Source organism: Pristis pectinata, chromosome 9 (genome assembly GCF_009764475.1).
Source record: "Pristis pectinata isolate sPriPec2 chromosome 9, sPriPec2.1.pri, whole genome shotgun sequence".
Classification (NCBI taxonomy): Eukaryota; Metazoa; Chordata; class Chondrichthyes; order Rhinopristiformes; family Pristidae; genus Pristis; species Pristis pectinata.
The window spans coordinates 93,543,510-93,615,598 of record NC_067413.1 but is presented as its reverse complement, the minus strand read 5'-3'; the positions used below and the strand labels follow the sequence as shown (position 1 = coordinate 93,615,598).

At 40.8% G+C, this 72,089-nt stretch overlaps 1 protein-coding gene across 2 annotated transcripts; it reads right to left on the bottom strand.

The window, feature by feature from the left end:
• Positions 1-37,843: 37,843 nt before the first annotated feature.
• Positions 37,844-68,000, bottom strand: bend5 (BEN domain containing 5). Of its 2 annotated transcripts, none has more exons than XM_052023105.1 (6): positions 67,656-68,000; positions 64,532-64,671; positions 51,126-51,387; positions 47,224-47,516; positions 46,931-47,141; positions 37,844-39,470 (listed from the first exon to the last, which is right to left on the bottom strand). In XM_052023105.1, exons 1-6 carry the CDS (start codon positions 67,864-67,866, stop codon positions 39,238-39,240), a joined length of 1,350 nt encoding a protein of 449 aa, XP_051879065.1. In that variant the 5' UTR covers positions 67,867-68,000; the 3' UTR covers positions 37,844-39,237. The 2 variants fall into 2 exon arrangements, with proteins under 2 accessions (XP_051879065.1, XP_051879064.1); XM_052023104.1 differs by lacking the exon at positions 37,844-39,470 and adding an exon at positions 46,158-46,341 and having other exon boundaries at positions 67,656-67,926.
• Between the last annotated feature and the right edge of the window lie 4,089 nt (positions 68,001-72,089).

The window sequence follows — 72,089 nt, the reverse complement described above, 5'->3', positions numbered from 1 at the left end:
GTCATCCATCACCATCCGGAACATGCCCTCTTCTCATTACTACCATTGTGGAGGAGGTACAGGAGCCTGAAGACCCAAGCTCAAGAGCTTCTCTCCCTCTGCCATCAGATTTCTGAACGGTCCATAAACCCATGAATACTACCTCATTATTCCTTTTTTTACACTATTTATTTACTTTTGTAATTTATAAATTTTTAAGTCTTTGCACTGTACTGCTGCAGCAGAACAAGTTTCATGTCATATGTCAGTGATAATAAATTTGATTCTGATTCTTGACGTAGACAGGAGCGGAGATTAGTATTGAACCTGGATTGCCGGACCTTTGAGACTAGTTGCGCCACTGTACCATCCTCCAACTTCCTCCCTTTGCAGAAACTCCCCTTCTATCTCCAGTCCAGGGAAGTTTTGGCCAGTCTCAATACAGTGCTTTTGCACAACATATACCTGTTGCGGCTGATGGCCTCTCGGCCACCAAGACTGTTGATTATGGAAATGTGAATGAAGAAGCTGTTGCATTGAAATAAAACAACAGTAAGCAGCGAGAAGGAAAGTACTAATTAGTGTCTGCTGTGCAGTTTGGTAAATCAAAAATAGCAGGAAAACCTCAAGTATTTAATGTATGGCAACTTTTCTTTCAATAGTGGAATCCTGTAACAACAGAGACCACCCAGCACTCATTTTATACAAGGATTCAGCAAATGAAGGTCAATGTGGAATTTGCTGTCTGACCCACTGCAGTTTATTTAAATGATTGTGGTTGCTTTGATTAGGCCAAAATACACACAGTACAGACCCAAACATTTATTAAACATGCTGTATAGAACTAGGAATTAAGTGCAGACTGTTACTAAGACTTCAAACCTGATTTTGCAGGCTTCAGTGCTGCCAAAAAATGTGATGTTGTGGGATCACTGAGTAAAAGTGAGTTATCAAACTACACCTGCTTTATCTCATTGTACTATGGAGTTTACAATTAGTCAACGGTGCTTTGATGGATTGAATAACAAGAGGATATTCTTTTATTTTTCTACAGCAGAGAATCTGACAGGAAGTACATCTACAGAATAATGATTCCTTGTTTTCCTACTCAGCATTAATGGCCACCATTAATAGTTACCTCAACAATCATTAACGGCTAAACAATGCAATTGCTGACATTGGGATGGGTGAGAAAACAGCCTGTCACAATTCTCCACAAAAAAACTAGATGACAAGTATTAGTCTCATTAAGAACTTACTTAAAATACAAGAAAAGAGCTCACAGTGACAAATCCCCTTTCAAAGTCAAGAATCATACTTGTTAACATGATAGTTTTTGTAAGATTCGGTGACTGTTGAAAAAGGGAATCACCTGTTATTGTTTCTTTCTGAAAAAGTATTCAGTTGAGTGAGTGGGCAACATGGCCGATGGAGTACAATGTAGAAAAATGTGAGGTTATCCAATTTGGCAGAGAAAAAGAAATTCTGAGTATTTTTAAACAGTGAGAGAGGGGGAAATATTGACGGTTAAAGGGGTCTCGCTGTCTTGTACCCAAGCCACTGAAGACAGATGCATAGATGCAGAAGGCAATAAAGCAAAATGCTAGACAATTTGAGTTCAAGACTAAAGCTGTCTCTCTACAATTATAAAGGCCTTCATAAGGCAACACCTGGGGTATTGTGTACAATTATGGTTTCCTTATCACATGTGGAGGATCAGTCACTGATTGCATTCAAGACAGACTGATAGATCTCAGATGTTGAAAGGAATCAATGGATACAGGGAAGTGGTGAGAAAATGATGTTTGAGGAAGAAAATCAACCATGATCTTGTCAAATGGTGGATCAAGCTTTGAGGAGCTGAATGGGCTACTCCTGTTCCTGCTTTAATGTTCCTATGTTATGTTCTTTTGTTCATATGTGACTTTCTGATCTAATCTTAGTGGTTCCTCCCAAAGAAATCTGAAGGAAATGGCAACTAATTTCCTGGAATGATTTCATTGAGAGACAGGAGACTGCAAATGCTGGAGATCTGGAGCAAAATGCTGGAGGAACTCTGGATCAGGCAGCATCTATGGAGGAAAATGTAAATGTTGACATGTCAACTGTCCATATAGATCAGTGTGATATAGATCAGTTGCAGATGTGGGCAGAGAAATAGCAGATGGAGTTTAACCCAGATAAATGTGAGGTGTTGCACCTTGATAGGACTAATGTCAAGAGGCAGTATACTCAAGGGCAAGACCCTTGACGGTGTTGAAGAGCAGAGAGACCTTGGGGTGCAAGTCCATGGCTCATTGAAAGTGACTACACAGGTAGATAGGGTGGTTAAGAAGGCTTATGGAATGCTTGCTTTCATTAATCAAGATATTGAGTACAGGAGTCAAGAAGTTATGATGCATCTCTATAGAACTCTGGTTAGGCTGCATTTAGAGTATTGCGTGCAATTCTGGTCACCTCACTATCAGAAGGATGTCGAGGCTTTAGAGAGGGTGCAGAGGAGGTTTACTACGACACTGCCTGGATTAGAGGTCATGTGCTATCAGGAGAGGCTGGACAAACTTGGCTCTTTTCTCTGGAGAGGTCGAGGCTGAGGGGTGATCTGTTGGAAGTGTATAAAATTATGAGGAGCATAGATAGGATGGACAAGCAATAACTTTTTCCCATTATTGAGCAATCCAATACCAGAGGGCATGCATTTAAGGTGAGAGAGGGTAGGTTCAGAACAGACATGAGGGGTATGTTTTTTACTTAGTGGTGGATGCCTGGAATGCATTGCCTGATAGGGTGGTGGAGGCAAATTCATTGAGGGCTTTTAAGAGGGGCTTGGACGGGCACCTGAATGAGAGGAAAATGGAGGGATATGAGCATTCTGTAGGTAGGAGGGATTAGCTATGTCGGCGCAACATCGTGGGCCAAAGGTCCTGTTCTGTGTTGTACTTTTCTGTTCTATGTTGGTCCATTTCCCTACATAGATGCTGCCTGGCCTGCTGAGTTCCTCCAGCATTTTGTGAAGGACTTTTTAACTTTCATGGGATCATCTAAGTAATGCCTACTCTGCTTATACATGGTAGCAACTATATCTTGCTCACATTTAAAGATTGCTTCCATCAACATGTAATCCTGTGTTTCTTGAATTGCAGAAATCTTTAGATATGGCTACTGAGATGTATAACAAAAACAAAGCTCAGATTAAATTAGCTTATAAACACAAAGGTGCAGTGAGATACCTTGTTCGCAACAGTAAACAGTGTATATATGGTAGTGATATTTATAACAATAAATACGATGACAAGAAGATGGACCAAATGGAAGGAGGTGATGAGCCTGTGACAGACTGGGCTGTGTTTACCACTCTGCTGGTTCCGTCGGGTCCAAGCAGAGCAGTTGCCATACCAGGCTGAGATGCAACCCATCTTACAATAGCGCATCTGTAGAAGTTCGAGGGAATCCTCATGGATTTTCCAAATCTTCTCTGACACCTCAAAGTGAATACCCTGATGTGCTTTCTTGATCAGCACATCGATGTGAAGGGACCAGGTAAGGTTGGTGGTGATATGGATGCCAAGCAACTTGAAGCTGTCAACCACCTCTACAGCAGCTCCGTTGATGAGGACGGGATTGTGTTCATCCTACACTTCCTTGGGTCAACAACCAACTCTCATCTCGCTGACGTTAAAGGCTAGGTTGTTGTTCAGACACCATGACACGATCTCTTTCCTGTACTCCATCTCATCATTGTTGTTGTTCCGGCCGACAACAGTGGTATCATCGGCGAACTTAAAGACTGAGTTGACACTGTACCTGGCCACACAGTTATGGGTATACAGGGAGCAGAGCTGGGAACTGAGCTCACCCGAGGAGCACCGGTGTTGAGGGTCAGGGTGAATGAAATGTTCTGACCAATTCTAACCAACTGAGATCTGCCAGTCAGAAAGTTTAGAAGCCAGTTGCAGATGGGGCCCCAAGGCCAAGGTTCAAGAGTCTAGAGATGAGCTCATTTGGTATAATGGTGTTGAAGACTGAGCTGTAGTCAATGAATAGCATCCTGACATATGTATTGTTATTGTCAAGGTGATCTGGAGCTGAATGTGGTGCAAGGCAGAAGACTATTTTTCCTGCGTTCAGTGGCGAGGGGGTCTAGATTGTCTGGGAGACTGGCGATGTTGTGGGCAATTACCAATCTCTCAAAGCACTTCAGTATGGTTGATGTTACAGCTACTGGTCAGTAGTCATTGACACTGGACACTTTACTTTTCTTGGGGACTGGAATGATGGAGGCTTCCTTGGAGCAGATGGGGACAGTAGACTGTTGAAGTGAGAGGTTGAAGACATCAGCGCAGACAGTGGCCAGTTGATTAGTGCACGATTTCAGATCCCACCCGGAGACTCCATCTGGGCTGGTCGCTTTCCCAGGGATTACCTTCATGAAAGCAAATCTGACTTCTATCACTGATGGTGATACAGCTAAACAAAAAGAAAGTTGATCCCAAGTTACACAATACCTCTGTCTGAATACTTGGATTTTACTGCCTAAAATGATATATATGAATGAATCTATAATGTATTACAATAATATGATTGTACACTTCCAGGCTGTATCAATTTGGGGTTTACACAGCCAACATTTTTATTTAACTCTCATGTTAGAAAATATAAGCAAGAAAAATATCATGTCCAATCTGTTTGAAATTAAAAGTCCTCAATTGTGGGTGGTGAAAGCATCAACTCTCACAACTAAGAAATATGTAGATGAGCACATGAATTGCTAAGATATAGAAGGCTTCAGACCAAGTGCTGGTAAATGAGATTAGTGTAGATGGGTAATAGGTGGTCAATATAGACATGATGGGCCATAGGGCCTGTTTCTGTGCTGTATGAACCTTTGACTTTATAACACAACACCCCATCCCTCCATTCAACTGAAGATCTGGTACGGTCTATTCTCCTTAATAGTTCTGAGACCCTCTACCGAGGGTACATTAAAGTACTCGAGCAGTTTCATTTGTATTCCCTCCAGCATTGGCTGGCAGTGCAGAAAGACTGGTAAGGTCAGTGAGAGAACAAACTAGACCAGCCTTGGGAAGTACTCGGCTGGACCAGGCATGATATAAAAGTGAAAGAGTACTACCTCCCAAAACAGATCGTGAATGGAGAGTTGTGGTGGGGCAGATGAAAGGTCATCTGCACTATTGTTTCAAACTTAAACATACTGATGGATGAATTAGGAGCAGGAGGTGGCCACTTAGCCCCTCAAGTCTGCTCATTCATCAGTAACATCATGCTGATTTGAATCTAACCTTAACTTAGGTTACTGCCAGTAGGCAGGAATACAATCACTCTCTTGCTTATCAAGAAACAATCTAGTTGAGTGTTAAAAATATTCAAAGGCTCTGTTTTCTGTTCCCTTTAAGGAAGAGAGTTCCAAAACCCCAAGGCCTTTGAAAGAAGAAAAAAAATGTCTTAAGTGAGCAAACAATCTTATTTTTAACTGGTAACTCCTAGATGTAGCTTCTCCCACAAGAGGAAACATTCTCCCCACATCCAGCCACCCCTCAGGGTCTTATATATTCACTCTTATGTTTCTAAACTCGTGGATACAACTCCTGTCTTTCCAACCTTTCAAGAACACTTGAACAGTGGTCTCTTGATGGGCCGGCCTTGGTCCCAAAGATTTTGTGTAAATGGCTCAGGACAAGACTCACTCGCAGCCCCTGACAAGTTCAGCACAGCAGCTGTTTTGGGGATGATCGACAAAACCTGCTCCTGGCCTCGTGTGAAAGGGACCATGGATCTGCGTTGTCAGATATCAGGTTGCAGATATCCCTCATGACCCATTCTGTGCATCAGGCTTCTGACCTCTGTGTCATAAGTGAAGCCGCAGACAAGAATTGCGGCAACGTTGTCGTTGATGGATTACCAAGGCAGATTTACAAGACTGTAAGAAACCTGGTGGTGTGCAAAGTATTTCCTACATACATGGAAATTTCATAGGAAAAATTAAACTAAAAACATGAGACAAAAACTTACTGAAAAATCTTCCTGAATACCTTCCACTTTTCCACCCATCAACCTGCTAACCAGAACCAGACTTGAGACCCTAAACTGTGGGCCATTCTGATTGTTGCTTCCTCTCCCTGATCTTGCAGATCTGCAATATTTACTTCCCAGCTGTTTGCACCCTTAAGCCCGCCCTCACCAATCACTGATGCCCTTCACACCAGTCACAGCACTATTCGCTCCACTGCACTCATCCTGAACTGCTCAAGCATTCCTCATGGTCAACCTGTCTATCAGCAGAGATCTCAACTTGATGATTGATTTTTGCGCTATTGTGCCAGGTTCTGGAATTTCTTTCCTCTAATTCTCCTCCTCTCCTCTTTCATCCTTTACCAAGCTTCTTAAAGCTCGCCTCTTGCACCAAGTTTTTGATTCAGAAACAGCTTCTTCCCCTCCATCATCAGATTTCTGAATGGTCATAAACACCAGCTTGTTATCCCTTTCCTTTGCACTATTTAGTTATTATAAGATAAGATAAGATTTCTTTATTAGTCACATGTACATCAAAACACACAGTGAAATGCATCTTTTGCATAGAGTGTACTGGGGGCAGCCCACAAGCGTCGCCACACTTCCGGCGCCAGCATAGCACGCCCACAACTTCCTAACCCATACGTCTTTGGAATGTGGAAGGAAACCGGAGCACCCGGAGGAAACCCACGCAGACACGGGGAGAACGTACAAACTCCTTACAGACAGCGGCCGGAATTGAACCTGGGTCGCTTGCGCTGTAATAGCGTTACGCTAACTGCTACACAACTGTGCCTGCCCATATTTTGTAATTTATAGTAATTTTATGTCTTTGCACTGTACTGCTGCCATAAAACAACAAATTTCATGTCATAAGACAATGATAATGAACCTGATTCTGATTATTTTGCTCAGCATCTTTTGTTTGCTTAAAACACTCCTGTGAAGCTCTTTGGGAATTCTTTCTGGTTATAAGTTCTATAAGTGTGGAAAGTTGTTTAAAAAGTGATTTCTGGTTAGGACCTAGGCTGATAGACTTGGGAACACTTGAATGGAGGAGGAGAAAAGTCTACTGGCCAGCTGGGGGTTAACGGAGGGCTGAAGGATGGAGATAAGAGGTTAGTGAGGCCAGATATGTAAACTTATCCTCCACGGATCTCCCAATGAACACTGCCAGCCTCCATTCTGAGGCCATTCCCTCAGATCTCTTTCCACATTAGGTCTTGTTCATATCTCCAGTGTTGTGCCCTCCCTCTTTGAAAAACAACTCAACTTAGACACCTGGCATTTTCAGCTCTACTTGTACCTATTGGAAACTGTGCTCCACCACCAAAACACTTGAGCTTAGCAGTGCGTGGGCATCCCAACACCCCAAACCTGAACAAAACCCAGGCTATCACGCCCTCTCTCCCAATTTTCAGTCTCACTTACTCTTTCACTTGTATTCCCATTTCGAGATTTACTATCCACATATATTTTAATGCCTCCACAAAATTCCTCTAGATTTTATGACTACAACCAGGGCTGCCATGCACAGAGAGAAGAGCCCTGCTGCAATCAGACCATGACACTGCTCTGTGTCTAAGACAACCCGAGTGCTGTTAAACCTAAAATCTGCTGAACCAGCAACTCCAGGACCTTGCTAACTACCTCTTCCCGTGTAGAGAGACCCTTTGCATTGTTAACACTGCCCAGTGCTAATCAATGCTGCAGATTTAACAAAAATGCATCAGAGATCTCTGTTACAGTGTAAGTGGCACTTTCGTTACACTTTTGGCAAACATACAGTAGTGGGTCAGGGACTAGATTGGTGGAAATTTCCAGCCAATGAATTCTCCTTCTCAGGTTAACAAATGAAAGTATTGGTATTGGTTTATTATTGTCATTTGTACGGTGAAAAATCTGTCTTGCATACCGTTCGTACAGATCAATTCATTGCACTGATAGCCAGGCATGAGCTTACTATAGTTCACTTTAGCCTGCAGATTGTGGTTTGGGTCAGTTTGAACCGGTTCCAGACTTTCTCTGCCTGGTACCAACCCTGCAGAGTCCTCCTTTATCTCTCTGCTACATGATCATCCCCTGTTCTCCACTATAGTGCTACAGAGCCATTTCACTAGTCCCTACTACAAACTACACATGACCAAGATCAAAAACCTTTGCCACTGTCAATCAAGGGACACAGTTGAGCACTATCCTCGAATGCGGATGTGCATTCTATTTGTCTCCATCTTGCGTTTGCCTCGTGATGTCATACAAGCTCTGATCTTAACCAATGGGTCCACAGCAGACCCTAATCTTAGCACAGATTGGTGTTATGCAAGGCTGCCTTATCACCCTAAGATGTTTCTCAATTGTTCTCACTGTAGTGTTGCACCTCACAACTGGTGTGGCATACAGTTCCAGCATAATTTCGCTGCTCTTATATTTTAAACCTTGGTTTTAATCACCTTATTGACCCTGTTCCACTACCTTTAAGGATCTGTGGACACCTGAGGCAAGAGTGGACATCAAACAGCTGGAAAATGACGCTGGAGGGGTAGTAATAGGGAATAATGAAATGGCAGATGAACTGAATAAGTATTTTGCATCAGACTTCACTGTGGAAGACCAGCAACATGCCAGAAATTTGAGAGAGTCGGGGGCAGAAGTGAGTGTAGTCACTATTATTCAGGAGAAGGTGCCTGAGAAGCTGAAAGGTCTGAAGGTAGATAAGTCACCTGGACTGGATGAACTACACCCCAGGGTTCTGAAGGAGGTAGCTGAAGAGATTGTGGAGGCATTAGTAGTGATCTTTCAAGAATCACCAGAGTCAGGAATGGTTCCGGAGAACTGGAAAATCGCAAATGTCATTCCACTCTTTAAGAAGGGAGGGAAGCAAAGGACAGGAAATTATAGGCCAGTTAGCCTGACTTCAGTGATTGGTAAGATGTTCGAGTCCATTATTAAGGATGAGGTTTCGCGGTACTTGGAAGATCATGATAAAATAGGCCAAAGTCAGCATTGTTTCCTTAATGGGAAATTTTGCCTGACAAATCTGTTGGAATTCTTTGAGGAAGTAACAGGCAGGATAGACAAAGGAGAGTCAGTGGATGTTGTTTACTTGGATTTTCAGAAGGCCTTTGACAAGGTGCCGCATATGAGGCTGCTGAACAAGGTAGGAGCCCATGGTATTACAGGAAAGGTACTAGCATGGACAGAAGATTGGCTGACTGGCAGAAGGCAAAGAGTGGGAATAAAGGGGGCCTTTTCTGGTTGGCTGCCAGTGACTAGTGGTGTTCCGTAGAGGTCGGTGTTGGGTCCGCTACTTTTCACGTTATATGTTCATGATCTGGATGATGGAATTGATGGCTTTGTGGCCAAGTTTGCAGATGATACAATGATAGGTGGAGGGGCAGGTAGTGTTGAGGAAGAAGGGAATCTGCAGAAGGACTTGGAAAGGTTGGGAGAATAGGCAAAGAAGTGGCAGATGGAATACAGCACAGGGAGGTGTATGGTCATGCACTTTGGTAGAAGGAATAAAAGTGTAGACTATTTTATAAATGAGGAATGAATTCAGAATTAGGAGGTGCAAAGGGACTTGGGAATCCTTGTGCAGAATTTGCTAAAGGTTAACGTACAGGTTGAGTCAGCAGTAAGGAAGGCAAATGCAATGTTAGCATTCATTTCGAGAGGACTAGAATATAAAAGAAAGGATGTAATGCTGAGGCTTTATATAAATTGTCAGACTACATTTGGAGTATTGTGAGCAGTTTTGGGCCCCGTATCTAAGGAAGGATGTGCTGCGGTTGGAGAGGGTCCAGAGGAGGTTTACAAGAATGATTCTGGGAGCGAAAGGGTTAAAGAATGAGGAGCATTCAATGGCTCTGGGCCTGTACTCTCTGGAGTTTAGAAGGATGAGGGGGAGATCTCATTGAAACCTGCAGAATATTGAAAGACCTGGATAGAGTGAACGTAGAGATGATGTTTCCAGTAGTGGGAGAGTCTAGGACCAGAGGGCACAGCCTCAGAGTAGAAGGACAACCCTTAAGAACAGAGATGAGGAGGAATTTCTTTAGCCAGAGAGTGGTGAATCTGTGGAATTCATTGCGGCAGACGGCTGTGAAGGCCAAGTCATTGGGTATATTTAAAGCGGAGGTTGATAGGTTCTTGATTAGTAAGGACGTCAAAGGTTATGGGGAGAAGGCAGGAGAATGGGGTTGAGAGGGAAAAATAAATCAGCCATGATCGAATAGTGGAGCAGACTTGATGGGCCAAATTGACTAATTCTGCTCCTATGTCTTATGGTTTTATGGACATACACTCCAAGGTTCCTCTGTTTCTCCACACCACTCGGTATCCTCCCATTTATTATGTATTCCCTTGCACTGTTGCACTTTTCCACACGTATTGCTCTTCTCTGGAATGAAGTTCATTTGTCATAGCTCACTCACCCAGCAACATTCCTCAGATGAGAAGATAAGCAGGCATCTTCTGTTTATTTCACCTTTGGGCAAGGTATTGATAGATACTCAAATGCAACATAATCTACTCTCAGATTTCCCTCCCACCCTATGGGGGAGAAATTGGACTCTAATATCAATGAGAAGAACATGGGGATGACCAAAAGCAGGCACGGTAGTGTAGCGGTTAGTGTAACGCTTACAGCGCTAGAGACCCGGGTTCAATTCCGGCCATTGTCTGTAAGGAGTTTGTACGTTCTCCCCGTGTCTGCTCCGGTTTCCTCCCATATTCCAAAGACGTACGGGTTAGGAAGTTGTGGGCATGCTATGTTGGCGCCGGAAACGTAGCAACACTTGTGGGCTGCCCTAGAACACTCTACGCAAAAGATGCATTTCCCTGTGTGTTTCGATGTACATGTGACTAATAGAGATCTTACCTTAACTAATAAACCCAGGCCACAGAGGTATAATGATTACTCGACTGGCAATCGGAGTTATGGATCATTGATATGAGTTCATAACTTGAAATCCAAGGCAAGTTAGCAAATTGGACTGGCCTTCCATGTGGGACCTAGTCAAAGGCCTTAATGAAGTCCATTGAAACCAGAGCAACCATCATCAATACGTCTTCAAAAATCTCAATTAAGTTAGTCAACAGGATCTCTCACCAACATATCTGTGCCATTGTATCTGATCAATCTTTGCTTTCCTGAGTGTCAACTAACCCTCTCCCTCAGAATTTTTTCTAATTCTCTCCCTATCACTGACATTAGACTAACTGGTCTATAATTATTTGGTTTAGCACCACTCCCCTTCTTGAATAAAGGTGCCACATTCGCCATCTTCCTCACTGGTACCTCACTTGTGGCCAGAATATATTTAAATGTAGTTTGGGACAGGTGTGTATCATTTTGAGGTGTGGCTTTTCTTACCAACTGTACCTATCATCACCTCCCAGCCCTTCCCTCACCCAACAAATCAGACGTTCCCTTGCCTGCCTTGCTTGCATGGGGCAGGGTGGTAGCTGTTGTTAATATCCTGGCTTGGCCTCTGCCCTTAGCCCCCAATAGAAAAGTGATCAGGATTTTATGATGTAACAAAGTTGCATTCTATCATCAGAGTACAAGAATTTACCTAATGATTAACTATGAAAGGCTGAGCTCCCTCGGTTGGGTTGTTTACTGATGCATGATAGTATGACAGACTTTACATGGGCAACCAGAAAGATAGAGCAAAACCATGACTCTAATCCTTGTAACTGCTTGTAAATAAACACTAACCATTCGTAGAACAAAAACCTGGAGACAAAGAGTTACAGCTCTCAACATGAACAATCACAGGCTTTATTACTGAGCACTGAAGGAACTTCACACCATCAGTTGAGTATACAGGGTTGCCTTTTGATAAACAAGGCACCTGGTTGCTGTGGGTCATTTCCTTTGTTTTATATGTTCTTCATGAGATTTGCATGTTACATTTGTTTCTGGCTTTCTTACAAAGTTGTTCTTTTATTCATGTAGCTCCCTAAATTTTGTTCAAGCAGCTTCTAAGACCACATGTAAATCAGGTGAAATCACTCTGGTGATTCTCAGTCAGTATTTCCACTGTCTTTTATATGATAGAATTTGTAGTAGCCTGCTTTGTAATAACATTTACATACATCAGAATCAGATTTATTTCATTGACTTGGATGATGTGAAATGTGTTGTTTTGTGCCAGCAGTACAGTGCAAAGACCTAAAATTACTATAAATTACAAAATAAATAAATAGTGCAAAAAATAAAGGAATAATGGGGTAGTGTTCATGGGTTCATGGACCGTTCAGAAATCTGATGACGGAGGGGAAGAAGTTGTTTCTGAATCGTTGAGTGTGGGTCTTCAGGCTCCTGTACCTCCTCCCTGATGGTAGTAACAAGAAGAGGGCATGTCCCAGGTGGTGAGGGTCCTTAGTGATGGATGCTGCCTTCTTGAGGCACCGCCTTTTGAAGGCGTCCTCGACAGTGAGGAGGGTTGTACTCGTGATGGAGCTGGCTCAGTTTACAACTCTCTGCAGCCTCTTGCAATCATGTGCATTGGAGCCTCCATGTGCTGCAACCAGTCAGAATGCTCTCCACCATGCATCTATAGAAATGTATAAGAGTCTTCAGGGACATACTGAATCTCCTCAAACCCCTAATGAAGTAGAGCCACTGGCATGCCTTCTTCGTGATTGCATCAATATGTAGGACACAGCATATGTTGATGCCCAGGAACTTGAAGATGCTCACCCTTTCCTCTGCTGACCCCTCAGTGAGGACTGGTGTGTATTCTCCTGACTTCCCCTTCCTGAAGTCCACAATCAATTCCTTGGTCTTGCTAACATTGAGAGCCAGGTTGTTGTTGAGATACCACTCAACCAGCTGATCCATCTCACTCCTGTACGCCTCCTCGTCACCATCTTGTTCCCAAGTTGTCCTTAAAATGTGTTTTCCAATAAAATAAAACTTTAGTCTTAAAAATAATTCAAGTGACTATCATATCTGATACATGAATGACAAATGTCATTGGTTTTCAACAGAATCATTCGTTAGGGTTCATACACCAGAGAAATATTTCACTAGTGAGAAAGAGGAAATATACAATTTCTTTTATTCATTGACAGACTGAGGACATCACTGAACAGACCAGCACCTATTTCCCATCAGCAAATGGCTTCAAGAAGGGCAGTGAGTCACCATTTTGAACTCCTGCAATCTGTCAGAGTGTTTGAGGAAGTTGTCCAGCGGCAATTCAAGAACCTGATATTTTTGCAACACTTGGGTAGTTTACGCCTTGGAGGGGAATTTGTAGGAAGTTTTCTCCAATTCTCCTGCTTTCTTTGTCCTTCAAGGTAGCGGAGACGGTGGGTTTGGAAGGTGTCATGGAAGAAGCCATGAGGAATTCTCCAGTGATTATTGTAAGTCATGCCCAAGTGGAGCTTAGCTGGGCGAAGTGAATGTTTTTAAGATGGTGGATTGGGTGCCAGTCATTGGTCTGTGATGTTCTGGATAATATTGATTTACCTGAGTGCTGAGAGTGCAATAATCATAGCGGCAAGTGGAAAGTTTTCCAGCATATTCTTGACATGACTCAATGGCGGTGGAAAGACTTTGGAGATTCAGGAGGTGAGCCTCTCACTGCAGGATAGCTAGTTCCCAGATCTCCTCTTGAAGCCACAGTGGCTGATCCTGCTAACTTTCTGGTCAATGGCGAACTTAACTCCTACCCACTGACCCCTTCCCCACCCCCACACACCCAGAATTGGGTAGGGGATTTGGTAACAGCAATGCTATCATATTTCAAGGAGAAGTGACTGAACTCTCTCATAGGAGATAGTTATTCCCTGGAATTTGTGTGGCAGGAGTGTTACTTGTCAGATTATCCCCTGCCAGCACGTTGTTCAGGTTTTACTGAATGTAGGCATGGGCTGCCTCGTCATTTTGTAAATGGTACTTGTGAATGGAACTGAAAGTTGTGCAATCATCAGTGAACATTGTCACTTTTGAACTTATCATGGAGGGTGTGCCGTGGAAGGAGTAAGAGAAAATAGTTGGGCTTAGGATATTACCCTGAAGAATTCCTTTTGGGGAGTCCTGGGGCTTAAGCGTTTGGTCTCCAATAGCTACCAGAAAGTCCAATTGTGCCAGGTGTTAAAGATCTGTTGTTACTTCAAGTTAACTGTAGCTCTGTGATGTCACATTCGGTGAAATATAAGATAAGATATAAGATACCTTTATTAGTCACGTGTACATTGAAACATACAGTGAAATGCATCTTTTGCGTAGAACATTCTGGGGGCAGCCCGCAAGTGTCGCCACACTTCCAGTGCCAACATAGCATGCCCACAACTTCCTAACCCGTATGTCTTTGGTATGTGGGAGGAAACCAGAGCACCCAGAGCAGACATGGGGAGAACGTACAAACTCTTTACAGACAGCGGCCGGAATTAAACCCAGGTCGCTGACGCTGTAATAGCGTCACGCTAACCACTACACTACTAAGGGGGGGAGGAGGGGAATGCCACCTCGATGGCAAATTCCGTCATATTTGCCTTATCTTTGGAACTCAGCTCTTTCACAATGCTTGAGCCCAGGTCAAGGTCATCAGCTGAGAGATTTTAGCAAGGCCATCAGAATGAAGGTTATTGGTAAATGTCACTGAATATCAAAAATAATAGGAGGTATCATCAACAATGCTGCTGATTGAAAATAGAGCTAATGGGGTGATAATTGCCCTGATTGGGTGCATCCTGTTTTTTTTATGAGCAGGGCATATTGGTGAATTTTTCTGTATGTTAGGTAGATGCTAGTGTTGTAGCCATTCTCAGGCTGATTGACAAGAGTAAAAGCTAATTTTGGAGCATATATATTCACCACCACAGACTGATATAATCAGGGCATTTTGGTGTGACCAGTGCCTTGGGAGCAGGTGAAGTGACGGGACATCAGAGGAAGGCCATGATAGATGGGCTTCTGGCTCAACCACAGCATGAGTATTAGGCTTCAAGAATAACTTGACAGATCATTCTACTGAGGCATTAGTTACTGCTAGCTGGAGCAACAATCAAGTACTATAAGTGTCCTCAGTGTCCGGGCAAGAAAATACCATAGCTTCTCTATATTTTAATGCAATAATCAAAATATGCAAAAATCCATGACTAAGTAAGATCTCAGTGAATTCATTGAGGAGCTCCCTTCAAAAGAACATTGAAAAGGTGAAAATATTTGTTACACAAACACAGCCGATTGTTACAATCCAGAATGCACCATCTTATATGGGTGATGGATGGAAGATACAATGGTAACTTTCAAAAGTAAATTAAATATATATCTCAAAAGGCAAAAAATTGTAGTGTTATGGAGAAAGAGAAGGCAGAGGGTCTGATTGGATAGCACTTTCAAATAGATGGGCATGGGAACAGCGGCCTTTTCTGCTGTAAGGTTCAAGGTTGATCTAAAGGGATTGTCATGCTTGAGTGTTTCTATAGGGCATTTGTCAATAACATAAACTTTAAAACAAATGGTTATAATTGCTCCAATTTCCTAGCAGATGCCACTGACACTGCTTTTGGTGCGGTGCTAAATTAGTAGTTCACACACGGTCATTTATTGTTAATATAGTTTTCTGTTTGTCATCAAATACCATAGGAGTTTTTAGTTCAGTGATTGAAATGCTTTCAATTCAAAGGGCGTTTGGTTTGAACCCTGCTCCAGACAGTCCTGCTGTGTGGAGGTCACTGCTCTAATTCTGAACACTGGGTGGTATCCACTGGGATACATACATCACATGCTTTGTGTGTGTGTGGTGTGTGTGTGTGTGTGTGTGTGTGTGTGTGTGTGTGTGTGTGTGTGTGTGTGTGTGTGTGTGTGTGTGTGTGTGTGTGTGTGTGTGTGTGTGTGTGTGTGTGTGTGTGTGTGTGTGTGTGTGTGTGTGTGTGGAGAAGGGGGTACCTCATAATAATAGTTCTGGCAAATCATAAAACCATTTTGACTGTTAAGAGTGTTTTACATTGTGCTCTGTCAGACTGCTAATCTCTCAGTCGACCAACCTTTTTCACCTTATTCTTCAAGTGAAAATTTGGAAACAATAGGGAATCTAACTATGGCATTCAAGTTGTAAATATGTTTTTACTTAATTTATAGGATATAATTTTCCACAGGTGGGACCAGATTGCAACTCAAAAGTTTACAAATGACTTGGATTTTCAGATTATATTGAAAACTTGATAGCAAAAATTTAACACAATTTTTGTTCTTCAGTAAATACATATTGAAGTTTTAGGCACAGCACTACAACATGCTGTACCGTTTTACGTTACCATGATTATAACGTTCAGAATCAAAGTACTGTAAAAATCCAGTCAAATAATGCTCCATGTGCTGAAATATATTTAAAACAACTAGAACGTTAGAAACAGAAACAGGAGTTGACCACTTTCTTCCTGTATCGGCACTGTCGTTCATGGGGGATCTTTTATCTCAACCTGACTTTCCTTCATTACCTCCTTATCACTTGATTCCCTTAAAGTCTTAAAACCTATTGATCACTGTCTTGAATATGCTCAGCTACTGAGTCTTCACATCCCTCTTTGGTGGATAAGTCCAAAGATGCACTACCACAGGTAAAGATATTTAGGAGATAGTGATCACAACATCATAAGATTTAGGTTGGCTATGGAAATGGAGGAGTAGTAATCCAAAGATAATTAATCAAAGGAATGGATCTCAATGGGATGAGATTGAATCTGTCCTACATAAATTGGAACCAAAGGGTGACGGGCAAAACTGTAACGGTTCCCTTCCTTTTAAGGAAGAAACGGTTCGGGGAAGGTTAAGGCACATTCCCTTGAGGGGGAAAGGGGAGAACAAACAAATCCAGAAACTCAATGGCCTAAAAAAAGAGGTAAAGAGGATGATAAAGGAAACAAGTCCATGTATGACAAGTGTAAGTGCCAACGGGAACCAGGCTGATCACAAAATAAATCAGAGGTTGGGTGAAAATTAAAATAAGAGAGGCAAAAATTAAAATAAGGCAGGCACAGTAGCGTAGCGGTTAGCGTAACACTATTGCAGCGCCAGCGACCCGGATTCAATTCCGGCCACTGTCTGTAAGGAGTTTGTACGTTCTCCCCGTGTCTGCGTGAGTTTCCTCCGGGTGCTCCGGTTCCCTCCCACATTCCAAAGACGTACGGGTTAGGAAGTTGTGGACGTGCTATGTTGGCGCTGGAAGTGTGGCGACACTTGCGGGCTGCCCCCAGAACACTCTACGCAAAAGATGCATTTCACTGTGTGTTTCGCTGTACCTGTGACTAATAAACCTTATTTTATCAAAGAGAGAATATGATGAAAGATTGGTTGCCAACATAAATAGAAATCTAAAAGTGCTCTATAGGCATGTAAATAGTAAAAGGGTAGTACATGGAGCAATGGGTCCATTAAGGACAAAATGGGGAACTTGTATATGATGCTGAGGACACTATTAAGGCATTAAATGAGTACTTCTTCACCATGGAAGAGGGACTTCCAAAGTAATAGTGAAGGAAGAGACAGTCAAGACACTGGGTATGTGAAGGGAGGAGAGTTACTTGGATAGGAGAGGAGTAGTGGGACTTGGATAGGAAAGCACTGGAGGGATATGGGCTGAAAATCAGCATATGGGATGAACGTAGACAGACATCACAGTCGGAATGGACGTTGGGCCAAAAGGCCCATTTCTGTGCTGTACAACTCTATGACTCTATGGGTCTAAAGACTGACAGCACAGAGGAACTAAAAAAGTTGAATGAACTTAAGATAGGTAAATCACCAGCCCAGATGGGATGCATCCTAGGATTTTGAGGAAATAACAGGAGGAACTCACGGGTGCAGCCGTGATCTTGTACTATGATCTACGGGGACAGTGCTGGAAGATTGATGAGCAGCAAATGTTATTACATTATTCAAAAAAGAGAGGAGGGAAAAGCCTTAAAACTACAGAATTAAGAACTAGAGGTCTAGGTTTGAGGTGAGAGAGGAGAGATTTAATAGGAATGTGAAGGGCAACTTTTTCACCTGGAGGGTGGTCAGTATATGGAATGAGCTACCAGAGGAAGGGCTGAGGCAGGTACATTAACAACATTTAAAAGGTACTTGGACAGGTACATGGATAGGAAAGGTTTAGAGGGAAATGCAGGCAAATGGGACTAGCTTAGATGGGAATCTTGGTCAGCATGGACCAGTTGGGCCGAAGGGCCCATTTCCGTGCTATATGACTTCATGACTCAGTCAGTTTAACCTCTGTGGTGGGAAAGCATTTAGAAACATTGATCTGGGACAGGATTAATAATCATATGAAGGAAAAATTAATTAAGACAAGCATGGAATTGTTAAGAGCAAATTATGTTCATCATTTTCCCAATTTTTGATAGGATTTTTTGACATGGTAACAGATGGTATTGATGAAGGTATACATCAACCTATCAATACAATGATATACGTGAACTTCTGGAAGGGTTTTGCTAAAATGTGACACCTTACAGGCTTATCAACAAACTTGAAACATATGGCATAAAAGAGACATTGGTAGCAATGATATGAAGTTGCCTAAGTTTCTTAGAACAAAGGGTTGTAATGAATGGATGCTTTTCAGACCAGAGGAAGATGAGTAGTAGTGTCAGGGCCAATTTTTTTTGATGTATATTAATGGCTTGGACTTGGCAATGCAAACCAAGAATTCTAAATTTGCAGTTGACACAAAACTTGGTTGTATTGTGAACTGCAAAGAAGATGGTGATAGCTTGCAATGGGATACAAACAGGCAGGTAGAATGGGCGGACACATAGAGTCATAGAGTACTACAGCGCAAAAACAGGCCCTTTAGCCCATCTAGTCCATGCCAACCTGATCTTCTGCCTAGTCCCATCTACCTGCACCCAGACCATATCCCTCCAAACCCCTCCCATCCATGTACCTATCCAAACTTCTCTTAAATGCTACAACTGAACCAGCATCTATCACTTCTACTGACAGCTCATTCCACACTCACACCACCCTCTGAGTGAAGAAGTTCCCCCTCAGATTTCCCTAATATATTTCACCTTTCACCCTGACCTATGTCCTCTAGTCCCAGTCTCACCCAACCTGAGGGGGAAAAGTCCCAGCAACATCCTTGTAAATTTTCTCTGCACTCTTTCAAGCTTATTGATATCTTTCCTGTAGGTAGGTGACCAGAACTGCACACAATACTCTAAATTCGGCCTCACCAACGTCTTGTACAACTTCAACATAACATCCCAACTCCTGTACGCAATGACCTGATTTATAGAGGCCAAAGTGCCAAAAGCTCTCTTTACGACCATATCTACCTGTGACGCAGGTCCCTTTGTTCTACTGCACACCTCAGAGCCCTACCATTCACTGTGTGAGTCTTACCCTGATTTGTCCTCTCAAAGTGCAATGCCTCACACTTGTCTGCATTAAGGTCCATCAGCCATTGTTCAGCCCATTTACATAGAGTCATAGATTGGCACATCAAGATAACATCACATGGCAGATGAAGTTTAATGCAGAAAAATGTAGGATGATGCATTTTGGCAGGAAGAAGAGGCAATATAGAATAAAGGATACTGTTCTAAAAGGGTACGGGGGCAAAGGGATCTGGAGTTATTGGAGTACGAATCATTGAAAGTGGCAGGGCAGGTTAAGAAAGCATGCACCAAACTTGGTTTTTCAATACAGGCATAAATAAGCAGGGAAGTTATGCTGAACCTTGATAAAACACTGGTGCGGCCTCAGCTAGAGTATTGATGCACTATAGAAAGCATCCTACCTAGGTGCATCAAGGTTTGATACGGCAACTGCTCTGTCCAGGATCGCAAGAAACTACAGAGAGTTGTGGACACAGCCCAGCGCATCATGGAAACCAGCCTCCCTTCCATGGACTCTGTCTTTACCTCTCGCTGCCTTGGTGAAGCAGCCAGCATAAACAAAGACCCCACCCACCCAGGTCATTCTCTCTTCTCTCCTCTTCCATCAGGTAGAAGATACAGGAGCCTGAGGGCACCTACCACCAGGCTCAAGGACAGCTTCTATCCCTCTGTGATAAGACTATTGAACAGTTCCCTTACATGATGAGATGGACTCTGACCTCACGATCTACCTTGTTGTGACCTTGCACCTTATTAAATTTTAAATTAAATTAAATTTTACTTACAGCATGGTAACAGGCCCTTCTGGCCCAACGAGTCCGCGCCGCCCATTTTAAACCCAAATTAACCTACCCGTACGTCTTTGCAATGTGGGAGGAAACTGGATCACTTGGAGGAAACCCACGCAGACACAGGAGAACGTACAAACTCCTTACAGACAGCAACGGGAATCGAAACCCAATCGCTGACGCTGTAATAGCGTCGCGCTAACCGCTACGCTACCGTGCCGCCTGCACTACTTGCACTGCACTTCCTCTGTAGCTGTGACACTTTACTCTGTACTGTTATTGTTTTTACCCTGTACTAACTCAATGTAACTGCACTGTGTAATGAATTGACCTGTACAATAGGTATGCAAGACAAGTTTTTCACTGTACCTCGATACAAGTGACAATAATAAACCAAGTGACAATAATAAACCAATACCAATACCAATTGTGTTCATTTCTGGTCACCACATTATAGCAAGGATGTGAAGGCCTTAAAGAGGATCCAGAAAATATTTACGAGAATGGCTCCTGGCACATGGGACTACAGTTACGATTGGAGACAGCATATCTGTTTCCTCTGGGGAAGTCAAGGCTGAAGGGAGATTTGATAAAAGTGTCTAAAATACTGAGGGGTCAGGACAGAGTGAATAGTGGCGGGCTGTTCCCTTTGGCGGAAGGGTCAAGGACTAGAGATCACAGGTATAATATAGAGGGGAAGAGAAGTAAAGCTTTTCTATGCATTAGGGTTGGAATCCAGTATACACCGCCTGCAGATATGGTGGAGGCAGGTTCCATTGAGGCTTTCAAGAGAGAATTGAATAAGTATATGGTGGAGAAAAATTTGCAAGGAGAAAGAAAGAGTCAGTGAGTAGAAGTAGAGAGTTGTTCTGGTAGAGAGCTAGTGCAGACATGATGGACCGAACAGCCTCCTTCTGTACTGCAGCCTTCCTATGCTTCAATGATTCTGTATGATTTTCATCTATACCCCTTATGTTGAGGTTGTTATCCCTGTTCTAGACACCCTAACCAGAAGAAGTATCAACTCCACATTAACCCTGTTAAACCTAATAAGAAATTTATACATTTCAGTGGGATCTCCTCACATTCTTCTAAACTCAATGGAGTAAAAGCCCAATCTGCATACAGCATGCCTGCCATCCCGGTATTTAGTAATTACATTCTTTTTCACTAATTGTGGTTAGGAATGAGGCCAAACACAAACATAAAATCAGTGTTCGTTTGAATTCCAAAGGAACGTATCGCAGTTGAACTGAGATTTGACAAATCCTTTTCCAAAAAATATGCTTGCAGTTGTTCCAAAGTCACAAAGAGCGATTATTCGACCAAGATTAGCTTTTTTATTCATTCACAGAATCTGGTAAGCCAGTGTTTAATGTCTAGCCCCAATTGCCCTCAAACAGAATGGTTTACCAGGCCTCTTCAGAGGGCAATTAAGTTAAATCCTTTCCTGTCTGAGTCTCGAGTTACCTGTAGGCCAGGCCATCGGGCAGGAGGTACAGAAGCCTGAAATCCCACACCACCAGGGTCAAGAACAGCTACTTCCCTTCAAGCATTCAGTTCTTGAACAACCCTACACTTATCACTACCTCAGCAGAGCAGCACTATGACCACTTTGACCACTTTGCAATATAAAAGACTATGTTTTTTATGTTCCAATTGTGTTCTTTCTTGTATAATTTTGTATGTTCAACTTATGTTCTTTTTATGAATGCTGTGCCTGTGATGCTGCTCTAAGTTTTTCATTGCACCTGTGCACACATGGACTTCTGCATATGACAATAAACTCGACTTTTTGACTTTGAGGAAAGGACAGTAGATTTCCTTCCCAAAAGAAGATCAGTGAACAGGTTTTCATAACAATCCAGTAGTTGCAAGGTGAAATATGCTAGCGTTGTTTAGCTGTTAATTTGAATTTATTAAACTTACAATCCTCCAAAATATTAGCTCTCCACCAAATCTGGCATTATGCAGACCCTTGATGTTTCCCACTCCAACAACTGTGCCCTTCTGCTGTCTGGACCCTAAACGCTGGAATTAATCCCTCCCTAAATCACTTGTCTTGCTACCATTCTCTCTTCTCTTAAGGTGCTTCCTAAAACTGATAAGTGTCGTTGACCCGAAACACTAACTCTGGTCTTCTTTCCATAGATGCTGCCTGACCTGAGTGTTTTCAGCAGTTTCCCTTTTTATTTCTCTTTGATAAAGGTACTTTTAAAGAACTTTGGGACACCTTATTGGCCAGAGTTGCCATATAAATTCTAATTACTGATGTTATTGGTGAATTGCCAACATCTATATTGCAGGGCACTGTCAAAACTGAGATTTTGAGAGCATCACAAAAATGGTTAAATGATGCCAAATTAGTTGTAAGGCTGAAATGCAGGAGAACAAGGCTCTGTTCTTTGGCCAGGAGTCTTCACCCTAGACCGCGGACTCTTCATCCCGCATCACCTGAACTCCTCCCTCTGGCCTCTTATTGCTCATTGCCAATACAACATTAGCCACCTCAGTATTCCAACTCCTCTTACTCACTCAAGCCTTATCCCTTTCAAGCTTCCAGCATCCTGTTCACCGTGGGCCAACCTGATATCATCACCAAACACACTGATTAGGATGGAGCTGTTGTAGTTTGATGAACTGAAATCTATTGCAGATCCAAACATCAGCCCTCAGACACCTCCTCATACCTTCCTCAGTACAACAGCTTCACCAATGAACATCTGGCTTTTGTCTGCCAGTCATGGAATCATTTCCTTGGGAGATCTTCACTCCACTGCCTCCAGCGTTATCGTCTCTCATCCCCACTTCTATCTGCTCCCCAAGATCCACAAGCAAGACTGTCCAGGCACACCCATTGTTTCAGCTTGCTCTGGCCCCACCAACTTATTTCTTCCTACCTTAACCCCATTCTTTCTCCCCTGGTCTGGCCCTTCCCACTTACGTCCATGACACCTCTGAGCACCTCCACCACTTTTGACCATTTGCAGTTTCTTGATCCCAACCAGCTCATCCTTCCCACGAGGTGAGAATCCTCTGCACCCCTCTCTTCCTTGAAGTGGCCTGACCACTTCCCCACCAGCAGCACACTCATTCACCTGGCTGAACTCTTTCTCACGAGGAACAACTTCTTTCTCTCCACTCACTCTCTTCAGATCAGGGGGAAGCTATCCTTGTCTTTGTGTACATGCATGGTACACTCTTTGTTTCCATACGAGCCCCCACCCAAGTACTGAAATAAAGGTGGGAGCCTAGTACTCGGGTACGTTTACACAGGTATCAGTGCTGCCTCCTGCACTCAAACAGAATTAGGAAATCTGGTTACCAATTTTCACCCTGCTCTGACTTTCATTTGATCCATCTATGGCTCTTCCCTTACCTTTCTGGAACTTACAGGAGAAAGGCCATCAACAAACATCTGTTATAAGCCTACACACTCCCACAGCTAATACTTCCTCTCACCCTGCCTCTGTAAGGATTTTATTCCATTCTTCCTGTTCGTCCATCTCCATCACATCTGCACCAGTGGTGAGACTTTCCACATTGGTGTCGCCGAGATGTCTTCCTTCCTCCTTAACCATGGCTTCCCCTCCACCATAACTGATAGAGTACTTACCCATATTTTCCATACCTCCACTCTCATCCCCTCCACCCCTAGACAGAACAAAGAGAGAGTTGTTCCTCATCTCCTGATCTTAATCTTCCACCCTGCCAGTCTCAGCACTCAATGGATCATCCTTTCCAATTTCTGCCATTTTCAATGAGATTCTGCCTCCAGACACATCTTCCTCTTCCCTCCTCTCCCCGAGCAGTCATTCTCTTCAGGTATCCCTGGTCCATTCTTTGGTCACCACCAAACACTCCCTTTCTCTTGGTAATTTTCCATGCAGCCACAGGAAACGCAACACCTGCCTTTTCCCAAGCCACCATTCAGGGACCCCAACAGTTTTTTTCAGGTGAAGCAATGATTCACTTGCGATTCTTCCAATTTTGCGTACTGCTGTCGGTGCTCACAGCGTGGTCTCTTCTGTCCTGGAGAAGTCAAGCACAGGTTGTGTAACCATTTTGTGGACAATCGATTTTCAGTCTGCAGGAACAACCTTGGTCAGTTCTCCATTCCCCTCCCACTCTGACCTACCTTGCACTTTTCTAATGAAGCCCAATGTAAACATAAAGAACAGCTTCTCATCTTCTATGTGACAACACGGCAGCCTTTTGGACCCAATATCAAATTCAACAGTGTCAGGAAGCCCTCTCTTGCTGGAGACCTCACCCACAACTCCTCTAATTCCCACACTTCTGTCCTCACCCCATCCCCCCCTAGGCAGAACAGGGATAGCGTTCCCCTAGTTCTCAACTACCACCCCATCAGTTTACACATTCAACATATTCTTCACAACTTCTGCCACCTACAATGGAACCCCACCACCGGGCACATCTTCCCCTCCACTCCCCTCTCCACGTTCCGCAGGGATCACTCTCTCTCTGACTCTCTCGTCTGCTCATCTCTCCCCACTGATTCCCCCTCCCTCCTCAGGCACTCACTCCTGCAACTGCACCAAGTGCTATGCCTGTCCCTACACCTCCTCCCTCACCACCATTCAGTGCCCTAAACAGTCCTTCCAGGTGAGGCAGCGCTTCACCTGTGAGTCCGAGGGTGTCATTTATTGCATCCGGTGCTCCCGGTGTGACCTCCTCTATATAGGCGAGACCCAACGCAGATCGGGGAATCGCTTTGTTGAGCACTTTCGCTCCGTCTGCCGAACCAGCTGGGATCTCCCGGTGGCCAGCCATTTCAATGCCACTTCCCATCCCCCAGTTCCACTTCTCTTTCTCCTATCTGTCCACTCACTCCCCCCAACCCTGTCTGCAAATTGCAACAAGTTTGTCTGCTCCCTGTCCCAGTCTGAGAAGGACCTTTGACTTTCCAAAATTGCTGCCTGGCCTTCTGAGTGTTTCCAGCATTTTCAATTTTTATTTCAGATTTCCATCACTTGCAGGTTTTTGATCTTCACTTCAAGAAAGGTTGTATGATGGATAGAAGCATGGGAAATGATTAGCGTGAAAGGGGATGTTTGAAGACAGAATTACTAGTAAAATGATAGAGAATCAGATTTTTGACAACCAGGGACAGGCAGGATGAAATGTTTATCATATAATTTTAAAAGGTTAAATAAAATATATATTAAAATAATTGCAGGTAAGTTTAAAAATATTAGAACAAAAGTGGCATTGACACTATTAGTTAACCTCATTTTGCTTTGTATTGCTTTGACCAAGTTATTCAATAGTCCAGTATTTTGTGTCTCTGGCAGTTCCCATTACAACACTGGGTACAGGTGAACATAGAACATAGAACGGTACAGCACAATACAGGCCCTTCGGCCCACAATGTTGTGCCAACCTTTAAACCTCACCTAAGACTATCTAACCCCTTCTTCCCACATATCCCTCCATTTTAAATTCCTCCATATGCTTATCTAGTAATCTCTTGAATTTGACCAATGTACCTGCCTCCACCACCACCCCAGGCAGCGCATTCCATGCCCCAACCGCTCTCTGGGTAAAAAACCTTCCTCTGATATCTCCCTTGAACTTCCCACCCATTACTTTAAAGCCATGCCCTCTTGTATTGAGCATTGGTGCCCTGGGAAAGAGGCGCTGGCTGACAACTCCATCTATTCCTCTTAACATTTTGTACACAACTATTTCTCATCAGTACGATTTAAATAACCTACCTTTCTAATAATCAGAGAATACTTTTTTTTCTTTTGCTGCTCGTCCTATAAATACCCGTAGGACAATTCCTTATTTGTTCTTTTAATTCCTGAATGAATATTCATTTGTAAATGCTTCCTCATGCACAACATACAAGAAGCATTGACTTGACCCTGGCCCAGCTCTGCAGAGCACTCATTCAACGCACCCCTTTATGATTTCAGTTTCATGCCCCTGTCTTGAGTCACCTTTACTTTTGTCCCCACTTTCTATTGTTGACATCCTTTGAAAGGAATCTAATGGTTCGTCTTCGCATTTTAAAAAATCAATAATATGACTACAGAAGCATTATTTTTCATTCCTATCAGTAAACTTTTCCTTCACAAAATGGATGTTTACTGTTGTAAAAAACTAATAAAATCAGAAGCTCAGCTAGGCAGCAGAAGTACATGGTGGATGGTTTGATGGCACGTTGCAAGGGTTTGATGGCTCACATGTGACAAAGCTGGAATTCTGAAATGCATTGCATAGTAGAGTTCTAAATGTGATTTTGGAGTTGGGAATATACAAGGAAAGTTATGAAAATCTTGTCCAGTGACAAGAACCCTATAATTTTCCATTACATGTCTAAAAATGTGAATTATATTCAGCAAATGATCTCATCTTTTGTCAGTCCAAACAGCGATTAAGAATAGAAACTCCTGCTATTTTTCCCTTCAATGATTTGTGAGTTCTGGATTGAACATACAACTGCACATGCTTGTATAAAGCAGCAGCGCAATGAATAAACTCACTTGATCAGTGAAACTTAGCCTTGGACTTTAGAATAGTTTCGTTAACTGTTCACAGGTTTGTTCAGATTGGAAGCTTGATTTTTATCATGTAACTTGTATTGTATCTAGTTGATTCATTCTAATGACATCTTAGTCATGCCCATCAATAATACAAAATTACATTTATTAAGTTGTACTATGTAATTAATTTTTGAAATTGGAGGCATATTCGTGCACTTGAGTTAATATTGTAATAAATTCTTTATGAAAAACAGCATTAAAAATGATTCCAAAGTGCGCTGTGTTGACAACGAATTTAATGCAAATGATCTTAAATTTTCTACATCAGTTTTATTTCTTTAATAAAGTCTGCCTGTGATATTTTTGAAGTTATACTCAACTTCTATTGGTTAAGCTATACTAAAGTTAGCATTTGAAATTCTAACATTTTTAGTTGTGTGTTAACAATTTTGGAAGTGTTAAAAAATGTTAAGTATGCACCTGGGCTTCCATTTTTACAACCAATCCTTTGACTGTAGACTCATTGTTCAATTAAACAACATGCTATGTATAACAAAATATTATCCAAGTATATTAATATGAAATAATCAGATTTAAAAATGAAACTGTTCAGTTTTATTCAATCTCAATGTACCAAGCCTCCAAGAAGTATATTTTCCTATCCACGGCCTCCTCTGCTGCCACGTTGAGGTCAGGTGCAGGTTGGAGGAACAACACCTCATATTCCACCTTGGGAGTCTCCAACCTGATGGCCTCAACATCGATTTCTCCAACTTCCAGTAACCCCTCCCCTTCTTCTTCTTCTCCCCCCCCCCCCCAATCCTTTGTCTTCCCTTATTCCTGTGGCTCCCTTGCTCCTCCTTGATGACCTACCCATCTCCTCTCCTCCCCTCCCCCATCCTTTATTCCATGGCCCACTGCCCTCTCCTACTCCCGGATTCCTTCTTCTTCAGCTTCTTTAAGTTTAGTATAGCTTAACCAATAAAAGTTGAGTATAACTTCAAAAATATCACAGGCAGACTTTATTAAGGAAATAAAACTGATGTAGAAAATTTAAGATCATTTGCATTAAATTCATTGTCAACACAGCGCACTTTGGAATAATTTTTAATGCTGTTTTTCACAAAGAATTTATTACAATATTAACTCAAGCTATCACCTCTCAGTTTATTACATCTTTTCCCCCCTCCCCCACCCACCTACCTTCCCCCCTCACCTGGGCTCACCTATCCCCTGCCTGTGTGTGCCCCTCCCCCTTCCCCCACCTTCTTATTCTGGCTTCTGCCCTCTTCCTTTCCAGTCCCGATGAAGGGTCTCGGCCCGAAATGTTATTTCCCTCCATAGATGCTGCCTGACCTGCTGAGTTCCTCCAGCATTTTTTGTGTATTTTCCTGCAAAACATTTTCACAATTTGAGGCAGGATCCAGAACATGTGGTATTTTACTGCCATCTAATGGTCCCAATTATTCATTGCAGGAGTCCGACGTGCTTCAGGATCAGAGCTGTCAAAATACCAGAAAATCTAGTAAGAAGAGGTCTTTGATATGAAAAATCGAGTAACTTGTGCCTTTCCAAGGTTGCTGTTTGGCCTGTTGTATGCACCCAGATTTTTGAATGTCACCGCAGTCTGCTTAGTAATCAGATTAAAAGTCAGTGAGAAAAACAAATTGTTGTTACTTTTACCAAAAAACATAGTCATGGAGCAACACACACAAAATGCTGGAGGAACTCGGCAGGTCAGGCAGCATCTATGGAGGGAAGTAAACAGTTGACACTTCGGGCTGAGACCCTTCATCAGGACCTCAACCTGAAACGTCGACTGTTTATTTCCCTCCACAGATGCTGCCTGACCTGCTGAGTATCTCCAACATTTTGTGTGTGTATCTCCAGCTTCCAGCATCTGCGGAATCTCTTGTGTCAACATAGTCATAGAGTTATACAGCACGGAAACAGGCCCTTTGGCCCAACTTGTTCCTGCTGACCAAGTTGCCTAACTGAGCTTGTCCCATTTGCCTGTTTTTGGCCCATATCCCTCTAAACCCTTCCTATCCATGTAACCATCCAAATGCCTTTTAAATGTTGTGATCGTACCTGCCTCTACCACTTCCTCTGGCAGTTTGTTCCATATACTCATCACTCTCTATGCGAAAAAGTTGCCCTCAGGTCCCTTTTAAATCTTTCCCCTCTCACCTTAAACCTATGCCCACTAGTTTTGGACTCCCCTACCCTGGGGAGTAAACTTTAGCAATTCACCTTATCGATGCCACTCATGATTTTATAAACCTCTACAACATCACCCCTCAGCCTCCTGTGCTCTGGGGAAAAAAGGTCTTAGCCTAAAGTGTGTATAAAATTACAAGGGGGATAGATAGGGCAAATGCAAACAGTCTTTTTCCCAGGGAAAAGGAATCAAAACTAGAGGGCATAGGTTTAAGGTGAGAAGGGAAAGATTTAAATGGGACCTGAGGGGCAACTTCTTCACGCAGAGGGTGGTGCGTAGATGGAACGAGCTGCCAGAGGAGGTGGTTGAGGCAGGTACAATAACAACATATAAAATTCACCTGGTCAGGTACATGGATGGAAAGGTTTAGAGGGATATGGGCCAAACGTGGGCAAACAGGACTAGCCTAGATGGGAATCTTGGTCGGCATGGATGAGTTGGTTCAAAGGGCCCACTTCCATGCTTTTTGCAGTTCCAGCCAGAGGGAGGAGCCAGCAGCTTTTCTTTAAAAGGTTGTTTCTGATTGGCTAAGTGAGTGGCAACTCAGCCAATAAAAGGCAGGTTGGGTAAAGCAGAGGGGCCATTGTGTGAGTGGGTCAGTGTAAGAGTGGGGTCTCTGGCTTGCTCCATGTGCATGATGTGGGAAGTCAGAGAGACCTCCAGTGTCCCTGATGACTACATCTGTGAAAAGTGCATCTGGATTATGGAGGAGGAGGTGCTTGCTGTCTTGAGGTGAATTAGGGTGGATGAATCCCCAGGGCCAGATGAGGGTCCCCTCGGACCTTGTGGGAGGCTAGTGCAGAAATTGCAGGGGCCCTGGCAGAGATATTTAAAACGTCCTTAGCCACGGGTGAGGTGCTGGAGGACTGGAGGATAGCTAATATTGTTCTGTTGTTTAAGAAAGGTTCTAAGAATAAGCTGGGAAATTATAGGCCAGTGAGCCTGACGTCAGTCATGGGTAAATTATTGGAAGGTATTCTGAGGGACAGGATATACAAGTATTTGGATAGACAGGGCCTGATTAGGGATAGTCAACATGGCTTTGTGTGTAGTTAGATGTGACCTGCCAATCTCATAGAGATTTTTGAGGAGGTTTCCAGGAAGGTTGATGAAGGGAAGGTGGTGGACGTTGTCTACATGGACTTTAGCAAGGCCTTTGACAAAATCCCACATGGGAGGCTGCTCCAGCAGATTAAGTCGTTTGGCATTCAGGATGAAGTAGTCAATGTTGGCTTAGCAAGAGAAGCCAGAGTGGTAAGAGATGGTTGTCTCTCTGATTGGAGGCCTGTGACTAGTGGTGTGCCGCAGGGATCGGTGCTGGGTCCGTTGTTGTTTATCATCTATATTAATGATTTAGATGATAATGTGGTAAACTGGATCTGCAAATTTGCAGATGACACCAAGATTGGGAGCATAGTAGACAGCGAGGAAGGCTATCAAAGCTTGCAAAGTGATCTGGACCAGCTGGGAAAATGGGCTGAAAAATGGCAGATGGAATTTAATGCAGACAAGTGTGAGGTGATGCACTTTGGGAGGACAAACCAGGGTAAGACTTGCACAGTGAATGGTAGGGCTCTGAGGTGTGCGGAAGAACAAAGGGACCTGGGAATTCAGATCCATAATTCCTTAAAAGTGGCATCGCAGGTAGATAGGGTCGTAAAGAGAGCTTTTGGCACATTGGCCTTCATAAATCGGGGCATTGAGTACAGGAGTTGGGATGTTATGCTGAAGTTGCATAAGATGCTGGTGGGCCAAGGTTAGAGTATTGTGTGCTGTTCTGGTCACCTACCTAAAGGAAAAGTATCAATAAGCTTGAAAGAGTGCAGAGAAAATTTACACAATTTAGGTCTTTAACACGTGGACCAGTCCTATCCTTTTCCATAACTATTTTAGAAACTAATAGAATTATGGTCACTGGTTCCAAAATGCTCCCCCATTAATACTTCAGTCACTTGCCCTGCCTTTTATACCCAAAAGGAGGTTGGGTTTTACCCCTTCTCTAGAAGTGGCATCTACATATTGATTGAGAATTTTTTCCTTAACACACTTAACATATTCCTCGTCATCCAAGCCCTTAACACTATGGCATTCCCAGTCAGTGTTTGGAAAGTTCAAATCCCCTATTGTGACCTTGCTATTCTTACAGCTATCTGCATTCTCACTACATATTTACTCCTCTACTTCCTGCTGACTATTTGGGGGGTGTCTGTAGAACAATCCCATCAAAGTGATCACCCCAGTCTTATTCCTCATTTCCACCCATATTGCCTCACTGGACGATCCCCCAGGAATATCCTAAATGCTGGCACGATGTTCTCTCTAATCAATGGCACCTGTAACCTAGAACACTGAGCTGCTAGTCTTGTCCCTCCCTTAGCCATGGTTCTATATTGACTACAATGTCCCAGTTCCATGTTCTATCCATGCCCTGAGTTCATCTGCCCCACTTGTCAGGAATAAATGCGGTTTAATCCATCAGTCTTCCTGATCTCCCTGCCGTGCTCCTGCCTATCCTGTCTACTGAACTTGCTCTCTTTAACTTGTGTATTTGACCCGGCCTTACTACAGTTTTGGGTCTCACCAGACTAGGTGAAAAAATAAGTTCACTTGTTCTTAAAGTTGTACAAATTGGGAGTATGTGAAGCTGCAGTCTTCATTGGATTACTGTATTTGCATATCCTGTGGTACATTTTATTAAGTGCTTTGGTAAAATTAAAAACATTATTAGCTTGTTATATAAAATAATTTAATGTTTCATGCTTATTTTTAACACAGGGCATTAGAATTTTTTTATTGTTTTCCATAGTTTTGTAAAAACTAGCTTTATTGGAGAGCAAAACCCTAATCATCACTAGTTTAGCAACGCCATGACAGCTTTGTTTTTTTCTTTTAAGAATTGTGTATAGTTTGTTTTTCTTGTAAATGCTGCTTATCTGATGCTATGTGTTTGTGATGCTGCTGCAAGTAAGCTTTTCATTGCACCTGTGCACACATGTAATTTGGCATATGACAAACTCTACTTTGACTTTGAGCATTAGCACATTAGAGAACTACACTGAGTTTGGGTCCATGTTTATTTATCAAAGTAACAATGTGCATGTATCATTATTTTAAAAATCATACCTTGTTATCTGCTCACAGTCATCAAGCATTAGCTGACAGAAAGTTTGAAAGATACTAGGTATGCTTGAGAAAGTTGTGTTGTTTATTCCAGTCTAAGTATTCCAAAGATGTGATATATTCATTATTGCCTGATTTGACATTTCATTCACTCATTCCAATTCACACTTCATTCTTAGATTTTGTACTGGTAATTTCAAAGTATTTTAATCTGATTGTTTAAGGTAATATACAGTTAATTGCCCTGTTCACTCATGTCTCAGATACATTTTCACTTAAATTGTCACATAAAAAATTCAAAGACCTAAAAGAGCAATCTCAAAAACTTTTATTAATGTCTTTAATGAACAAACCTAACTCATGATAAAAATCCCATTTGCTTTATTAATGTCGGACTTTTCATTAACCAGCTGAATTTAAATTGTAAACATTTACTTAAATATTTATGGGACGTGCATATTACTGCAGGAAAATATATATTTCAAAAGAAAAATAAATAATTATTCACCACAAAAGAACAGCAAACGCCAGTTGTGTAACAGCCTCAGTTCTTCAGTCACTTGCTCCAAAACTCCTACAAACCTTTATCACAAAGGTGCTGTACGTACTTTAAAGGGAGCAATGAAGATTTGCTTCTAGTTGGCATTTAACGTGAGTTGTAATTACCAAGGCAAGCACAATGTGAATGCATACCTGCACAAATATTATTGAAAGAATTACTGCTCAGCTTTTAATCATACTTACTAAATGAATGTGGACAGTAGAAAGCATTTAAGTGGATAAAATTATTTCTAGATGCTACACAATTCAGCTTTGTAGATTACATGAGTTTAACTAGCAAGTAGTTTAGTCATTATAACATGAAAGGAGCAGAAACAAAACTTAGATCTCAGCAGCAGTTCTACAATGACATCAGGACCCATTGCTTAACGACAAACTGCCGAGGATTCCCATTATTTAGTAATCAGCCAATAACCTCTGCTGCGAGTATTTGTTGATAGCTTAGAGTATTTGTTGATAGATTCAATAGCTCAACTATATGCATTTCATACCAGAGTCCACACAGTAACCTCTAGTAAGTTAATCAACTACAGAAGTTTCATAATCACAGGGATGATGGGTAGATCACTGGGCTCAAAATCCAGATGCCTGGACTAATAATCCAGCGGTCTAGGTTCAAATCCCACCATGGTATCTGTGGGATTTATATTCAGATTAATGATCTAGAATCTCATTTGGAGGGCTGCGGTATGGTGATTGAAGACCATGAAAACTACTGGATAGCTCTAAAACTCCCATCTAGTTCATCTGCCATCCTTAGCTGCCTAAATTCGAGTTCAGACTAAACCTTCTCCATTTGGTTGCCTCTTAAATGTATCAGAAGTTGCTGAACAACCCACTAAGTTGTGCAACTGCCTCTCTGTTCAAACATAGACACCACCTTCTCGAGGGCAATTAGGGATAGGCAATAAATGCTGACCTTGCCAGTAGCACTCTGTTCCTAAATGTGAATTTTTAGATTTGCTTCTTGATCTTCATGGAGTTAGCTAATCTTAGCCAAATAAAAAGGTTACTTTTCGAACTCGAGAGAAGGGTACAGTGCAGCTCCCCAGAGGTAGATACAAGGACTTCCCACTTTTCTTAACGGTGATTAACGACTTGGACAAAATCCGGAGGCATGGTAAACTGTGGGGAGGAGACAGATAGACAGCTGGAATAAGTAGATGAAATTTAATGCTGAGAAATACAAAGTGCCACATTTTAGTAGGAAGACTGAGAAGAGGCAAGAATAGCTAGAGAGCACAATTCTGAAATGGGTACAAGAACAGAGGCATTGTGGATATATGTGCATAGTTTGATTAAAGTGACAGAGCAGTTCAAGAAAATGGGATCCTGAGTTTTAGAAGTAGAGAAACAGAGAACAAAAGCAAGACACAGTGAACCTTAAAACAATGACTGGAATATTGTGCTAAGTTATGGGTGCTATACCTCAGCAAAGATAAAAAGCTTTAGAGAAAATGTAGAAGAGATTTACCAAAACGATGCTGGGATGAGGGACTGTAGTTATGTGGGTAGTCTGACAGAACTGGGGTAATTCTCCTTCAAAGAGGAGATTGCAAGGGAATCTGATAAAGGTATTTAAAATCATTAATGGTATAGAGAGAACCTGGAGGCATAGAATGCTGGTGATTGGCAAAAGAACCAAAAATGACAGAAGCTAATATAATATATACCTTATGCAAGTGGTTGGTAGTAAAGGAGGCAGAATCAAATGTATTGCTCAAACGGGGGCTGGGGAAATAACTGAAAGGAAGGCATTTGCAAGGTTATGGCGATAGGGCAGGGGAATGAGGTTATCTGGATTACCCTTATATTGAACTGGTACAAGCTCAAGGGACCAAATAAGCTCCTGAGCTGTAACCATTCTGTGATTACATCTGTCTTCAACCTCTAAGTTAATAGCTCTACTTCGTTAGGAGTTTGCGGAGATTCTGTATGTCACCAAAGACTCTTTCAAATTTCTATTGATAAATGGTGGAGAGCATTCTGACTGGTTGTATCATAACCTGGTATGAAGGCTTCAATACACAGGATCGCAAGAGGCTGCAGAGGGTTGTAGATTCAGCCAGCTCCATCATGGGCACAACCCTCCCCACCATCGAGGACTTCTTCAAGATGCGGTGCCTTAAGGCAGCAGTATTCATCATTAAGGACCCTCATCATTCAAGACATGCCCTCTTCTCGTTACAACCATCAGAGAGGAAGTACAGGAGCCTGAAGACCCACACTCAAGCATTCAGGAACAGTTTCTTTCCCTCCGTCATCAGATTTCTGAACAGTCCATGAACACTACCTCATTATTCCTTTTTGTTTTGCACTATTTATTTTGTAATTTATAGTAATTTCATGTCCTTACACTGTACTGCTGCCACAAAACAAATTTCATGTCATATAAGATAGTAATAATGAACCTGATTCAGATTCTGAGATGATAACTCCCTCAGAATTCTCTACTTAACTTCTGTTTGAGGTACTGTATCTGCTGGAAAGAAGCTTGATCTCAATTCTGTGATACTCTGTTCTCCAGATCAAAGCTTTGTAAATGATTAATATGCAAGTACATTGTGATTGGCTGCTAAAAATTAAACTATAGCCAAAGGTTGCACTTAGTACGGAAGAAAAAGCAGGAGAAAGTACATTAAAACTTTTCAACTGGAATACATACGGTATATTATGAAAGCAAAATCAATCATATAATCATCATCCTAAAAGGTTGGTGCACTTCAAATACACTGCAGAGTTTTCACTGGATGAGTTCAGGCAACATAGGGGTATTGACATGAAGTTAAAGGAAATGTTTTATCTCCTGCTATTTTAACATCTGTTTGGAATCACTGTGGCAATCTGTCCTGTGTGGCCAAATATGGAAACCCTGAGATATACAAAACAACAGAGCCACTAGAGGGATGTGCTAACATTTCAACCACCAGTAGAACAAGATTTTTTTTTAATGACTTCAAAAATAGTAAATTCACAACAATAGAACAGGAATGTATATACACTCAAAGATCAAGAATTTTCCATGCATCATTAATGCTGGTGAGGAAATGTATCTGTGTATGAACATTAAGGATTTCCACAACTTACATGGCTGTCACTTGCAGAATAAAGTTTAATTTACCTCAATATTATGCCTGAGATACAGTTCAAAGTTGACAGCTATGACTGTACAGAGTAATATATTTTCCCCATTGTCCATACCAGCCAAACTCTCATTATTTGTTACTAGTGCTAAATTGGGGAAAGTTTTCCCACTGAACCACTAATAACTGTGACACACATACAGTATCATTCCACAGAGGCTAATAGTGACCTCACACCTATAGATTCTCAACAGTGTAGGTCAGGGGATTAAGGTCCAAGAACTTAAATGATACATTTGCTGAAAAGCTAATTATCAATAGAAACCATAACACTGTGCAGAGGGAAACAGTTAATATTTCAGGTCCAAAAAAATGCTAACTGTATTTGCCTGACCTGCTGAGTACTTCCAGCATTTTCTACTTTTACACCAGATTTACAGCAACTGCAGTTCGTTTTGCCTTTCATCTATCCTTTTAACCCTCTACTCATTAAATTCCTTTCTAAATGTTTGCATGGGTGTCTTCTATTTCTCAAATGGTAGCCTATGTTAATGATTGATCACGAATTTATTCAATTCTAATTCAGTATTTTAAATTTATTCTAGACCCTTTAAATTATGCAGTTTTGCACATAATTTCTGTTTACATTGACATCAACTTCCTTGAGCTGTAATTTGAATTCCTTCATCTAGTTATTCCAGTGTTAATTATGCAGTAACAGACACAAAATGCTGGAGGAACTCAGGAGGTCAGGCAGCATCTATGGAGGGTAAATGGCCGAGACCCTTCATCAGGACTGGAAAGGAAGAGGGTAGAAGCCAGAATAAAAGGATGGGGGGAGGGGGAAGAGCAGGAGTTGGCAGGTGATAGGTGAATCCAGGTGTGAGGGGGAAGGTAGGTAGAGGGGGAGGGGAGGAGGGAAGTAGAAATGATATAAGCTGGGAGGTGATAGGTGGAAGATGCAAAGGGCTGAAGAAGATGGAATCTGATAGGACAGTTGACCATGGAATACGAAACATTGACTGCTCATTTCCCTCCATAGATGTTGCCTGACCCGCTGAGTTCCTCCAGCATTTTGTGTGTTGCACCAGATTTCCAGTCTCTCATATTAATTAAGCAGTTGTACTTGGAAACCTTAGAACATGCATAACTACGATTTTTCCTTGTCAATGGGTTATAACAAATCTATATATTCCCATCTTCCAGATTATACGTGCCTTTATGTAACTGATGTACAAAATATGAATCCTTAATTAAAGAGATGAGACAATCATAACTGTGTTCAGTACCAACAATACAAGTTTGTAGCTGCTACAGTTCAGTGGTAGTGCTCACCCTACTAGAGTACTGAGAGAATATTGCACTGTCCAAATTTCTCATACTTTTTTATGACTGGGCCCCATCGAGGCTATGCTCGCTCTCACAACAATCATCTGATTAATCCTATTCCCTCACTTATAAGCTGTTCACTCTTACATGCCTATCAACTCTTCTCCTCCCCACCTCATTTTCCTACCACCCACATACACCAGGATAATTTACAGTAGCCAAGTTAAAAGCTGCACATTTTTGGGACGTGGGAGGAAACCGTGGTACTGGATGAAATCCACAGGAGTCACGGGGAAGAACATGCTAATTCCACATGGACAGTACAGTGGTCACAATCAAGCCCAGATTTCTGGAGGTATTCAGCAGCAGCACTAACTGCTACACTGCTGTGTAACCCACCAATGAGAGCCATTAAACTTCAAATAAGGTATTAAATCTGCACAATAATCATGCCCGTTATTTATCCCTCAATCAGGTTTAATATTGCTGCTTCTGGTAACTTGCTGTGCAAATTGGCTGCCAAGTGTCTCAGAGTAGGGAGTTAAAAACAAAATAGAACATTGAAAAGGACTAAGGATGCAGCATTTGTTGACCTGAGAGATCAGTAGGAAGTTGAAATCCAAGTACAATAATTAAAAAGTACTCTAAAAGGGTATTTTTGGAGGTTTTATATACGAGCGGTACTCCCTTAGCTTCCATAAAAATTATTGCAAATTTTTAAAAAATTATGTATTGCATCTGAGGGGTTGGAGGGCATGACAATGTAACTCTGAAGAGGACAGCAGAGGAGAATTAGAAATCTGCACTTAAACAGTGATCCTTATTAAATATACGTAACATAAAATGTTAACTTCATGGAGTGCTGTTATATTTATTCCAATGTACTAAAATTTTATGACAAATAGAAGGCAGAACACATGATAAGTTTGGGAAATTTACAATAAATGATAAAACTTTAGTAGGGTGTCAGACAACTAAGAGATTCAGATCAGTATAGTCAAACAAAAATGTTCAGCTGAAGCACAAATGGGTGCCCTCCGAGGGAATAGTTGACTATATATGATACAAAGAGTCCCGGTCAAACTGAAGTCAATAACGATCTGGAGATTAAATTTTCCAGAGGCTAGAGTCATACACACTGGAAAAGAATATGTTTCTAATCAGGACATTGACCTAAACACAACTATATTTAACTTCTTCTTCAATTAATTTTTCTCTACTATGTCAGAGAGGTGTACTGCACTGATGATTGTACTTTTTAATTTCAGTTTGCAATTCACCAAGTAAATTACCCCAGCCCACATGCAACAAGACTTGGACACTGTAGAAGCTTGCTCAGATATATGGTGTGAATATTAATTGCTATTTAAGTACTGGGCAGTGTAACTTCCAGGAAAACAGAGCACAATTACCTTCCTATGAAATCAATGTAACCTTTCCAGTGAGGTCTACAGCCAGAAACTAAATGGTTCATAAAACTGCAATAAAGAAAACTATACAAGATCCTATGTTTTATAAATCAGTACACTGAATACAAACGCAAAGCTGTACATGTTATCGGTTAAGCCACAATTTGAGTTTTATCTTTTTTCCCCTGACATTTTGGAAATTATATCAAGATAGTAGAGAGAATACAGAAGAAAATCAGCAAGATCATATGAATGGGAAAGTTTAGTTATAAGGACAAACCACACATATTCATATTCTTTCATTGTTTCACAGTCAACTAAAGATATCTGACTCAGTAAATTACAATAATAATAAAAATCATAAAGGACTATAAAATAGAAAGGAAAATAACTACATTCAATGATGTATGATCCCATATTTGGAAGGCATAAATTAAAAAATAACAATACCAAAATAACAAAGTGAAAACGAAGAATTATCGAACTCAAAGCTGTTCGATGGAAATAGTCATAAATGCATAATCTATAAAAGCCTTTAATGGGAGAAGGGGAGGAAAAGGAAGGAGCGAGCACTGAGACACGGTGGATGTGCAATGGGTCAAATGGCTTGCTTTTGCAGAATTCTACATATCATAATTATCTGTACAGTTTCACTGATCTAACAGTTATAAAAGTGGTCAATAACACAGAAATTAATAGAAAATAGTTTTCTGCAATACCATTCTATGGTAAACAAATGAGTACAAACAGATTTCACTGTAATCAAGTAACAGTTGTACATTATTAATAATATCCATGAACAGAACTTTCTGATCATGCAAAACAGTAATTCTCACTAGATTATTCATAGATAAAGGTTTCAATTTCTTCCTTGATGGGTACTTCCGATCTCTCACAATGTGCATGAATCTCACATTCACAGTTTCTGAACTTTGATATTTCTGCCTTGGCTTTTCGCCATTGCTTATTAATGTCCATTATTTTTTCCCCAATATACCGATTGACTTTATTTAATCGCTTATGGATCTCATTGTCATCTTTGGCATCTTGTCGTATTCTGTTCAGCAATTGTTCTGTAGAAGAAAAAGAATTTTACTTAAGTTTCATCAATAAAATAAGCAAGTATAAAACATCAACCCAGAGTTTTAATTTGTAGGAATTTGTTTTTTGAAAACAGAAATACAGTTCATCAGCTTAGCTCAGTGGCCACATTCTTGTCACTGACTCAGTTGAGATTATGCTCAACTCCAGTACATAAGGTTGAAATTTAGGCTGACAGTCCAGCATAATTTTGAAGGATTAATGCACTGTCAGTGAAGCTGCTTTTCAGATCAGATGCAAAATTATAACCTCTTCTACCTATTTGGAGCTATGTAAAATGATGGCATTCTGCAATGAGAGGGGCAAGGGAACTCACCCACATGATATTCACTTTTACTGTCTCTTGTGGGAACTTATGCCTGCTGCATTTGCCTACAAGAATTGTGTGCTTAAGTTAACAAATAATTAATTGGTGGAGAAGTAGTGGCGGTGATTTTGCCACAGCAGTTGTTTGGTTGAGCGAATGAGTCTCAGTGAAGAGAGACTGTTGTACCTTTGGATCACTGGCCTTTGGTTACACATTATGACATTGGTGCTAGTCAGGTGGTGGTTGGTGAGTATTCTCACTTTTTTATAGTTCATAAAACTTGGGGGAACAGATGACATTATATTTTAAGGGGCGTTTTCTAAATTAAGGGTATGGCAGTTGACATCATTCCTGTGTTGTATGGCTCATAGTTTGTGGGATTTCCAATTTGCTCCTTACGGTCTGGATAATTACACCTGCAGGAGGTGCCTCTGGTTCAGCCAGCTTGAATGCTGGGTTTCAGTGCTCAAGCACCAACTGGAGGCACTGTGTTGGACAGCAAGTTTTTAAGATGTGGTTATTCTGCAGCTTAAGAAAAGGCAGTCAGAGAAACAATGGGTGACCACCAGTCAAGTGAAAGTAAGCAGTCACGAAACCTCAGCTGCATCTGTCTCCAAAACCATTTCTCCATGTAAGAAAGCGGTGCAGGTATATGCATCTCTGAACAGTCAAATCCAAGATCATGGTACAGTGGGTGACACAACTACACGAGGGTAGAGAAGCAAGAGTCCAAGGGCAATAGTGATAGGAAACTTAATGGTGAGGACAATAAACAGGCACTTCTGTGGTCATAAATGTGAATCCTGAGTGGTTTAACAACTCCCTGGCGTCAGGGTCAAGGATGTCACAGAACAGTTGCAGGTCATTCTAAAGGGGGAGGGTAAACAGCCAGAAGTCGTGGTGGTCCATATTGGTACTAATGATGCAGGCAAAAAGGATGAGTCCTGAGAGAGAAAGGTGCAGCAACACAGAGAATGAAAACTGTCAATCCAGTAGGCAGAACAGACAAGGTACAATAAAGGAATACATGGCTAAACTGCACCTATTTTAATGCAAAGAGTCCAATGAGTAAAGCAGAAGGACTCAGCATTGATCAGAATATGGGAATACGACATTGTTGTTATCAGAAAGACATGCTTGAAAGAAAGACGGGACTGGAAATTCAGCATTGCAGGGTTTAGAATCATAACATTGGTTAAAGTACGATCAGATCAGATCTCTATTAGTTACATGTACATCGAAACACACAGTGAAATGCATCTTTTGCTTAGAGTGCTCTGCGGGCAGCCCACAAGTGTCACCACACTTCCGGCGCCAACATAGCATGCCCACAACTTCCTAACCCGTACGTCTTTGGAATGTGGGAGGAAACCGGAGCACCCGGAGGAAACCCACGCAGACACGGGGAGAACGTACCAACTCCTTACAGACAGCGGCGGTAATTGAACCCGGGTCACTGGCGCTGTAATAGCGTTACACTAACCGCTACACTACCGTGCCTGCCCACACGGTATAAATGCATAGAGGGGGTGAAAAAAGTGTGTCCAGGAGAGTCTTTCAAGCCAGTAGGTAGATAACTCCACTCTTGCAGTTATGGTCATCATCTCCAAAATGCTTTCCTACTGCATTCACTAAGGTTAGTCCAGTACTGCCCCTTCTCTAGAACCTTAGTGAATGCAGCAGGAAAGCATTTTGGAGATGATGACCATAACTGCAAGTTTCAACATAGTTATATAAGGAGATAAGGATGGTCCAGGAATTAAGGTCCTGAATTGGGAGAAGGCCAGTTTTAATATCATAAGACAGGATCTGACAAGAATAGATTGGGAGCAGCTACTTGTAGTAAATCTACATCCGACATGTGGGAGTCATTCAAAAGTGAAATACTAAGGGCTCAAAGCCAATTTGTTCCTGCAAAGGTGACAGGTAAGGACAGCAAGTACAAGGATTCCTGGATGTTAAGGGATATTTACCATTGGATTAAAAAAAGGACATAAATGGCAGGTATACAGAACTGAAAAAATGAAAGAGCCTTTATAGAAAGTGTATGGGTGGGGGGGAGATAATACTTAAAAAAAGAGCAGAGAGGGGCATGAAATATTACTACTAGACAAGAAAATCCCAAAGCATTTTGTAAGTATGTTAAGGGCAAGAGGGTAACTAGGGAAAGAGAAGAAACCAAAGGGACCAAAGTGGCAACCTGTGCTGATGCAGGGTCTCAACCCCAAATGTCAACTTACATCTCTAGCCTCCACAGATGTTGCTAAACCCAATGAGTTCTTCCAGTGTTTGATGGACACACTGAGGCAGTGTGTTTGATGTAGTACATGTGCACTTCACTAGGTCCCACACAGGAAATTGGTACTAAAAAGGTTAGAGCCCACGGGACCCAAGGCAAGTTGACAAATTGAGTCCAAAATTGGCTTAGTAATAGGAGGTAGAGGTGATGGTGGAGGGTTGCTTTTGTGACCAGAAACCTGTGAAAAGTGATTCACCACAGGGACTGGTGGTGGGACCCTTATTGTTTACTATGTACACTAATAATTTAGATGTGAGTGCAGGAGGTATGATTAGTACATTTGCAGATAACACAAAAATTGGTTATCTGCAATTTTTGACAGAGAATAGTTGTGACGGAGGAGAATAGTTGTAAGGCTAAGCGGAGGGGGGCAAAAGGGAAAGAGTTTAGAAAGGAGTCTGAGAAACCAACAGAGTGGTTGCAATCTGAAGGCACTGCTGAGTGTGTTACGGAGACAGGCACTCTCACAATTAATCTTAATATTAATAGCATCTAGATAAGCACTTGAATCGCCAAAGCTATCAAACCAACTTGGTTACAAACCAAGTGCTAGCAAATGGGATTAAGTTATATGAGTACTTGGTCGGCATGGACACAGTGGACTTAAGGGCCTGTTTCTGTGCTGTATGATTCTATGACAATGACCACTTGAGACACCTGGAGGTATTGAAAGGTGTTTAAATGGAAATTCTTCAACGGCAAAGGAAATAACAAATGATGCATAAAAGAATAAAATCAATTAAAAGCCGAGCAGACAACAAACATTAAGTGACAGAAAAATTAAAGCAAAAGAACTTACAAAACACTAGTAACTTGCATGTGGAAAGAGGTTTAAAACAATAAATAAAATCATAAAATTAGAAATGGTAATAACTTAGATTTCTCATTTCAAGCCTGGTTAAATAACACAGTCTCTGGTTAAGGCAGGGGTATTTTTTTGCCAGAAAGGAACAGCTTCGAACAGTATCTTTCATCTCTCATGTGACATACTTATGAAATTTATGAAACAGGTCTGTGAACATGGTGGGGTGGGTAGGGGGTGTTGAGGGAGCAAATTGTTTATTTGATGACTGCTACAGTTAAAGCACAGCACAGCAATGCTAGTTACCTGTTCAAGATTAAGTTACAGAAAATGAAGACAGAAGTTCAACCAAAATAATAAAAAGTGCTCCTATAAAGCACCTGTGAGAGCCCAAATGTACTAATCTTGGATCTGTGAAGATTGCAGATGATGCTAGCTGTCTTGCCAAAAATAGTCAAAATTATGTCAAGACAATGCGAGCACTTTGTTAAATGACTGAACACACCAGTGATCAATATACACATTGCAGCTGCAGCATAGTGTGCAGATCTTCATAACCATTACGGTTAATCAAGCCATTGAACTAAAATGACTGTAAAAGCTCCAAAACCAGAAGCAAACCTTTCAGATAAGTGCAGTCTGAAGTTGCTTGTATCATAGTGGCAGCAGATACATTTTGTATTTAGCTGTGTACTTGAAACACCATGGCATAAAAGACCATGGGCCAAATGCTGGGGAATGGGATTATTATACAGGAGGTACTTGAGAACCAGACCTGCACAGTGATCCAAGGGGCCTGTTTCCAATGCTATATGACTCTAAAATTGGTAGTGTAGCGGTTAGCATAATGCTATTACAGCGCCAGCCACCCGGGTTCAATTCCAGCCACTGTCTGTAGGGAGTTTGTACGTTCTCCCTGTACCTGCGTGGGCTTCCTCCGAGTGCTCCAGTTTCCTCCCACATTTCAAAGACGTACGGGTTAGGAAGTTGTGGGCATGTCATGTTGGTGCCGGAAGCGTGGCGACACCTGTGGGCTGCCCCCAGAACACTATGCAAAAGATGTATTTCACTGTGTGTTTCGATGTACATGTGACTAATAAAGATGTCTTATCTTACCAACGGCTACAAAAGGAGAAATCCACATTAAAATAAACAATCTGGATAAAATGGATTTCTCAATTCTGATGGCTTTATTTTTCCTTGATTGCTGGTGATACTATGAGTGTCTCTTGTACATGTTGTTGAACTAGACTGTCTAGAACTTGCACAGTAAATAACAAGGCCCTGGGGAGGATTGTAGAACAGCGAGACCCAGCGGTGCAAGTGCATAGTTCCCTGAAAATGGCAAGACAAGGTAAATGAGATGGTGAAGGCAAGATGACACACCTGCCTTCATCAGAGGGAGCATTGAGTAGAAAAGTTGGGATGTCATATTGACGCTGTACAAAACGTTGGTGAGACCGCACTTAGAATACAGTAGGCCGTTTGGTCACCTGGGTATAGGAAGAATGTCATTAAACTGGAAAGGGTGCAGAAAAGATTCACGAGGATGTTGCTGGGATTGGAGGGCTTGAGCTTACAAGGAGAGACTGGATAAGCTGGGGCTTTTTTTTCCCCTGGAGCTGAGGAGGCTGGGAATGACCTTATGGAGGTTTATAAAAATCACGAGAGGCATAGAAAAAGTGAATGGTCACAGTCTTTTCCCAGGGTAGGGGAGTCTAAAACTAGAGGGCATAGGTTTAAAGTGAAGGGGGAAAGATTTAGAAGGGTATTTGAGTGGCAGGTTTTCCCCCAGAGGGTGGTGGGTATATGGAATGAGCTGCTAGAGGAAGTGGTAGAGGCGGGTACAATTACAATGTTTAAAAGACATTTGGACAGGATCATGGACAGGAAAGAGTTAGGGGGATATGGGCCAAAAGCAGGCAAATGGGACTAGCTCACGAAGGCACCATGGTCAGCATGGACAAGTTGGGCTGAAGGGCCTGTTTCTGTGACTGCACAAAGCACGACCAACATTTGCCTCCTGTTACACATAAATGACAAAACTGACTTCAAAACTGCACGTTCCCTGGCAAGGTAAAAGCAGATATACATACCACACACTGCAACACCTCCAACCCCATGATCTAAACAGTAGCATTTTAAACACCAAAAGGCATTCATGAGAAGGGTCTATGCTATTCAAATCTTTGCCCTACAAGGCTCTCTTTTGCTTCCCAGATCCAGCAGTCTACTTCTGCCAACTGGGCTTCTTAAAGATTTTACTGAAGAAGAACCTAGGTATTCCTCAGCAGATGGATCTGCTTCCAGGATACCAACTGGAAGAGTACTATGCAGCACGCATACCGAGTCTACCAAGCCACCTCAGATCCATCTACAAGCAAGGCTCTAAAAACAGATAGGGAGGCAAGCATCATGGAATGCCAGCTGAATCTTTATAGAAAAACTGGGTTTAAGATCTCTCTCATCTTCCTAACAGACCAAGATTCCAACATGGTATAGTTTTTCTTTAGAAACTGGGTTATACAAGACACGTTAAGGATGATTTATAGATCTCCCATTAATTGTTCTTAGGTTTTCTATTAACTGTTGGGCATTTATTTTTCATTATTTTGTGGGACACGACTGTCTAATTTATAGGCCCACTCTTGAGAAGGTGCCCATGAACTATAGACTCCAATTATAAAAGCTACTTCTATATTAAATAATTATGAAAATTAAACTATTTTCAACAATCAAAAACATGGGATGAAGCTGCCACTTGGAATAACATTCACTTTCCGTCCTACGTTGAGCTAGCTGTGTTTTGGGCTGTAATGGAAAGGAGTAATGGTTTGTTTGATCAGAGCAGAAGGAAGATGCTGTCAGCGGTTGACGCACAAATGGGGCAGAAGAAGTTCCCCAGGACGTGACAAGGGATAACCTTGATCAAACCACGTGCCACTCAACGACACTGCCCTCCATTACAAACTTGAGGGGGGGACATTATCACAGTAAACTCCCTCTGCAAGAACCGTTAAATTGAGACTATCTAAACTCAAGCTAGACTGAAAGTTGTAATTCCAGACCAGCCGCTGAAAGGATTCCCCTCACTCACCAACATCCACCACCACACACAACCCACATCCCCCCGAGCTGACAGTTGCTTATGTAAAGATAGGAAAGGAGTTGTAATGCCTTCATCTTCACCTTCCGCATATCCCATCACCAATGATTTCAAACACATTTTTCAGGCATAACTATTTATTGCTCTCCTTTCAATTTAAAATGTTGTATTTGTTGCTCATAGTGCAAAAGAATGGGGATACTAAAGGCACGTTGGTTAATTGCCTTGCAGAACATCTCCATTCAGCTCAAAGATGTACCCAAACTTCCGCTTGTATGTCACAACAACTCTTCAGCATACTCTGACCTCTCACTTCTTGCTCTTCTACACTGTAGGAATGAAGACCAAGACAAGTTCAAAGAGCAATACCACATCTTCTGAATAAGTAGCTTACAGCGATACAGACCAGGCACTGGAGGTCAACAATTTTGCCATCATCATTTATACTTCAAGTCCAAGCTTTTGTTTCTTTACTTTTCCAATACCATCCTCTTGCCTTGCAAAATGTTCCCTCTTGCCTTTTAATGCTTGATAAAGTTCTAATAAATTGTCACCGACCTAAAATCTTAACAATTTCTTTCTTCATATGTTGTCTTTGCCTTAAAATTTCCAGTAATTTTATATCATTTGCAAATTTGCCTAGCATACAAGATCTTAATTAGTAAGTAGCTTCAAATGTTTTTTTTTATTCTGAAGAGAACAGTTTGATAAAATAAGCACATCGAAGTCATATATGATCTTTATTTGGTCTTCAAAACAAATTCAGAATGGTGCTGATTATATTGTGTCTGTGAATTTTGTTGAAAATATAATTTACAAATGCAAAGCTTAATATCTGAAAATTAATGGAACCTTCATAGGTAACGTTCATATGGGCAAAAGATAGCAAGTACATCAAATAAAACAAACTAGACTTACCTTTAATAATCTGTACTTTGTAGGGAGAAAGTGGTGGTTTAGGAGATGATTTTGTTGAATTGCATGCAATTCCAGTGACACTTCTGTCCTTCAGGGTATCTACTCCCCACACAGCTACAGCCAAACACTTTGTAAACCTTGAATCACTTGGCTGACGTTTCACTGTTTCCCACTTGTCCTCATCAATCCATATATTAGCTCCAATGTGAACCTATAAACAAAGTGTTAGAACCTGTAAATTCAGCTTGCATATGCAATACATATAAAGTATTTCTGTTACATAAACCTATTACCTTTCCGTCCTGAACAGAGTAAACACTGGGCTGAGCCATAGCAATGGCTTGCGTTGCAGCCCACGGACCTGGCACCATACTGTTTCCATTTTCAGTCTGACTATCCAGATGATCAGAAGTACTTGGAGCTGGAAGAAGAGGATGAGGACTTTTCTTACAAGGATAAATTCTTTGTTGCATATTCAAATGGTCCTGCAGAATTGAAGTTACTGGAGGACTGGAAATTAGCTGGTGGGCAGATGCGTTATCAATCAACTCCTCTTCGGGATTGGAACCATGGTACTGTTCTGGTACTGAAAATGGAAAAACATGGAAATAAATTTTAATAGTTAATCAAAAACTAATTCAAGAACTAATGATTACCGCATTAATTGTTTTTAATTATGGTATGGACATGAATAAAGCAAAAGACAATAGAACAATCTATATTAGCTGCAGATATAAAAGAAAAAAATTTGAAAACAAGATTGATGACAAACAATTTAAATAGGACAAGGAGAAAATAGAAGGATGGAATAGATGACTAAATGACCATAAAATTCTTAACGGCCACAGCAGTTTGAACGCAGCACTACTAATAACAAAATCTTTCTAAGTGGAAGCCGCTGTGCAAAGTTTAGTCATCAAGGAAATGCCCATATCATTGGTCTTCCCATGGAGCTCAGCCAGAAATTAGCTGCCTATTTACAAAAAAGTTCCAAATACATTAGAATGGGTAATAGGAAATTTAATCCAGCATGCTTACTCAAGTATGAATGCTTAATGACAAGCTCATTCACCCAGGATTATAATAGAGTTCAGCTATTGATCCCTATTCTGGGTAGATCACAACCTCAGTCCATGAGATACTGCATTTTTATTTTGGCAATTAAACAGAACAGATGAACCAGCTGGAATAATAAGCAGGCCTTTTTAAATAAAGACACTACACATGACCATTAGATCTTAAAACCATGAAGGCCAGCTGGCTCAGGTTCTTTTTAAAATTCCTATGGCTACACTTGTTCGAAGAGGCATCTTAAAAAGTAAACATCAGAACATGTGAATACATGCACAAGCACCTTGCTGAAGGATACTGCATTCCAAAGTTCCAGTGAAATAAAGGAATTCTGCGCCCATTACATTATGGCTCAAGGATAAGCCTGGAAGGCAAACTACTTCATCCTTCCATTCAAATCCAAGAGTCTTCAAGCTACTGTTTGCACGAAATAAGTACACACTCACTTCAGTTACTAAGGCTCGGTAGTGTAAGGGCAGGCACAGCAGTGTAGCGGTTAGCGTAATGCTTTAGAGTGCTAGCGACCTGGGTTTAAATCCGGCTACCGTCTGTAAGGAGCTTGTACATTCTCCCCGTGTCTGTGTGGGTTTCCTCCGGGTGCTCCGGTTTCCTCCCACATTCCAAAGACGTACGGGTTAAGAAGCTGTGGGCATGCTATGTTGGTGCCAGAAGCGTGGCGACACTTGCGGGCTGCCCCCAGAACACTACGCAAAGATGCATTTCACTGTGTGTTTTGATGTACATGTGACTAATAAAGATATCTTATCTTATAAAAAGACTCAAACTCCTCTATACAAGTCCAGAAAATGGAAGGCAGACTAGTAAGGCTTGGGGAATATCGTCTATGTCCAGGAAAACTTGTATTTAACTTCAGGTCCTCCTCAGGTTATGGAGGGCCTGTACGTCCATACGTTGCAGGCCTGCAGAGATCTTCTGCTGGGTGGGAACAGGGCATTTCCAAGTGCCTTCTGTCCCCACCCTCCACCCCAAGCAGCAACAACTGAGGTGAGCAGAGCTGGGAGCGCTGAGGCGGCTCGCTCTCTCACCGAGTCAGTGAGGCCAGCTGGCAGCCGCTCCTCCCACGCCTGCTTGCTCTTCCGTTACAGCTGTTTTTGTAATCCTCTCCCACACACTGTTTCTGTTCATTTCCATGTTACGAACAGTTCTCAGGAATGGAACCCTCTCGTATCTAGGGAGGACCTGTATATACATCTGGTTATGTCATATACGTTCTGCCATGGACTTCAGAATCTTTTTCTGCAAAAACTGAATCAGTTCAGTGGATTACAATGTTAACTACATGTTCAATTTCAAATTTCATGGTCAAACTTGGACAAGTATAATTTATATCATAGACTGCATAATAGTACTCTGATGTAACAAGGTAAACTTATCATTGGTTTACTTTTCCCCACTCTGCACTGCAAGTCTCAGATGAATCACTGTGTAAAGATATCAATTCAAGGTCAAGACTGTGTAACAGAAAGGAATAATTAGAGAAGGTCATGCTTCTTTCATATTTTTGTATTTTCTCATAATATATGAAGCTATTCAGCCCACTAACTCTATGCCAGCTCGCAAAGCCATCCCATTACCCCAGTAATTTCCCTGTTACCTATTCTATCCTCACATGCCAATCAATTCCCTCCTGACTCTTCTATCATCTTCCCTACAATAGCCAATTAACTTATCAACCACACACGCCTTTGGGATGTGGGCGGAAACTAGGGTACTTGGGGGGAAACCCATGCAGTCACAGGGAGAATGTGTAAACCAGGCACAGACGACACAAGAGGTCAGGATTGAATTGGGGGTAATTTACTGATAGTGCCCTGGAACTGCAGTCTTAATTATATTGGGACTGAGGGGCAAAAGCTATATTTGCTGCACCACTGTGCTGTCCAGAATAATACAAATCTGAGAACTGTCAGATTCATATTATCATAAGCCAATAGTCTTAATTAGATTGGTAAGTGAAAACAGTCTGTTACTGCATCACTACTGTATTAAAGGGCCTGAGCCAGTCATACGTACCTGTACCAAAATGACTATGTAGTGCAGCCTACCTTGTTACTGAATATTGTAACACATTACTGCATCAAAACTTACTTTCTAATAACAGTCTCGTCTCGGACCACATAAATGGAAACAACCCATTTAGCTCTCCAAGCCTAGTTAGCCTCAATATTTTTTGAGTTCCAAGTCCCTTAATTTCTCCATTGCAATAAGGAGTTAGAAAAAAAGGTAACAATGGAATTCATAATTAGTAGATGTGGCATGTCCTCTTTTTTTAAAAAAATAAAATGGAATAGTTGGTAAATTGCAAGAAGAATGCAATTGAAAAACTGAGATACAGATTTATTTTAAATGAAGTCTTATGAAGATCACAGCTGGAGAACCACAGAGTTTTAAGTACAGAACAAATAGGATTTTGAAGCATTAGAGCAAATACAAGGCAGATTCATAAGTATGGTACCTGGAACAAGGAAGTACAAAAAATGAAAGAAAAACTTGTAAAATTGATCAGAGGAGGAGATTAAGGGATTAACTTTGGGGTATTCCAAATTATGAAGGGATGAAACAGCAAATATTTTAAACATCTCAATTAAGTACCTCACATTAAACTTCTTGAAATACCCAAAATAGAAGATCCCAATATAATCAAGACTGCAGGTGCAGGACATTACCAGTAAATTACCCTCATATCTACATGGCCTTGGAATTCTGGGAAGAGGGCTGAAAAGTTAACAGCAAAAGGTGACAATTTAAAAATGAAGTATAATCTGTAGAAAATGCTACTTTAATCAAATAAAAACCCTCTGACACAAAAGTATCTCACATCCATGCTAACTAGAATTCATTAGACTTAAGTTTGAAAAATGTAGTACAGTAACTAAATTGGTAGCAAAGCAACACGTTTTGTTTTTTGTAATATTACACAATTAAACATTCAAATTTAAATGATTCAAATAGATGATGAATTTTAATAAGCCTGCCACTAGGCATTAAGGGTATATGATGATCAAGATAACTGAATACTAAAATTCATTTACAAGTTTACCATTCCAAATATTAATAGCTTGCTTCAGCTTGAGCTAGCTTTTTATTTAAATACAAGACTTACGTCTAAATAACTTCAAAAGCAGTGCATTCTGAAGATCCATATTGAGGTCCCTCAGCCTTTGTAACTCAGAAGCCATATGTTCATAATCTTTTTGCTTTTCTTCAACAAACCGAAGTTTATTTGTAACTTTTTTAAGCTCCTGAATCAACTTTTTATTGTTAGCCTTGGCCCGAGAATATTTGTGTTTTAGTTCATCAAAAATCTTCAGTGTTTGGTCATCATCATCATCACTGCTATCTTCAAAGCAGGAGATATCTTGCTCCTGAGAGAAACAAAATAAATGATTTTCAGTATTCATTCAATCTGGGAAACTGATACCTGTACTAACCAGATTCTCTACTAGAGGGGAATCAGATTCTTCCGGGTATAAACTATGAGGAATAATTTAAGATGTCCACCACATTTCACAGTTGTTAAATTGTTAATTGTCACAATACAAATAGTATTGCAGTTGAATTTCTAGAATAAGCATATGAAGCATTAATTAAAAGAATAAAGACTCTTCATTGCACAGGATGCAAGATTGTTGATTTTCTGTTTTCCACTTCTTTCCAGTGTGATTGCATTGACCATATTGTCTGAATATAGAACTAGCTGTTATTAAAATACTACTACAGAAAACATAAAAAGCAATGTGCTTTTTATCACTCCCAAATATTAACACATTTTCTGCAGCTTGGTTTAAACACAAATAAACAACTGCACATGCTATAAGAAATTCTAGATTCCTAGAAATGTCTGTCTGGAGGAGATTCTTCTCCGTCTTTAATTCTTTAGAGTCAATCATCAGTGGAAATTATTGTGGCCCTTTTGATAGAAAAAAGTGAAGAGGTCAAACTCTGAGGAAAATTAACAGATGGGAACCTTAAAAATGTTAACAATGCCTCCCAATGGTTCAGTCGATAAAGGAAGCTGGAGCTCATGAACAGAGGCTAAAAACCCTTAATTTGCTTCTTGTTCTTGCTATTAACTCTGTCACATGGAAGGAATACATTCACTTTAAATGCTCACAAAATAGAGTGGGGATAAAATCTTGAAATTTTCCATTCCATTTTGTCCATCAATGATCCCATAAAAACTGAGCAATTCAACAGTTGAACAGCTGTTAGATCCCAAAAGAGACTTGCATTTCTACAGCATCTTTCATGATCTCTTCACAGTCAATGAGACACTTCCAAAATGTAGTCACTGCTGTAACGTAGGAAATTCAAAGAATGGGTAAGTACCAGAGGACCCAGCTGCAATCAACACCTCAGAGAAGAAAATGGAAAATTTGAAAAAATGGACAGACTGTGAACATTAAAATAATTGGAGGCAATAATTTGCCCAGAGCAGAAATGAGAAAACAGTAAGCTGTCTGTCATATGGCTGTGCAAAGCAGCAAATAGAATGATAATCAGCTTCAATTCTATTATTTTTCCTCATTTGTTTTCAGTTCTACTTCAATTTACAGAATTACTGTGAATTACCAGCAGTGCACAAAACAAGTTGGCCTTAAGGAATTTGAGGTAACTTGACTACTGAAGCCATTCAAATCAGTTATACACAATAAAATGACATCAATGGTATACACACTAACCAAAGCATCTCTCTCAATTCCAAAACATGCAAAATGTAAAGCCTAGGAAATATAAAAATACCTGTTTTAGCTTTGATATGATTGATAGTCATCTGGTAAGGAGATAAATGTGTTTAACTACCCCAGAGGGGACTTGCAATATTTTTCATAAAATAATAATGCACAGACTCCCCAGTGATTTTGTGATTAAATACATAACTTGGTATGATGTGTCAGGTACATCCAAAAATTACCAATTAGAATAACTCTGCCTGGATACAAAATATTAGGTATATTGCAAAATTAACTGTACCATCCATCTTACTTGTTAGTTTAGTTAATCCTCTAGAAATCACTGAAGCACGTAGCAGAATGAAAATAAGGTGCATGGCAACACTGTTCAATGTAATAAGCAATGCATAATAAAATAAAACAAAAAGTTTATTCAATCCCTTTGAAGCTGGGCAAATTGCAGTAGACTTAGGCTCAGCAAGTTAAACTTAGAGAAAAATAAATGAAACTGTCAAGAACAAGATTAGCAAAGCAATAATTCACCTTCCTTCTAGATCAACTGATGTTCCAAATTTATCCCATTTCTCAATGTGTTAACTGGGATAAAGTCAAAATAGCTTAAATTGATCCAGATATAGAACCTCCTTCTAATTAAGTTAATAAATGAATAAATTAAGGCAGCATGGCAGTTGAGTTACTAGATTAATACCATGAGGCATGTACTACAGATTCAAACACCAAAGTTAAAATCCCAGTACAGTGAATACAGAATCTAAATTCAAGTAACATAAATAAAGTTTGCACGTAAAGCTAGTATCAATAACTGTGAAAACTAAAGCTAAAGAATGGTTATAAAAACTCAGCTGGTTCACTAATGTCCATCCTTACCCGATCTGTCCTACATGTGACTCGAGACCCACCAATGTGCCCTCTGAAACGGCCCAGCAAGCCACTCAGTTTAAGGGGCAATTAGGCATGGACAATAAATGCTGACCTTGCCAGCACTGTCCACATCCTGTGAATGAATGAAAATAAAAGAAACTTTAGCTTTTAATTCACATCACACTTGCAAATATATGTTGTGGTGGCTGGACAAAGTATTAAAATAGCTGCACAGCAACATTGGAAGTGAATAATATGGACTCAACGGCTGCCATGAACAACATACAAACACCACCTGAAGCAGATGTGTGCTGGCCACTGTTAATAAATGAGCCTTCTCAATCCCTCAGAATACAGAGAATCAGAAATTGATGTTGTACGTAATTAAACTACAAAAATGCCATAAACTGGGCATAACTTGTTCTAACCAACTCTAAAGGTAGTGCGGGGAAAGATTTCATATAAAGAAAGAATTCACCCAACATGTTGCATATGTAAATTTTATTGAATACAATGATGAGCTATGGAGCTGAAATGATAGTTCATCTTTTAAAAAAAATTGAGTGTCACTTGTAAATCATGCAGTTGAACATCTAGCTTCTTTATCTATACCATATCCAAGAGTTACTTACCCAAGTATACAACCAATCACGTTATTCAACTGGCATTTCACAGATCAGCTACTTAAACTAGAGAACCATCTAGTTACATCAAGCCACGAACATCAGTGGTCCACATTTTTTTTTGTGTGGGGAGACCCTTACCAACAATCAAAACCGCTTGAAATAATTCTAGCACAAAACTAGATATTTTAGTCACATTAATGGTTTAATTCATTCACATCCCAATTTCTGTTCAGATTTCCATACAGAAAAAACAGTGGGTTCCTATTTAAAGTGCAGGGCACGAGTTGTGGTTTCATGTGTCCCACAGCATAATTTGCTGAAAATCATATTTTTTGCTTTTATCTATCCGGGAGACTCAACAGCAGTCTAGGTACATCTCAAAATAAAACCTCATTAATAACTTTAAAATATTCATCAACTTACTTGTTACCCACCGCATACTCAGTGTTAACTTCTGTGTCTTTTTTGGCCTTTTGACCACAAACGTACCAACATCAGCTTTCATAGATTCCAAATTGAGCTCATGAGCCTTAAATTTGCAATTATGTGGCCCATTGCAAGCATCACCCCACCCATTTTGCTAGCCATGGTTTTGTCAATTTGTAGATTATGTATTCTACACTTAGTCCAGTCAATTTGCATTAGATTAACAGACTATTTGGGGAAACCTAAACATGCATTGGGTTGCTGATAGCAGTTCACCGAATGTTTATCACACAAGTTGAGCAATCCAATCAACCCCATTCTTTCCCAGCTCTTTCCAAATACCCTGCAAATTGTTTTCTCTCTTTCAAATTATTATACTATTCCCAATCTTGTTTTAATTTTAGCAAGGCACAGGTACTCAAGATATATAAAATAGCTCTAATAATGGACCCAAGTTAAACAAAATGCAAGACAGCATGAAAACAAAAGGGAAGACCAAAAGATGCAAAGTAACTGAAAATTGAAATACATAAATAACACAAAGCTGATTGCCATAAAGAAAGTATGGTCTGAACAAATACTCTTTGTATGAATAAGTTATTTATATAAACACAGAATACCAAGAACAAAATAAATGAATTAGAACGTAGAAAACAGAGTACAGCACAGAAAAAGGCCCTTCGTCCCATGATGCCTCTGTCAATCATGATGCCAATTTAAACTAATACCATCTGCCTGCACATGGTCTATATCCCTCCATTCTCTTCTTGTCATGTACCTTGTCTAAATGCCTCTTCAGTGTTGCTATCATATCGGCTTCCATCACCTCCCCTGGCAGCACATTCCAGTTATCTACCACTCTGTATATTAAAAAAAACTTGCCTCGCAAATCTCCTTTAAACATTCTCCCTCTCACCCAAACCTATGCGCTCTAGTATTTGGCACCCGGACAAATACTGCACAAGGATTAAATAATGATTAGAAGTTGTCAGTTCCATACAATGTCCCTGTTAGGCCATGCTTAAATTATAGGCCTCAGGAAAATCACTGGAAAAGAATGGACCGCAGATTTAGTGGAATGCTACCTTGATCCTAAGGTTAAAGTACAAGGAGAGATGATGCAAACCAAGGTTGTTTTTCCTGGAATTTACAAGATTAGAGACAATTTGTTCAAAGATTAATGAGGGAGAAAGGATAACTTGTCTTAGTTGAGAAGCCTAGGACCTGGATACAATGTATAAATCAGGCTCAGGCCTTTCAGGAATAAAGTTAGGAAACACTTTTACATGCTAAGGTGGCAGAAATTTGGAACTCCCAGCTACAAATGGCATCTGATGCTAGGCTAATTATTAAATTAAAATACAAGACTGCCACCTGAAAGGCGTTAAGGGATATGAGGCAAGGTCAGAGAACAGCCATGATCTCAGTGAATAGCGGAATAGATTTAAGGAGCCAAATATCCATCCTCTTTCCACTGTTCCAATATTCATAATACAATGGATTATTTTTCCATAACATTTTCACTATTGTAATATGCAGCATGTCCCATAAATAACAATGAAGCAAGCATCTAAATAATCCATTCTTAATGGTGTTGGCACAGACTTGGAAGGAATTCATGCTTTTCTTCAAATAATAATTTTGGGACTTGTTAAATCCATCTGAGATAGCCTTTTATTTTTAGGGGGGAGGAAGCGAAGAGAGGGAACATCCCGTCATTCACGTGATTAGAAAAGCTACTGCCCCCCTTCGTGCTGCAGTGAAGTTACACATTCAAGTCACTAGGATGAAGCTTAAAACCACAACCACGGGACACTTGTTTATAGCAAGTCACTGTGACGTTAAACCAATACACAAAAAGAATAGAATGCAAAACTTTAAAAAGAAAAATACATTTACAACAATCCAATAATTCCCTTTTCTTCCACTGTTAACAGACGCTTGAACAGATCGCTCATATGCTAAAAGATTAACTCAATCTCCTAAACTACCTCATTGTGGTCCTTGAACTTTGCCTACCTGCATTGTACTCCCTCTGTAACTGTAATTCTGCATGGTTTTCTTTTTACTACCTTGATGTAATTATGTATGTGTCTGGATGGCACAGCAAAGTTTTTCACTGCATCTCGGTACATATGGCAATAATAAACCAATACAATTTCAAGCTGTTGTTAGCTTGACTAACATTTCTGAAATGTTTTGGAGAGCATATTTGTTTAGCAAAAGGTGCAGATATTTCATCTTTAATTCATAAATTATATACACCATTTCACAATACAACTACACTAGAAGCATTCCTGTTTTTGGACTGGAAATTGTTGAAGTTCCTGAAAAAGCATCACTACACACCTGGATGATGAATTGTGCTCCAAGAACTTTTGACTTTATTCTTGGTGACCTCCCAAGCTTTCTAAATTATTTCTTCCGAAGTTCCAGGTATAAAATACTACATATCCTCTCTGGAGAAATCTGTGCTACCAAGTCCTACCTTGCAGCAAGACCTCTTAATATTTCAGCTCTACATCTGCAGACCTACAGCAACTGCTAGTGAAACTTCTAATTCAAATTTCCATCTGTGTTTTTAAATCCCTCCACGGTCTTGCCTCTCTGCATCTGCATAATATTATCTGGCCACATAATCCTTGAAGGAATCAGGCTCTCCGATCTGTCCTCGTGATTACCTCAAATTGAATCTTCCCACCAATGGCAGCCATACCCTGGGCTGTCAAGGCCCAAAACTTTAGAATTTCCTCTCCAAATCTTTTTGTCATCTCCAGCTCTTAAGATACTCCTTTAAGACAATTAAGGAAATATAACTCTTCAACAAAGCTTTTGGATAGACAGCCTGAAATCCCCTTATGTGGCTGTGACAAATTCTTTAATAGTGCTCCTATGAAGCCCTTTGGGACATGGTTACATTAAAGGCACTTGAAGTTGCTATTGAACTGAGAGAAGTTACAGATAAATATGAAACACCTATCAGAAAGTCAAAATTTAGGGGCCACAAGTATGTTAGTCATTAATGAATTTACAACTCCTTTATTCAAAGCACGGTGAAAATGACTGCACCAAGTAGTCTGCTTCAATTCTGTGAATTTTACCTAATCACATTCAAGTGTTGAAAACTGATTGACGGTCTCAGACCTGAAATGTTAAATGTTTCTCTTTCCACTGATGCTGCCTGACCTGCTTAACATTTCCAGCATTTTTTCTTTTTTATTTTAGAATTTCAGCATCTGTAGCTTTCTTTTTCACCCCCATTGGTTATCTTAAAGTAATATTTTAAACTTTTAACTTCTCAAGTCCCTTTGCTTGTTTCATTAGTAACCTTCTTCAGTGGTCCTTTAGAAGATGGCCCTTGATCAAAACTATTGAAAAAAAGACTTTGAATTATTATAGCCAACAGACTTTTCGCTAATTTAAATCAGTGCTTTTAAGTACTTTTTATTTGTTGTGTTCCCTTGAGCATTCGGAGTCATTTCTTTTGAAGTACTTCTCCCTGTATTTTACACATTTGAAATCAAGATTCTACAGCCCTAATTGGAAGCACTCACCATCTCAGTGTAACAGCCTATATATTTTCTCCAAACTCCTGCATTTTAAATCAAGGAGCAACAAGAACATAAAGTCATTGACTAAGCATTCAGGATATAATCTTCAAAATGGTGGATTTTTAAAAATATTTACCATCACATCAATGTCAACTTCCCTATTAAAGTCAATGTATTACAATTTGTTCATGTGAGCCAAGTGTGTCAAGCCACATTTCTAGAAACTTCTCAGAAAGAGTATTTTCTATGTTCCAAATTTGTTCTCCACCTAAAACTTCAGCTAAAACAATCAAATACATGATAACTAAAAAAAACCTTTAGATCATCACAGTTTATTGAGAAAATGTAAAAAACTTTTGTCATAGTCGAGTTTATTGATATATGCACAAGTGCATGTCTGTACAGGCGCAATGAAAAACTTGCAGCAGCATCAGAGGCACAACATTCACAAGAAAAACATTAATTAACATAAGTTATACAAAATTGGACAATTGGAACAAAGAAAGTCCATTGTAGTGCAAAGTGGTCATGGTGTTGCTATACTGAGGTAGTGATTAGGGTTATGCAGGTTGGTTCAAGAACCAAATGGTTGAAGGAAAGTAGCTGTTCTTCAAACTGGTAGTGTGGGACTTCAGGCTTCTGTACAACCTGCCCGATCGTGGGGATCTTTGCTGATAGATGTTAGATGCGCTAACCAGTCATGGAAGGAAAGAAACCACAAAGCTGGCATTTATAAAGTATCGTTCACATCTTCAAGATGGTCCACAATTCTCCCTATTATGAATACCACAACTTCTGAAGGGTTATGTTCTGGTGAATGAGATTGAGGAAATTCAGTGGTTTGATCATGATCACCTCAATAATTACATCAATGCCTCAGTTAACGTCAATTTATTTTGAGTTTTTGCAGGTAATCACTTGGAATTGCTTGAAGACATGGTAGGTAGCACTATTGTAACTAGGCGACAGCAGCCTTTTCAACTATCCACAATAATGAGATGTTTAATATGACTAACCTATGCCCTAATAATTGGTATTTATTTTAATGTCAAATGGTTAATCACCTTTTGGTAGTGAGGCAAGGCTGAGATAGATGGATGGGGTATAGGGAGAAAAACCATAAGGAGTGGAACAAGGTGAAAATAAAAGAGAAAGGAGAAAGAGAGAAAGATAGGTGGATAATGGGAAAAACAACAGAGAATACTGGAAAGCCTCAGCAAGTCAGGCAGCATCTCTGGAGGTCAAAACAGCATTAATATTTTAGAACCAAATTATAAATCAAACATGTTTTAATTTACAGACAAGGGGCTTTGCTGATCACTTACTCAGAAAAAAGTGCAGGGAGCACATAATACATCATAAAGATGGAGTGGGGGGAGGGGAAGGGAAGAAAGGACTGTAATAAATGTGATCGAGATAGGAAAATGGGTCACATAAGGATCATACTCTTCCACTTCTTACTTTACAACTGCATCACATTCTTCCTTCCTACCGCTACAGAGATGAAAGATTTCTAATTCCCATCCATAATCTCCAGACCTGGATTACTCTCTTGACTACGAACAGCACAAGTTGATTTCTCACAAAGCCCAGAGCATGTGCTGCAGGTGGCACCATTGGTCTATACAAAATCATCAAGCAATAAAACTACTGCTTGTTTTATTAAAAGCTCCCAAAACCCACTTTTGTAGCTGATAAATATATTAACAATCCATGACCTACATACAACGTTCCTTTAATCATCATACTTCTCAACCAGGGTGTTCAATTTAATGAAGCGATAAACTTTAGTTTAAGTACTTCTGGTGTTTGATTGATGCACATTAAATGTGTGAGAGTAGGTCAATGTGGTCGATCTCTCCACATGCTAGAACACTTATAGCTGTACTAGCAATATCATCTGCAGCAACTTCATCTGTAAACAACTGACCTGAAGTGAAGGTGCCTTACCAAACAATCCAGGCCACTCAAATATTGAAAATTGTCAATGCTGTAGAATTGTCTAATTCAGTCTGAGATAGCTACAGCAACTACTATGAACTTCCACTGCTTGTTCAAATGCCCAGTCAACATGGTTAGTATTGGTGACAGCTCAGCTGTGTGCAACCATAATCTGATGACTTTGCTGTGAATTCTGACCATCACTGTCAACTCAAAATACTAAGGACTGCAGATGCTAGAGATCTGATAAAGCATCAAATACTCAGCAAAATCAGGTAGCATTTACAGAAAGAAAGTTAGTATTTCACATTCTGGTAAAAGGGCATTGCCTTGAATCATTAATTCTGCTTCATTCTCCACAGATGCTTTACGACCCAAGTGTTTATTCCACATTACATCACCAAAACACTGACCAAGGCAAAAATGCAGGCAGCCCCAAATCCTGCAAGTCCTTCACTTCCCTCAAAATAATTTTTAGATTTGACTGCATCAGCATGTTATAACCAACCACCACCCCCCCGCCCCATAGAAGTGCGTACTTATCCACAACAAATTATATCCACCATGTTTCTGCCCATTTCATTAGTCTTTCTATATGCTTATTTACCAAACTGGCAAATTTATCTACAAACTTTCAAAGTGTCATCTCAATACAGGCTGTCCCCAGGGTCCAAATGCTTGACTTGTGGACACCCATGGATATGAATGAGCTTCCATAATATTATTACATTCAAAAGTCCAACATATCTTTGTTCCTACGAACAGCAGAACTAGCTTCCTCTCTCTCCACTTTTAGTAATTGTTCTTTGTCAGTCTTGTGTGTTTTTGATGCCATTCATTGCAATACTGTGGAGGCATGGTTACCAAATCGAGTGATTTTTGTGTACTTTCTGACTTATGGACAAAATCAACTTAAGGACAAAATTGACTTAAGGATGTTTAAAAAAGTGGAACCCATTCGTTACCAGGGACAGCATAAACCCAACTCCGAGTCAATCATATGTAACAAAGCAAGCAATGGGTATAATATCAAGCTCAGGAGAATTCACTGCAAAGCAGCAACTGTTCATGCTCCTTGCTCATTATCTCTTAGCCAGTTTTAAATTGACGGCCTTTTGAATGCCATGAGCTATTGTCCAAAAAGACATTAATGCAAATGCCCTTTGAAAATTCATATATAGAACAGTCCTGTAAACAAAATACAGATTAAGTACAATCTGATAAATTACTGGTCCATCAGCCTATACTAAATCATCACAAAGTGAAGCAAAAGCAAAGTACTGCAAATGTTGTAAATCTGAATTAAGAACAGAAAACACAGCAGGTCAGATTCTGATAAAAGCCCATAGACCTAAGATGCTAACAAAGTGACACAAGATATCATCAATAGTATTATAGTAGCGCCTATTCAGCAGAAATCTACTAGCCAAAACTGTGTTAAGGTTCAACGCAGCCAGCTCAGCTCAGAATCTCTTTACAGCCTTCAAACAAACTTGAATAAGAACAGAATTCTAAGGGCAAGACAGAGACAAGGGCATTTGACAGCATAACATCACTTTGACTAGATGTTGCACCAAGGGACCCTAGTGAAATTTAAGGTAATAGGAAGCAGAGTGGAAAACTTAGGCCAGAGTCACATTTAGCACAAACCAGAGAGCGACTTCCAACTATTACTGTAACAATCATCTGTGCTCCAGGGCATTGCCGCAGGAGTGTAAGGCAGTCTCTCAAGCTGGTTCATCAGTGACCCATCCTCCAAATGAGCATCTTCACTAATAATCTGATGTTCAGTTCCAATTGGAACTCAGATAACAAAGTAGCCTGTATGCAGCAAGATCTGGACTTCATCTAGGTTTGCACTAATAAATGGTACTAACATTTACTTCATCCAAGTGCCTAGCAATAATCCTCTACATTAAGACAGAGGGACTGAAGACCTCCCTGTGCTGTTCAATGGCACTATCATTGTCGCCATAGAAGAGACAAATAAAGAATGTGGCTACAAGACCATGTCAGAGATCGTTATTGTGGTGAGTGACCTGCCCCACAACCACCTCTCCCCCCCGTGCCCCCCCCCAAAAGAAATCAACATAACCCTGCACTGCTTAAAAGGCACAAGCTGGAAATGTAAAGGAACACGGAACACTTGCCTTGAATGAGTATAACTATACTACCCATAAAAGTTCAGCCCTATCAAGCTAATACAGTTCGTTTGAATAACCATTCATATACCAAGCTGAACATTAAACTCCTCTACTACTTAGGCAGGATAGCTAGAGTGTTCAAGGGTACAAGAACTCATCAATGGTTCTTCCGACAGCATCTCCCAACCTCCACCAAAGTATAGGGCACAAGTTTCCTTTCCTAGTCATAACATACTGATATAGGCATGCATCACTGTTCCTCCACTGTCACTGAGTCAAAATGTTGGAACTTCCTACCCAACAGCAAAGTGGGATCACCTGAGACTGCGGCAGTTCAAGGCGACAGCTCATCACCACTTTCTCAAGATCCAACAGGAACGGACAATAAATGTTGGCCCTTTGCACCCGTAGAACAATTAAATAAATTCTGAACTTTGACAGTGCATTCTGCATCAGACTTACCAACAAGCATGACATACTATTTTTGTGTCATTTGCCAGGTTCTACTAGTCCAGTGCAAAAAAAAATAAACTACTGGAAGAACTCAGTGAATCGAGCAGCATCTGTGGAGGCAAAAGGATGGTTGACGTTTCAGATTAAGACTCTGCCTCAAGACAGAGTATGAAGGGAACATAGTCAGAAGTGAGATGGGTGGGGGTGAGATAGGGGCTGGTAGGCAATAGGTAGAACCAGCCGAGTTCGGGTAATGAGGGGGAGAGAAGTAGAAAAGGTGAACAGAAACTCTGCATGGACTGGTGGGAGTTGGAAAGGAACACGGGGGGGGGGAGTGGGTAACATCAAATTCTCACTGATAGGAGGCCACACTGTGAACACCGAATGCAATAGACCAAGTATAGATCTATCATTCACCTGCCATTGTCTTCCAACTCTACCCCCACTCACCACCCCCCTCCCCAAAAACCTGGCACTACCTGCCTGTCATCTTAAACCCCTCCTCAATCCACCAATTGCCTCAGAATCCCTTCTTACCACTCCCTTTCTCCTCTTTATACTGGCCACCTCGCCTCTCCACTCAGTCCTGGTGCGGAGTTTCGACCAAAAACATCGACAACTCCTTTCCTCCCACAGATGCTGCTCGACCTGCCGAGTTCCTCCAGCAGGCTGTTTGTTGCTCTAGATTCCAGCATCTGCAGTCTCTTGTGTCTCCATTAAACTTAAGCAACTGTTTTGCAGAGGGGCCATTCTGAGCTACCAGTTGCAAGTTGTTTCAACTCTCCTTCCCATTCCCACGACAACCAGTCTGTCCTTGGCCTTCTCCACGGTGAGGCCAAACATGACCTAGAAGAATAACACCTCATTTTCCACTTGGGTAGCTTACAGCCCAATGACATGAACACTGAATTTCCAAATTTCAGGTAACCCACTCCCCTTGTTCCTTTCCCACTTCCACCAGTCAATGCAGGGTCTATCTCCCTTTGTTCACCTTTTCCATCCCTTTCTCCTTGTTACCTAGACTCATCACCTTCTCCCACCTGGCTCCATCTGACAATATTTTTCTTATTTTCTTATGTTTCCACCTATCACCCTCTGTCTCAACAGTCCACCTTCATCTGACCGTCAACCCCCCACCCACCCTCTTAGCTAGTTCCATCTATCGCCTACCAGCCTCTATCTCACCTCTCTCTCTCACTTTTATATACTGGCTATCTTCCCTCTACACTCTCAGTCCTGATGCAGGGTCCTGACCCGAAACACTGACCACCCCTTTGTCTCCACAGATCTGCTAAGTTTTTCCAGCAGTTTATTTTTTGCTCCAGATTCTAGCATCTGCAGTCACTCGTGTCTCCTCTCGACTACTTCAGTGTTCTCCTAACCAGCTTCCAACCTTCTAGCCTCAAAGGACTCATTCACCTAAAACTCTCTGACCAGAGAATAACAATCATCATCCCTGTACTGTAAGCTCATCACCACTAACACCCTAAATTTAAAATCTATGTTCTCATGTTGAAGACTGAAATTCCCAATGGTCTCAAATAAGCAGGGCTAGTAAAGGGACCAGTCTAAAATCAGTTTAGCTCACCTACGCGGCAAATAAACACAGCTATATATATATATATATATATATGGTACTCAGAGGGGAATAAATTCAATCATGATCAAAGAACTTCTTGCAGGTTGAGTCAAATTCTGGAGTGACATGAACAAAGGTTAATCAGTCGCTTCAGAAAGGAGAAACAGGAAGGAAATAGCAGAGGAACGTTTTGTTTCCAAATTAAAGGAGGTAAAACATTATTCAATTTAATACCTGAATGTTGTTGAATTGATGTGGTTCATCTTCAGCACTGTCACCATCTTCTGATTCAGACAGTTCAATGAAATTATCAATTACTTTTGGCATTTTGCACTTTTTCAATTTCAAAATTTTTTCCAGTTCTTGTCTGCTGTCTAAATAATAAAATAAAAATGATGAATGCTGTTGCAGTATTTGCTGCGGTAGACCCTGTCTGATCAGTTGCAAAGCACAAAAAAGTACAGCTATTACTTACAAAATATTACTCATTTATCAAAGCATTGATCATATATATTTAGTGCCTCATGTTCCAAAGTGTAGAATTCTAACCCCCAGAAGTGCAATAAAGTTATGATATTTAGTCTGAATACATTCACTAATATCAACATGGTGTGTAAGCTTCAGTTAACACCTCATGTGGAGCATTTGTTCAAATGACTTGAGAATTTCAAAGGCTAATGTAAATGCCCATTATACTTCAGAAAATGAGGAATTTGGAAATGCATCAAGCATTTTTCTACACCAGTTCTTCAGCCAGCTGCTTTTCAGCTAGAACTCCTACAATAATAATAACTTTAAAAAAAATGGCTGGGTCTAATCAGTGATATGGTAAATAACTACAATGCAAATTTCAAAATCCAATAGAAATTTGTAGTTTACGAGTATGTCCAATCAAGAACCACATATACCACGTGGTATAACTTTTTAGATGCTGCTGTACCAGCCCCTACCATATAAGAATTGGGTATTTAGTGGCTCTATTGCTTACCTTTCTGCATAACAAATTAACATATAGGCACTGCACGAGTTCAGAATGTTGCTACTTAAAGTAGAAGGTAATAATCAAGTATGAGGCAAGACAAATTGGGGTGCTCTAGGTAGAGAGCTGTGATGATGACAGGCAGTGTACATGGCAGATACATTGGTGCGCTTGAGGATTACATAAGGACTCAGCTATTTGTTCTGTACGTGGACAGATGGAAATATTCCTGAGAGCAAATGAGAGGTCTGGGTACAGAACACAGAACAAACAAAGAATACATTGATAAGTTTACTTGCACAATGAAACAAAGGCAAGTTATCTTACCAGGAGACTGTAAAAACCTTGAAGGGACATTTTAAATCAGGACCTTCAGAGATTTTATGAGCTACAAATTTGGTGTGCTTGAACAAGAACCAGAAGAGATGCTTGGCAAGTACGTGGTCAGGCTAAAGATATTGGGAAAACAATCCCAATCTAAAAAGGTCTGAAAATTGCATGTTTTGCAAGTATACAGGCTAGAAAATAAGGGAATTCAGATAAAACTATTTTACATACAAGAGAGGGTGCAGAGTAGAGACCAGTACAGAAATGGCACTGAAAAGCAAAAGATTTTCCTCCAGCTATGATTCCGAGGTGCAGACAGGATACAAGCACACTGAAAGTGACCATAATGCAGGCATCTCTTTCACAGCCAAGTCTGTGGATAATAAAATGGGTTTGGCCAGAAACCAGCAAGTTGTATGGGTGCCAGAAGCAGGAAGGCTGAAAGTGTAAAAGAGGCCTTGACATAGATGTTATAGGTATCACCCAGCCTCAGATTGCCATTGTACATGACTTTTTAATGGCTACAGAATACACTTTATTGAATACATGTAGACCAAAGAAGCATCTGTGGAGGCCATCACAAAGTTAAAGGGGAAAATTATTGAGCACAGCATTAGACAAGCCAAAAGCTTAAATCATGGAAAGATGCCCCAAAGTGAAGATGTCCCATTTCAAACAGCAAATTAGTGTTTTTTTGAGCAATGGCGATAGTCATGGATCTCAATGCTGTTCAGAAGCTGTGTGCGTAATTTGGTTTATATAAGACAACCAGTGGAGTATTATTGGAATTCGCCGAGAAGGTGGCACAAGGTCAATTTATTCAAATTGGATGACACTGCAGTGGACAAGTCTGCACAAGTCTTGGGAAAAGGTAAAATGTCTACAAGGCTTCTGCTGTTCGGAGAGATTAAATGAGTGAAATTTTCAGTGTGAGCTGGAAATCCCAAGGGAGAGTTGTAGTCTGATATGCAGATAGTTTAAAAGTTTCAAAAGCTCAATACAACATAGTTAAAATGCAACAAGAGAGGCTGAAAACAATGTTAGCCAAGTTGCAAGCACTGGAAATAATGGAGAGAGATCAAAAATAACAACTTCCTAACTTCAAAAGAGACAACAAAGAAAACACTCACAGGAAGTCAAAATTAAAGTAAGAACATGGGCATGAAGATGGATGTCTCAAAGGAGGATTTTATTTGGAAAATATTAAGGATACAATAGAAACAATGTACAATTGTAACTGATGTAAGAGTTAATGGATATTATAGGCCTGTGTTAAGTAGGTTTAGGCATGTATTTAACAATTCAGTTATCAAGGAAAGAACTAAGTATGAGATGCAAGATTAATCATATATGAAGCCTATTGGAAAAGTGATCCATTGTCAAATTTGGATGGCGAGTAGATACAGTAAATATGTTAAATTTCATTTATAGTGTAGAGTTGTAGCTAAGAGGACTATAAAATTAGATTTTTAGTTAAATTTATGACTTTGTGTCTTTGTTACATAATATCACATCATGCTGGCACAATTTAAGATATGTAGATTGAGTAACAAACCAATACAAAACCAAAGGGTAAAGCAGTGTAGTATATGGAAGTACAAGTTTAGGAACTGTGCACTACATACTATGACTTGCAATACACCTCAATGCATTTGTTAACAGCCTTCAATAAAGGTTACGTGTTTCTTAGTTCGGTTCTTGCCTTATTAAACAGCAAAAACAAAAGCCATGCAGGGATCTCCCAAAAATCAGACACCAGACTACACGGGAAGATGATAGAAACAGTCCAATTTCAATATTCTCTCCACACCAGAGCGAAACTGGAATGGGCGTGGGATGAGAGAGTTCAAAGGCACTGAAGGAAGTGGTGCCCGGAATAAAAACAATAAACAGCTGTTCCCCCAGTGAGATGGGGGGAGAGGGGATGGTGCCACGTGTTTCAGCAATATGGTTACCGGGAGAGGGATTGTCCACCGAGCCACCGCCGGCCTGCCACCCCCAAGCATCCCTCCTGCTCGCCGCCGGTGTTCCGAGGCCTCGGTTGTTACCTACCTCCCAGAGCCAGGATCTGGGCCTTGCGGCACTGACCCCCCTTGGCCGCGGCGCCCATCTCCGGCTCTCCCGCCCCGCTGCCCGGCAGCATCAGCCGGTAGACTTGCTTCTTGTTGAAGTCGCTCTTGGAGGCCGGCTGGAAATTTCTGATCTGAGACACGGGCACGATGTGGTGCACTTGGCTCTGCAGGAAGCGGACGCAGGCGAACATGATGTCGGCGGCAGGGGCGGCCTGACACTCCGGCTGAGGGAAGAAGGGGGGGGGGGGGGGGGGGGGGGGGCGAGTCGCCAGGAGCCGCCAGCCCGGAGTGGCGAGGGTCCGGCCCCCAGCCCCCGCTGCCTGCGCACGACGTCAGCCGCGCTCCGCCCGCCCGCGCCTCTGCATCAGGCTGATGGGCAGCCGCCCGCTGCAGGGATCGCCCCTTCGCTCAACTCGCCAACCCTCACCACATTGCAACCACCGCGAATGCAAAAGTTTTTATTTGCACTGTTTCTCCCTTTGTGCATATATTTATTTTTATTATGAATAAAGTCTATTTTTTGATAAGTGGAATCGCACATGAAAGATGGCTTGGTCGCCAATTACCTTGCAATGATTTCAGTCATTCGTCCCCGTCGGTGGCGCACTCCCGCTTGATATTGCAGACAAGACAAATAGACAAAGAAAGTTTAGAGTGAAGAGCAAAATTCACTAAACGAATCAAACTTTATTTGACACAAAACATGATGCAGCTGATGGTCTGCAGAGCGAGTGATACACAAAGAGAACGTGCAGATCTTTCTCAATTTTTCTTTCGCGCTCATGCAAGCCAAGAACGTTCACGTTGACCTAACTGCTGCCTGGTCTGATGAATGTTTTCGATCTTTAGTATCAGAATTGGCATCAACTGAGTCCATGCGATTTGCTGCAGGTTCTCGAGCATGGACGGGCTGTTCTGCAATATACACAAATTGCTGGAGGAACTCAGCATGTCAGGCATTCGAGGTTCCGATTCAGTCCTGATGAAGGGTCTCGACCCGAAACGTCAATTGTTTACTTCCCTGCGGAGATGCTGCCTGACCTGCTGAGTTCCTCCAGCATTTTGTGCATCTTGCTCCAGATTCCAGCATTTGCAGAACGTCTTGTGCCTCCGACGGGCTGTTTTGCGTCGTGTTCATGCTGTGATTCTGATGGGCAAGACAGTCAAGTGGTGAAAATGCATTTCCAGCATTTTCTGTTTTTATTTTATTTCCTGCACCTGTAGGATTTTATTTTCATTTTTTAAGCGATGATGTATCCCTGTATTATAGCAATGTAAAAATGCCACAGAACTCTGAAAGTCAGTCTGGCCACTTAAAAGCCTCAAGGTGTAAATGAGAGATGTAACACTCTTGGAAATTGCCTATATGAATGATTTGTTTCTCCATGGATTTGTGAGAACACTTCCTACAAGTTCATTTTATTGCTCCAAATTTTGAAGTTTGTGGTAAAACTAGCTAAGATAGGCTCAATGCATTGTAAATTTCCACAATCCCATGCTCATTGTCCTTACTTTATGATTATAACAATGATCATTACTTCAACCAACACTCCACAAATTTCAATCAATTTCATCAGGTATGACTTGACCACTCTGATTCTTCATCAGCAAGTGAAATGTTCCAAGGTGTTGAATCTCTCAGTCCAACATTATGGACTCAGTAATTTCCTGACCAGATGTTATGCTTACTAGTCCATAATTCATGGTTGTATTTAATGTCATTTTGAGAAATGCCTGAATATGAATTATGTTGATGTTGCTCTCAATTAAAGTTAACTAATTAAGGTTTAACATAAACTTTACAAGCAGACCTGGAGGAGTTGTTGCTTATGTCAGTCAGTCTATGTGACTTTATCCATTTTCAAATCAAAGTCTGGGATTCTACCTAGACTAATTGTTTCAAAATGACCATATTCATTTTGAAGTAGCAGGGAATATTTGCCAGGATCGTCCATCCACAGAAAAAAAAGCTTAGTTTAACTGGCATGACTATTCAGGTATCAAAGGTTAAGTATTCAACTCCCAAAGATGAGGGCATCCATCATAGCTCAGGGCAATCCTTGTTTGAGCAAGTGGGGGGAAAAAATCGACAAAATTAATATATTGCCTACAACAATATTGAGTCTATATTATAAGTATTTTATTTTGTGGCGAGGTTAACATTATTATGAGCTATTTAAGTTATTTTGTGCATTCCACAACTGATAAGGTGAAACTGCTTAAAGATTTGTATCCAGCCTTATGTCATTGACATTAATCAACCAATTTTAGATTATGTTACCCAAGTCAAAAACCGACATGCATCTTTAACATAACAAGGTCTCCTCATTGCTCTACACGCAAATCCCCTCTTGAAAGAAGCATTGGTTTATTTACAGCAGGATCTGTTGCAATTGAAATTGCGAAAACATCTGGAGTTAACCTGATATTAGTACAGCCTCACTTGGATGATGCACATGATTGCCATTGCTGAAAGTGAACTTGTATCCTGTATGAAAGAGAAATGATTTATAGATTTTTATATAAACATTCACTAATAAAATTGAAATTATTTTTTGATATTTACATCATGCCATTTACATGTGTATATCAATTTGGAACAAATACTGTTAAAACATTCAAAAATAACATTATTTATATTTTCAAATTAGTCATCAAATGGTGGGAAGGTAGAAAAACAGTTTTGCACGCAAACATACAGTAAGACATGAAACAATTTCAGGAATAGATGTGAAGCAGGAGAAAATTCAATTATTTTAATAGAACATAGAACGGTACAGCACAATACAGGCCCCTTGACCCACAATGTTGTGCCGACCTTTAAACCTCGCCTTAGACTATATAACCCCTTCCTCCCACATATCCCTCTATTTTTAATTCCTCCATATGCCTATATAGTAATCTCTTGAATTTGACCAATGTACCTGCCTCCACCACCGCCCCACACAGCGCATTCCATGCCCCAACCTTCCTCTGATATCTCCCTTGAACCTCCCACCCATTACTTTAAAGCCATGACCTCTAGTATTGAGCATTGGTGCCCTGGGAAAGAGGCGCCGGCTGTCCACTCTATCTATTCCTCAATATTTTGTACACCTATATCATGTCTCCTCTCATCCTCCTCTCCAAAGAGTAAAGCCCTAGCTCCCTTAGTCTCTCCTCATAATGCATACTCTCTAAACCGGGCAGCATCCTGGTAAATCTCCTCTGCACCCTTTCCAATGCTTCCACATCCTTCCTATAATGAGGCGACCAGAACCAGACACAGTACTCTAAGTGTAGTCTAACCAGAGTTTTATAGGGCTGCATCATTACACTCTGGGGTAGGAACAGGGACAATTAAGAATTTTTTTGAATATATCGAATAAAGCATTCTTGATCAGTGCATTTCCAGCCCAACAAGAAAGCAGTATTGAATTTAATTCCGGAAATGAAGTGGGATAGCTGAGGCTTGTTTCACTGGAATTGCATTTGGAAACATGGATCATAGTATTATTCAGTTTAAAATGGTCTGAACTAAAAATACTCAAATAGAAGAAGGGTAACTAGAGATTCGAGAAAGAATATGGCTCAGGTGGATTGAAATCAAAAAATGGTAGGCAAAAACAGAAATTAAACAATGAAGGATCTTAAAAAAAGGAAATATATCAGAAATAGACACATTATCACAAAGTGTAAATATCAGCTTCCTGGTTAACTAAATGTAGAGATTAAAATGAAGAAAAAGGAAGCTTATCACAAACATTAGATCGATGAGGTAGAAAAATGCAGAAGATATCCGAGTAAAGGAATATGAAAGTAAAAGAAGAAATATGCAATAGAGCAGCAGTTGAGAAAATGGAATTCAAAGTATTTTTTAGAAACATGTAAACAATAGTCAAAACATGAATGGTGGTGGGCATTGTATAGGAGGCTCCAAGAACATTGCCATCCTCAACAGTGGCAGGACCCAGTATACAAATACCAAAGACAAGGCTGAAACATTCATAACCATGTTCAGCCAAAATTGCCAAAAAATGGGCCATCTCAGGCCACACCTGGAGTGCTGTGTACAATTTTAGTTTCAATTAGACTTCACTGTCCAATGAGTATGTCATGAAATTTGTTGTTTTGTGGCAGCAGTACAGTGCAAAGACATAAAATTACTATAAAATACAAAACAAATAAATAGTGTTAAAAAAAAGGAATAATGAGGTAGTATTCATGGATTCATGGACTGTTCGGAAATCAGACGGCGGAGTGGAAGAAGCTGTTCCTGAGTCATTGAGTGTGGGTCTTCAGGCTCCTGTACCTCCTCCCCGATGGTAGTAATGAGAAAAGGGCATGTCCCAGACGGTGAGGGTCCTTAATGATGGATTTCGCCTTCTTGAGGCACCGAGTCTTGAAGATGTTCTCGATGGTGAGAAGGTTGTGC

Excerpts from the sequence above, each read along its gene's own strand:
- bend5 (XM_052023105.1), bottom strand. The coding sequence starts at position 67,866 with ATGTTCGCCTGCGTCCGCTTCCTGCAGAGCCAAGTGCACCACATCGTG. Across the intron at positions 47,517-51,125 it reads GCTTTTGAAGTTATTTAGAC|TACCAGAACAGTACCATGGT; the intron begins GTAAGTCTTGTA and ends TTCCATTTTCAG. Across the intron at positions 39,471-46,930 it reads CAAAGTACAGATTATTAAAG|AACAATTGCTGAACAGAATA; the intron begins GTAAGTCTAGTT and ends TTTCTTCTACAG.